The following is a 71,673-nucleotide window of genomic DNA, read 5'->3' on the forward strand; positions in this document are numbered from 1 at the left end:
GTCCAATCAGACTGAAATATTTGTCCCTCTTTTCCTGTAGTGAAGATCTGGCATGTGTTACTTTCATGTATGAGGGGATCCATGGGGCCCTTGTACACAATGGGACCTCTGTAAGGAGCCCCTGTTAGCATGGTGCTGAGAGGAAGTCCCAGCTCACAGGAAGGTCTCTGCTCTCCCTCCTTTTTGGATTCGCTTTGCATCGTCACTTGCTCAGTGATGTGCTAAAAGTGCAGATCTGGGTTCAGTCATGACAGAAGTTTAGCGGTTTGACCTGCTGGAGAAAAATCTGACCTGAGCTTAGAGTCAAAGACACCCAAGGAAACTAGTTCATTTGTAGTTCCGCATAGATTTACGAGTGCTTCTGAAGCAATCTTGCAGCTAGTTTGTGATTAGTGTCCATTAGGCAAAAAAAAGGGGGTTTAGTCCCAACCTGCCCACCTCTCCCACTCACTAATCTCATGGTAACTCTAGACTGTTTGATGAGTGAGAGGCAAAATAAGCAGAGGGAAAGCTCAAAATCCATCTGCACCTGCTATATGAGCTGAGATTTCTGTTCAGAACTTTTCTTCTGTTGACCATTCAAGATGAGGCAAACAACTGAATAAAAGTTCCCCTTTGACTAATGAATAGAAAAAACCAGAGTAAAATGCTACATGTCAACTTTTATTTAGACAAATTTATGCAATAATTGACTGGTAAACTGAACTTTTTTAGACTTACTTTCAAATTAAATATTATTAGTATGGAAGGCTCATAATCACCACTGCAACACTGCTTTCATCAGTGAGTTTTATATGTTTTAAATTGAGGTTGCAATTTGAACTAACTTCGGAAAACCTCAAAGAGCATCACAAATTATCATAAACTAATAAAATAGGTTATAAAACTCCAGTTAACCAACTTATTCCATATATGATAATAACCAGCATGTGTTAACAACAACATAATTTAGCTTTCAAATACTTTAAACTGATCCAACAGTGTTTCAAAGTCTTAAAGATTTTGTTTTTGTTAGACTTATTTCAATTTCTGAAGCACTACTAAGGCATATAAATAACCACAACCTTTAGGATGTAACTAATACCACCCCTGCTGTTGTTAATATGTTTTTTCCTAGCAGGACTGGACTTATTGGATGTAACCCTGCTTCTGTGAGTACAAGAGTATCCCTCACTATAATGAGGTTTGGAAAGGATTTAATTAGCATGCATTAGTGAATATACTCCCATTTTTTAAAAAACCTGCAACTACACGCTAAGTTTAGTATGAGCACCGTATATGTGAGGTTGGAAAAACAGTTGTTTATGTTAGGAATTTTGAAGGGTCAGCTCCTTTTTTGTACAGGAAATTACCACTTAAAATATACAATATTGTATTGTATATAATTTCATAACACACAAGCTAATGTCATGGATACACAGCTGATGAAATAGGAGTTCATCATTACATAGAAATGCTCTGAATTAGATGATAATCAATGTGCTTTACAGTCCAAAGAGTGAAAGATGGAAACCTACACCTAATTACTAAAGAATGTAAATTACAGTTAAATAATAACATAGGCGTAGAAATTACTTTTTGAATAAAGCACTATGAAAACAAAAGACAATATAAAGGTACATTTTTATTCAGAGAAGTTTTATTCACATTACATTTTACATTATTTTAAATGAAATTCCAGTTTATTCAGAAAAAAACTATTTCCAGAATTTAAAACTGTGTTGGCAAGTGTTAATACATCTTTTGTATACAAAACTTTAAGGAATGTTGGCCATAGTCATCAGATTTTATGTATTTTTTCTCTTATATTAAATAAAAATAAATTACCGACAGGATATGTATATGCATATTTGTTTTTGGAAAGTAAAATTAGAACAACAACAGCAACAACAACAACAACAACAACAACAAAAAAAAAAAAACTAGCACACAAGACCATTGTTTTGGCTTCAAGTCTACAAAAAATTCTATCAAAAAAATAATGCCTATGCATTCAGAAGCATTGGGTCCTGCACAGAAAGGTAAACTTCAATTCAGTCTCACCAATTTTCATTAAAACATATTGTCCCTTTATTTATTTAATAGCATGCTAAGCTGTAATGCATTTTGGTTCAGAAATCCACATGTACAGAAGATGTTTATGCTAACATAAGGCACGACTAGTGGTCAATAAATGATCAGAGGTTTTTTACCCATCAATATATATGTTTGGATTTCGATCAAATTCCACTTAAAAGAGAATCTTTTCACAATTAAACAATGAGATATGTTGATGTCAATTAGAATCTTTGACAAACATGCAAATATGTGTGGTTTTACAAATCTCAGCATCCAATTCTGCATTCAAGCTGGGTCAATAACGGTAGGAAAATTGAATTAGCTTGTAAATATCATTGATTTTCTATTTAGATAACAATAGATCTAAGCAGGCGGAAGCACATGACGACATCCCTGGGAATTGGTGGATTGATCTCATTGCCATCCAGTCGGAGGAATTGCAGTCGAGGCACGCTTTCGTTCTGTGCGCTGTCCAGAGAGTCGACGGAGACAGGACACATGTTGGAGCCATTCACACCTGTAAATGAACAAAGGATGGTTGTGATATGACTTACACAGTTACATCTCTGATTAGATGCATAAAAGAGATTTCCTTTTATGGCTCTACAACACTAGCAATACTAAATCTTACTTGTGATCTTGTTGTGGTCTAGGTGAAGGTGTTCAAGGCCTGATGGAATGATGGGAATCTCAGTCATCTGATTGTGAGACAACTGCAAGTCTAGAATGCTGGAGATATTGAAAACATCTTTGGGAACCCCACTGCTGCCAAGCTTGTTGTGATTGAGCCTCAGAAATGCCACTTTGGGCAAACCTTTGAAGTAGTCAGCTGGGATCTTCTCAATGTTATTGCCATCAAGATAAAGCTGAGTGGTGGTGGGTGGTAGACCAAGTGGCATGCGACTCAGCTGGTTCTTGGCTAGATTGATCTGCACCAAGTTGTTGAGACCCTTTAGGCTCACTTCAGTCACAGCATCATCCATCAGCTTATTCCCTTGGAGGTCCAAGAGGTTGAGCTTTTCGAGACCAACAAATACACCAGCGGGGATCTTGGAGATGCGGTTGCGAGAGAGACGCAGATGTTCAAGACTGTCTGGTAGGGGAGATGGCACAGAAGACAGAAGGTTGTCATCCATGTACAGGTGTGCGAGGTGTGTCATTGCACTCAGGAAATCTTCTTCTATTCCTTTGTCTGTGATTTTGTTACGGTTTAGGTTCACCCAGCGCAGCTGCGTTGCATTCTGCACTGCATCTAGTGGCAGGGTCTCAATCATATTGTTCTGCATGTAGAGGTACCATGTGTAAGGAGGGATTCTGGGGATGCTCTTCAGGCCTCTATTGTCACAGTAGACAGCACGAGGAAAGTTTTGGGGACAGCTGCACTCTGAAGGGCAGGCTTGGATCTGGGCAAGGAACTCCTCATAAGGCATGTCTTGACTGAAGACTAGCCCTACCAGGCACAAAACAAAGAGAAACTTCTGGGGGAGGGCCATTTTACTGCTCAACCTGAGGTAGAAAAGAGAGAAAAAGTATACTGTAGTGAAATACAGTAATATGGAACAGCATAAAAGGAAAGAAATCCATTGTGAAGCAATGCAAAATGATGAATAAAAGGTGCTGAAGTATTAAAACCATTGGGAACACTAAGGAATTAGATGCACTATAATTTTGATCTTTATGATTATACCTGGTCATGAGTTTGTGGTGTGATTTCCGATTTCTGGTAGTCATGGTAAGGCTTTTGATGTATAACTTTAAACATGCAACCACTTACAGTGTCCAAATAACATCACCAGAATCAGTTGGAACAGAAGCAAGTGTCAAAGCACACTCCAATGGTAATTTCATCATCAGTTATATAAGGTCAGACAGATTAAGGTAAAGAGACAGGATGAAGAGCCGGGTCAACTTTAATTGCATTAGAGAAGTCAAATCAGTTTTTAAAGTGCACACTGTTTAGAAGGCTGCATAACTGCAACACAAATGACAATCCTGTCACATATCCTTTTCCACTTTGGTTGGTTTGTACATGAATTTATGCAAAAAAACCAACAAAACCTCATATGCAATTTGTTGAGAATGCAGTTCAAAGATAATGAATGCAAAATGATCAATACGATGGAAATGATTTACCAAAAATGCATGAAAACAAAATTCATAAAAGAAAAGAATCCATAGTAAACACTACCATCTTCTTTCAGTTAATTTTTCTAGCTTCTACTTGGTTTGTCTGAACTACCATCTGGGGTTTGTTTAAATTCTTGATGCTCTCCATGTTTGTCTGGAACTCATTTTAAGCAGGCCAAGCTTTTCCATGGATGAGCACACTTCAAAGGCAAAACTGAATCACCTCTTTTACAGAGATATGTTGCCTGTCTGTCACTGAGGCTAAAGCTTTGCATTCCCTCTTTGGTATACACAACATAGTGACATGCTTTACATATAATACCATCAAGCCATATGTGCATCACTGGAGCTCTTAGGCAAACATCATCTACCAGTGAAATAATTCAGATGCATCAGGAAATAGGTTTTCATCAATAAAATATAATGCACATTTTAAATGGAAAGACATGATGAAAAAACAATTGCAATAAAACGCTGTCAATGAAAACATGTCTTTTCCTTTCAGCAGGTTCTCTTACCTTTAGCTCTTTAAGTTTTCTTTTGAAGGGTCCTTTCTCAGTAAGCTATCAAGCGTGGTTACAAATGACAAGGATGTGTGTCTCACTCCCTGGTATTTGTACCATCGGCTGTTTCATTCAACATGTGCCAGCTTAGGATGACACCAAAGCCTCTCTTAGCCAATCAGATGGCCCAAAACTGGGGTCATAAACTTAAGAGTGCTATGTATTTCCAGTCCTTGAGACATGGCCCACTTTACGCAGGTGTATCTGTTCTTAGATTGCTAAATGCCACATGCACAATCCTTCTCCTGCTCCAAAGTGGCCCAATTGATGTCAACAAACAAATCCCCATGGCCTTTGCTAACCTTTGTGCTAATTCTGTGCTTCATTTATCAGCGGTGCGATTAGACTCAATTACTCTGCAAATCAAGCAGTTGATCTGCTTACAGTCAACAGAGAACACAAAGCATCCAAGTACAAACCATATGATTCTGATATCCAGACAGTTGTATTTAAACACAAATACACTCACTGTAAACTGAATTTATCCACCAAGAGGTTATGGCTGCCATGACTGTGAACACATTGATCACATAATTCATGCAGGAGGGGGATGCTTGAGCTCATTATTCCAGTTCAGCTAATATTGAATATAAGTTGAAGATATGCACTTCTCTGAGTACATTAAGAGTTTATTTCAATAGTGTATCTGTAACTGCAAATAATCTGCAAGACAACATCAAAAGGGTTTTTAACAATTCCTTACCTCATAAAGATAGAAATCAAAGTACTGCAAATGCACTATCTAAGTTATTTTTGATGAATATTTGAGCTCAAAGTGTGTGATTTGATGGCACATTGGTTAGAGCTGGTGCTAAAGGCACAGAGCTGACACAGCCAACGTGCAAAACATTTCAGACATAAGAGGTCACGCTTTTACAGGACTGAGGTCTAACTTAACCTGAGGAGATTACACTGCAGGATTGCAAGGCAAATTCTTTTGTGACCTTGCAACATGCAAGCATGAGACTACGCCAATTTCTAGTGATGACGGCAAAGACTTGAATGCAACGGGATAATCCCCGCTTACTTGTGAGGACAGGAGTAACGTTTATCCAACATCAGCGTGGCAAGCCCATGAGAGCTCTTCCAGTGTTTTAAAAGGTTCATTCATGTACAGCTATTTATTGTATTTTAAGCATGAGAGAATATATATATAACAAATTTCAAACATTAGACCAACAAACATTAGATTTATATAAGGAAAAACTAGTAAGATCAGTCAAGATTTATACTTAAACAGTAAAAGTTCAACACTTATAGAACACTTAAGATAACTTTAAACTTTCAGAAATAAAAATTATCTCAATATCTTTGAGCCATTTATGCCCCCCCCCTTTTTTTTTTTTTTTTTACAAACACTCTAATAAACAAACTGGGGGTTCAGGGTTTTTCCAACTGCAGGGCTGAGGCATTTAACCAACACTTTCATATAAAACACAACCACAGGATGTTGTATCTTGGATCAGGGAATGACATCACACCCAATTTAACGGCGTTCCAGCTGCAAGTTGGAAAAAACAATGGGGTTTATCTTTAGATATCTCTACATATATTTTGCTGCATTTCTGAATTCATAAACTGTACTATCGTGTAAATAGAGGTTGCATAGTATTATGTGTGTGAGTAATTCAACATGCAAACTGACAGAATTGTAATCAAAAAGTTTATTACAACAGCTATCATTACTTTTTTATGTGCAAGGCAGCCATATTAGATTTTGAGGTTGTGGCTAGTGGGAAACCTCTAACTTTCCAAGTCAGAATTCCAACTTTGAGGAAACTTCCAGTGTACCTTTTTCCAAATTGTAACTCGTAAATTCTGATTTTTGAGTACAAGAAGGAATGTAGCATAAAAACACTGGCTGCTCCTGTTAACTTGAAGGGACTCTTCTATCCTGCCTACTCTGTAATGTTATATACAGTTTGCTGCTGTTGAATTTGTTGTAAAGCTTGGAGCCCTAGTCAATAAAATGAAAAATTTTGTCTCTTAGTGTGATATCATTTTCTGTCTGACTGCAGAGACCTTACAGCTGTTTTGCATTCAACCCTCCAGCAGCACATGACCAAGTTCTGAGAATGTTTTCAATAAGTAATCAGCTGCATCAAACAAAAGGTAGGAATGAATTCAATAATCAGTTAAATGGTTCATCTGATGAAGTTTTGCATATGGTAGTAAAAAACATCTTTAACTATTTTTTTTTTTCCTTTTTTATGAACATCGAGTAAATAAGGATAATTAATGACTTGCAGGATTGTTTCCAGTCAAAGGCTTGTATTAAATCCAAAAAATTGTAAAGATTTGAGAAGTTCTAAAACAAACGTCACATTCCTTTACTTTAAATGTTACATACACAACAGAAAAAGATTCCCTGTATTCAAAAATTGTGTGTGAAATTTAATGCTGAAACTGTTGATTCAGGGCTCCACAAATGTCTGTAAAATTGAATGCATATTTACTGAAAACAAATATTGAGAACAATCTGCCTGACAGCCTAAGGAGAAACACATGCAGAGGAATATACAGAGCTAATTTCCTGCCTGGGTCTTTTATACTGAGCCAGCTATTATAATTGCACAAAGACTTTTATTTGCACTGTAAGAGTTTGCAGGATTGTTTCCAGTCAAAGGCTTTACTGAAATCCACCTCATGACTTTGAAATGTTGGTGAATCAGCGTTACTGTAGTTACTGCATCCAAAACTGGAAGAATATACTTTTGTTTATGAAAAAATCATATGTGAGAAAACAAAAGGTTTGGCATTAAATATGAATTACCAAGATGTTTGTTGCTTAGACACCCTAACAAAAGAATCTTTTTCCACCTAAAATGTAAAGAACCCTAAAAAAACTGACAATAAATGGTATTTATTATGAATTTTTTAATTTAAAATTTGAGAACATCTTTGTGCAAGACTGTTAGCCATGAAACAGACGCTGGCACAAAGAAACTATGTCAAAGATTAAGATCAAATCAGATCAAACTAAATAAGAAAATTAACTGCGTCTTTGTCCAAGCCATTCACCCTTCCTCTCTTTAGCAGATTCATGAAAAACAGACAAAAATATTTTTTTTACCTGCTTTTTCACTGATGAGTGTGATCTGCCAGGTGAAGTCTGCTCTTCTTCAGCGATTCGCTCGGATGATTGTATGCTCTGTGTCCCTGAAACAATTGGTACCACAACCAACCCTGATTGGACCCGGGTTGTTCGATTCTCTCAAAGCTGCACCTTGCACACTGGTGGAACCATGAGGATGGAGAATGTATTGTTGGTGGGAGTATGACTGTGAGACTTGGGGATGTCCAGCAGTTTTTCTCCCCCCACCTCTTTCACTTTATTTGCTTCATTTTATTGTAAAAGCTGAAGTCCTCCTTGTGCTGCAGGGAAATGACATGTCACAGCTCCACCCAACTTAACCATTTGGTCTTTTGTGGGGGTTATACCCTTCACCTATGAGTCTGGGTAATGGGTGAAAGGTCAGCTTTCATGGCTCATTTCAGCACAGGGCTATAGGTGTGTTATTAGTCTTACAGGTGAGGTTAGAGGAACGCTTGAGGGGATTGTACTCAAACATTCAAACCCAGGTTTTTTAGTGAAACATTCCCTCTTTTTTACAACCATCACACCTGTCAGAATTGTTACTGCTGAGTATGACTACATGGGGGTCACTGCCCGAAGCCTCAAAATGTAAATCTGTCTTTGTAGGACTTTCAGATCATAGTAAAGGTTTAATAGTAAGGTCTATAATAGCAAACAGCAATTTGAAAAAATCTAGTTTACTGCAATTCATCCTCCAAATACAATTTACTTTGATATCAAGTAATACAGTACACTATGATATAATACAATTTATTATCCCCCTTCAGCAGGTATAATTCTACGTTTTTGAGCCACACTGGAATCCAACTTCATACTGTAAATTGGTTTGATCATATACTTTGGTTCAGACTGTTGACCTAACACATTGGATGTATTCTGTGAGATTTTGACATAGATATTTCTATGAAACCTGAAGCAGCCTTTTGGATGAGAGGTGAAAGGTTCTCAAGAAACAAAAGAAAATGGTCCAGTTGCCTTATGTTGAACCACTTAGGATTGTCCTGTCTTGTTTTTCTTCTAGGTCCTTGGAGTCAAAAGAGTTTGTCACATTTTAGAAAATAGAGAAAGTTATTAGTTCAGTGAAATTCTTATTCTGGTGTTTCAGTGTAGTGTTTAAATGATAACACACCTTTGTCTATGCTTTAGACAATAAAAGACACTCGTATAAATGCACTTACTTACTACATATTTATGATTTTACATACTAAGTGTAATATGAGGGAAAATCTTAGAAAAAAGTTAGAAGACAGATCAGGTTGATGATAGATGGACACATAATATGAATAGAAACAGAGAAAACAGCTGGAGATGGTCTGGACTGAAGGGTGATCTTTGAAGTTGGGCCTCCAGGCTGCAAAAGCTGATTGTACTTTCACCTACCGTCTCAAGTGGGAAGATTTGTGGCTTACGGCTTTATGAAGGGCTTTATTGTCTAGACACGAGCAGCAGGCGCTCTACTCTGGATTTAAATAAGGGCAACACCAGAGGAAGAGGAGGAAATGGTCCTAGATTAGAAATGAGTGCAAAACGATGTTATAAAAACAAGTGAAATGTGATAAAAAAAGCTATTAAGCAAACATGTTGTACGGGTGGTGGAATCAGAGGACTATTTCTTTAAGTTCTTGTATTAGGTTTACAGCACGAACAGTAACTGAACTTACCATGTTTGAATAATGTGTGATTTAAAGATACTCTTGACATGAAATACAAACTAATGGTTTCAGCACTTACAGTACATTTTAGGATTACTGAAATTCCTGTTATTAAACAGATTTGAAAAGACAATATTGATACAGCTAAAGGAAGTGAGACAAGTAAAAATCGTTTTAAAGACAACGTCTGTTAAAGTCCAGTCATCACAGACTCCCACACAAAAGTGATAGGGTTCAGCTGAATAGGGTCTTATTCTAAGGAAAGCTTATAACTAAAGTGTTTAAGTCAGAGCAGTAATAATAATAATAGGTGCTTAAAATCTCAAAATGACAAAAAAAAAAAAGGAGCCTAAAAGCTTTTGTTGTAATTTTTACCCCATAAAATTTAAAGTGGTAGTACATCCACTTGTGGATTTTCCAAATCCACTTTTCTTTGTTTAGAGTCTTGAAAAGATACACCTCCCTCACTGGTGAAGCATTCAACATGGCCCATGACTAGCTGTGGGACTGGGAGTATAAAAATAGAATTTCCTCATAAATTAAAGGCTGATGGTCTCAGCAGGAATCTCTACAACCTGTCAAGGAATTTGTCCACTGCAAATATTAAAATCTTACCCGAAATCAGGTTTCCTGCTGTTTCTGTGCTGGAAAATTCCACAAAACAAAGCCTGGATGCTTTTAAAGGCTTGCTTAGAGAGCTTAAGTGGGCATTTCTGTTTTAGTTGTATTGTTTCTTACTATTTTTTTTTACATTTGTGTTTTGTGCACATATTAAATTATTTGGTCTGTGGTTCCTTTTTCTTGTTTGCGTCACTAATTTAGTATCATTAAGTTTTTTTTTGGCATTGTAGTTCCTGCGTATGTGGAATTGGTATTCTGTTCATATCAAATTATGAAGAAACATTGTTTCAAATAGGTAGATAGTCCGAGTACGTCTCTGATTATCTCAACACCTGTTCATTGTTTCTCACCTGCAGTCACTCACTTAATTACTCCTCTCACCACATAAAAGCCTTGATTACTCTTAGTCAGAACCTTTCAATTACCCATGTTGTTTTTGGCGTAATCATATTATAAACTGCCACTAAATCAGTTTAGTCAATGATGCTTGCTGTCTTTTCTACAAGTAACTCCGATAGAAATGATATAATCCACGCTGAGGGCACACTAAAATTGTAAGGACATACCTTATATTTTGTAGAAAATTTCAAGTTTATTTATAAAAATGCACGAGATAATGATATCCTGTTGTTTCATATGTTTATAATGTATGTATATTAAGTAGTAATAATATTTTTAAGCTCTTGATTAATTGGAAATGGCTTTTTCAGTTAGAAAAAATCTAAATAACTGCAGGGATATTTTTTCTGTTGTTCAACTGCCTAAAATATTAGGTTTGAGCAATATCATTTATACTTCTGGGAATTATTTTACCACTTGATTCTCTGTTTTCTGATGAACACCCAGTAAAGCATAAAATTCACAAAAAATCCACCAATTACAAATCAAACTTTTTATAAAGCATGTTTTACAAATAGTAATTGTAAACAAAGAAGTCAAGAAAGAAATAAAACATTCAAGGTTATTGTAGACTAAAGCATTTTACCTATAATATTAAGTTTCTATGAGCATCAGAAACTATTATAGAGAGCTTAAAAAGTGATATACAAATCTGTTAGAAACAAAGCTCATTCAGCCATGTTTGGTTTTCTCACAGACAATTCAAGTCAAAGGCCGCAGATGTAAAGAAATAGAACTAAAAACTAAATGCACTAATCTAATATGAGTAAAATCAATTAACATGACAATGGAGCCACGTTGATGCAGTGCTGGCATAAAGAATTTATCAGTCATGGCAAACAGCATTACAATGAAAGCACTATGACTGCAAAAGCGTTAAGTTTAACAAAGCCATTGGATGCTAGTATGACAGCTGGAAATCACATAAAAAAAAAAAATTCCGTCAAATTCTTGACCTAGTTTTTTAAGGTATACATAGGATTCAATTTGCACAACAGCAATGTATTTGATTTCAGGATTGTTGTGTTTTTAAACAGCGGGTATTTCTAAGTCTGTGATTGGTTTTTGTTTTTTTAAAAAAAAAAAAAAGTAATTCGGCATCAAGCAGTTAATGCTAAAATAGATTAAATACAAAGCAGGCAGACATAAATTCAGAACACAGGTAACACAGATTGTTTTTTTTAACCAGTTTGATACATTCAAGATGTTGAAAATATGACTGCTATCTGCTCTGCCTTTTTACATTTGCTCACATTACTAAAGTCTGAGTATGCAGTCCTCCTCTGTTGGCTCTTTGCACAGCAATCATTTAATAATTGAGCCAACACACATGCAACATACTGAAACATGCAAAAAAAAATGACACTGACTGACAAACAACATCAAAGTCATTATGTATCCGTTGTGTCTATATTTAAAAAAATTAAATCAAGTTTGGAATGTTTGAAGTGTGTTAGCATGCACTTTTTTTATATAACCAATGATATGCCTCCTTCAGTTTTTATGAAATCTATTGCAGTATTTTCTTTGTTTCCATAAAAAGTACAATATTCAGTCATGCTTCCAAATATTACAAATATTGTACACATTTCTGGGTAACTTACACACAGATTTTGAAAACAGCTGACAGGATATCATCCCTTCTATTGCATCTTAAGACAAATCACAACGATCAACATGAACAATTTTACAATTTTGAATAATACTTGCGTCACAAGTGCATGGTCATGTGAGCTCTAAGCTTTGTCGTGGCAGCAGAAAGTGGACTCGTCGATCTGATGGTGGTCCTTTTATTCAAACATGATATCTGAAGCCTGACGCAGGCAGTTGGCGGAGTCAGGGGGCATGTTGCCGTGTGTGACGTTATTGGCATCCAGACGCAGATGCTTGAGACGCGAATAGTTGAGAGGTCCAGTGAACTTGCAGAAACTTGCCAAGTCAAACTCTATAGATGATAAAAACAACAACAACAAAAAAATTGAAATGGTTATAAGAGGTGGTAGACGTCAGAATTTAAACTAAATACAGATCAATATATTCACATTTTACATGCCTGAGTCATTCCATGTAAAACGTATCTAGTGTGGCTTAAGGTCTGCTTTACACTGGATGACAACCCCGCTATCATGTAAAAATCAGCTGGATCATGTATGGTCTTTGAAGGGTCTTAGCAAGGTCTTCAGAACATGGTGGGCACCCAACTACATGTGATAAGTCACAGACAGGTGCTGAACATACACAAAACTTCTATGGCAAGGTTGTGGTGGTATGTTATCATGGTGGCAGCTTATTTGGGTATTGGGTGGAGCATGTGGTTCAACATATCTATGTGGTGTGACCTGTCTACATCAGTGAGGTTGTCGAAGATTTTAAGCAGGACTGGACATGCTGGCCTTGGTGTGATCTTCTAGCACATAGCAGATAGAATTATGTGATTGTGGTCATATGTGGTGGTATTATTGTAAGAATGTGCTACTACAATGTAGGAAAGCATCTCGGGGTTGCAGAAAATAGCCAAGAAAAAATATTTTCAGAGTACTAAGCGCATAACAGAAAGTCTTGCTTTTGTCCTGCTGTACCTATTGCTGTGGAAATTTTTACAATTTTACTTGAGTACTCCACTAAAGTAGCTGTATACAGTCTTAAATAGAGAGCAAAGCATTTTGCGGTGGGAGGAGGTGTTACTTTAAGTCAGGGATGACCTTTCAGTGCTATCTCATTTTATGGTGTCCTTTAACATCTGATAACGTAAATGTGAATCAGGGACAAAAAATACCAGAAATCACCTACTGTTAACATAGGGAATCTGTTTAACAGGCTCCCTTTATTATATTCAGCTAATTTGCTAACTTTAATCATCACATTTGGATCTTGGAACTTTGTTTTGTTTACATCAGTCACATGATTTAGCTGTTTTAGTGGCTGGATCGCTTGAAATGGAGCAGAAACCACGCCTACTTCTATCAAAACAAACTTTCTTCTGAATGGTTGGACTTTATGGAAGTTTGTGATCACCAATTAATATTGTTGCATTCATTAGGTTTCATATAGCAAACAGTCAAGCAAGTTTTTAAATCTATCCCCACTTATTTAAGCCTCACCACTTTGTCACCTGAGCTGCAAACAATGTGCAGCTAATAACCCTCCCATACAAATATTGGCGCCAAAAACAAAACAAACCACAAGCCAAGGATATAAGAATATGTATAATTGTTTTGATGAAACGACTGTGAAAGGAAATTACTGTTATTTACATTTTTTTTATTTTAAATTAATGACTCAGGGACCAAAAAGACACAAAAATGGATCAAATACCTGGTGGTAAATTACATGTATTTTCTTTCAAATAGCCAGTTGAGCCAATTATCACCTTGTGTAAGGCTGAAATGTGAAACTGCAGACTAATGTGTTAAATCCTGTGGTGCAGCTTACCCTAAAATAGTGTGAAAATAACTCAACAGATCTGCCAACTGGGAAAGTATGTCAACTTCACTCCCCTTCTTATATAAAACCAAAATTTCTTTTGAATGGTTGGATTTTGTAGAAGCTTGTGATCATTTATTAATATTGTTGCATTTCTTAGGGTTTATATAGCAAACAGTCAAGCAACTTTTTAAATATATCCCCACTTATTTAAGCCTAAATCTTTTAAGAATAGGAGTACCATCAACATCTACAAGAACAAAAATGCCAATAGGCCATCAGTTTAGTAAATTAGCTACATATTGTGGAAAATTAATTTAAAATTTTTAATTTTTAATCACAGGCTGTATATGTAAAATATTTTCTAAATATGCTTAAGAGAATGATGTTAGCTGAAGGGCAAAGTCTGTAGTCTAGCAGTAAGACGTTTTGACTCAGGGATTGATTTTACTCACATTTAATTCACTTTTTGAAACTCTGGCTATCTTCAGTGCAAACAGCCAAAATTATACCATAAAAAAGACAAAAACAGATAATCTTTGAGAAAGGTTTAAAGCGTTGTTTTGAAAGCATTTAGGACTATTTGCTAATCCCAGCTTCTTGAACAAAAGGAAATTGGACTTTTATTTCTTGGTTTTCAAAAACATTTCATCTCTTTACACCAACATTTTTCAAAATGCTGAGTAAAAATCATCACTTACTGTTGATCTCATTGGCCTGCAGGTAAAGTTGCTCTAGCTGCTCATTGACTTCAGGGATAGACTGCAGTTTGTTGAAGGAGAGGTCCAGCTCCAGAAGTGAAGTCACATTGAATGCTCCAGAGGGGATCCCAGAGTCCTGCAGCTTGTTGTGGGAGATCCTCAGGTACCGGAGTGAGGGCAGCTTTTTTAAGTATCCTGCTCCAACTTTATCAATGTCATTGTAATCAGCATAGAGGATTTCCAGTGAACTAGGAAGTCCAACTGGCAGCTTCTTCAGCTTGTTATGGCTCACATCCAGGGACAGCAGCTTCTTCAGACCTTTGAATGCATCTCCAATGCCTTCAGAAGTTAGCTCGTTTTCCTGAAGGCTGACGGAGGTCAGGTTTTCCTTGTCAGACAAGAGTCCAGAAGGAAACTTGGACAACTTGTTGTGCATCATCTTTAGCTCTTCCAGGGCCTTTGAGGGAGGGATGACTGGCTCTGTTATGTTATTGTTGCTAAAGAATAGCTTCTCCAGCGCTGTGAGTTTGTCAATTGTGCCTTTTTCTATCTTGGCATTGGTTATTTGGTTGTTGTCAAGTATCAGCCAGCGCAGAGTATCAGTAACATTATCAAACACTCCTGCCTTGATTTCTTCAATCATGTTATGCTGGAGATACAGATATTTGATCCCAGTTGGAACTATAGGGACAAACTTCAGCTTGCGGTTGTCACAATACATGGCACTTGGAAAATTGATGGGACAATCACATTCTTGATTACAGTTGGGGCCTGATGGCCCATGCATGGAAAATGGCTGGTAGTCGTAGTCATACTGGCATAGGGCTAGATTGACCAAAACAGCCACGATGGGTATGTGGAGAGAAAACATGGTTTCTGTAGAGAAGAAGAGGAAAAGAGAGTGTGGGAAGAAATAAGATAAAAAGTTTAGAGGCCTAGAACAATATGATGCTAAGTCATACCCTTTTACAGAAAGGACAAATTCATTGAAAACCTTGTTATTATATAATAAAATAATTGTCTATTTCATAGTTTTAAATTTAACAAATAATGTTTTAATGACGTCATTTATAAGGATTTATAATTGGTGAAAATATGCCTATGCAAAAAAGTTGTCAAACCTGCCCCTCAACATGCACAATGGCCACACCCACCTTATAATGTATTTTATAAGTGTGTAAACTTCCATGTCAAAGAAATTGAAATTCATAATTCCATGACAATTATCAGTGTTGAGATGTATAAATACAGATGCATTATGAATCAACCTGCGAGACAGATCTATAAGCAACAATGCAATACAGTTTTTGATATACTATATTCCTTCAATGCTATGGTTTGTTATTTTGGTTTTAAAATGTTTTTGATGTTTATATTTTGTAAGTTAATGAGCTTGTAGGGTAAATCTGCAAAAAAGAGGACACTATATTTGAAAGAATTTTTAGTTCAAGATAATGGTTGTGTAAAACCAACCCTGCAGAGGATGTATTCAGTTTGATTACTTCCAGACCCCTGAAAAATGCAGAAAGACCAGGATCCAAGAGTGTTCAAAGCCATTAAAGACATCTGTATAAACCTGTACGTTCTAGGCTGAGACACCAAAATTCATATGATTCAGCTAACATATTTTTATTTCATGCACAAATACTTTTGACTTGTGCAGCGCCAGCCCATGTCCCGAAGCTCAGTGCTTCCATCCGGAAAACAGGAATCAGGCAGAATATTCAAACAGGAAATTTCAAATCCATGCAAAGCTTACCTGTGCTGCTTTCTTGAACTGAAGGCCAGGAGGTAAGAACAGTGTGGTGTTCAAAAACTGAAAGTCTCTGGAGAAAATTTTGAGACAAAGAAGGAAAGAGGGGGAGGAGTGACAGGGGTTGATGGAGAGACCAAAAAAGAAAGGGGAGGGAAGGGAGAAGATGGGAGTCAGGGCGTGATCAGTATGAATCCAAAACATGCCGTCACCTACTCAAGAGCAGGTGCAACAAAGAATGCATAGTTTATCCTATGTCCACTTACAAATGTTTCCAAAAAATGTTTCTTTTGCATCCCTGTGAGTGCCCCCAACCTCCCTCATGCAATTATTTGTGGGTGTCTGTAAGCGAAAGCACTGCATGAAGCTTGGAAAGCTGGTCCTGGAAAAATTTAAATGAGGAGGAGAAGTTTTGTGGAAAAAAACATAAAAGTGATTTCTGTCTGCCAGTTCAAATGATGAATCCATAAAACAGACAGGAAAATATGACAAAATAGGTAAAAAACAAACTAAGGCAGACTTGCATAATACTTGAGGGAAATAGTTATTTTCCACCATTTTTGACTAGAAAAAATAGACAATGATAAGTTGAAGCAGATCCAATTGATCCCATATGTGTGCATGCGGCATAAATCATACTTTTTATTTTGTGTCCCACATTTTTTTCTCTTACAGAGTTAAAATTCCTGCTCTGTATGATACAGAATTACTTTGCAATCAATGTTGAAGTTATGAAGCTAATTGGCCCAAGGTAGTTCTTCCTGATATCTTGAGTAAAAGTGGAGAAAATAGATAGGTCTTTGTTTGATTTGTTGGACTTCCATCACAACACTAGGGCATACTGAGAGCTGACACCTGGGTTTAATTGTTCACAGTGCGGTCTGCTGCTCTGCACACATACCGTTCTCAGGCACCATTTTAGACACACATTCCATGTGTGGAAAACTTTAATACCTCATTTTTTTACCCAGTATATCGATTTTCGTTCATTTTGCAGATTTTTCTAAAACTGGCCAAAACCATCAGTATGACAAAGAAAGCAGGCCTGAATTTTGTATCACAATGAAAAAAGTCACTTTTAACTCAGGCTTTTTACTGGTTTTATGGATTACATTAACTTCTGTGTGCTTTTTCCTTCTATAACTCCTATCTCTTTATTTTGAAGCAAACACTCATTGACTTTATCCATAGTCCTGTTCAGGGTTGTGGGTAGGGGCTGGAGCCTATCCCAAAAGTCAACTGGCGAAAGGTGGGGTAAATCAGGGACAGGTCATAACTCTAAAGTAAATGGTCATATGCAGACATTAACTACTCACTACCTGTTTAACCCCCCTGAAGCCCTTAAAAGAGAAAGAGACAAAGAGAGGTAGAGTAGCCCTTGTAACTTCAGGTCAATTTGCTCCAAAGGCCAGGGGAGGCTTAAGAATTGATCATAGTTCAGGTTAGTAGTCTATTGCCACTTGTTTTATTGATGGATCAGTCTAGCTGTCTGTTACAGTGCAACAACAGTCAACAGCACATTAGGTTTATACTGTGGAGACAGAGTTGCATTATTTGACTGGGGAATCACAGCAAATGACTTGAATGACTTCTAAGTAATTAATTTGTGTTAAAGTACCCTTAAAGGTCATGTGCAAATCCCAGACTTGTGTAGACTTTTATCTGCTGCTACCAAAGGCAAAGGGGTGAAAATGTTTTTGCCCATATCTTCGTATGTTTCTTTGTCTGTAGCATTAGCAAAACAACTCATGAACCGCTGGATAGATTTTTATGAAACTCTCAGAAAGTAATCGTTGGAAGTGCATCTACAACTGATTGACTTTTGGAGTCATCCCCATTCAAGATGGCCTCCATAACAAAGTAACCTTAGCAAACACACTATGGCTACAATTTTACAGATATTCAGCTACAATTTGGTGTTGTAGTAGGGGAAAGTGATTCCCAAAACATGCTACAAGCACGAACTGATCCCATGAGCTCTGTTCCTCAAACTTTCCCATTGACCATTGGAGTTCACTTTTGTCTGTCTGATAGCAAAGTATCTTATAAACCATGAGACAGAGTTTGGTGAAACTCTCAGACAGTAATCACTGACTGTGCAGTAAATCTACAACACATTAACATTTTGGGTCAACCCTATTTGAAATGGCCACTACAACTAATTTACCCTGTAAAACACAAAAATGGCTCATTTGGGCCTTGGTTACCGGGCCTTGGGTGGAAGTACTTCTGAGACACATACTTTCACAACACTGCATCAGACTACGCATAACATCATTCACAAGGTTGGAGCAAAACTGCTATAACTCCGTTCCCTCTCAACATAAGGCAATTTTAGTTTAAAACTGTGACACAAAAAGCAGTGGGTGATTCCTTCAAGGAATCTGTGTTTCTTTAGCTGCTAAGTTCATGTTCAGGAGCTGTACAACTGTTTCAGCAGGTAAGTTGTTTTGGTTTAAAGACATTTTATTATAGCTAAAAACAGCTGATAGAATGCTTTATGTAGAGCTAAAGCATTAGAGTTGCGGGCCAAAAACAAGACAGTCAGACTTTTACAAGCTGAATTTCTTCCCAGAGTTGAAGAAAACTGCTTTAAGAGGCTGTCATTATGTTAGATTTTTATCATTTTATATGATTACTTTAATATCTTACTTTTAAGTTTATTGATTCCATGCTCTTGATACCCTGGAGCCCTTGTATATAAGGTTTGTAACTGAGCTTTTCATAGTTTTTATGTGGTTCAGACAAAGTTGACTTTTATGCCTCTTCATCAAGAAACAGCCCCAAATATTTATTTCTTTGAGGCTGCAGTGTTTTAATCTCTGTGTTTAGTGTGAACGCAGACTTAAACTGTTCCAGACACTTCTTTTAGTGAAGGCTGTAAATCAGACATTTTGTCATTTTTGCAACATCACTTTTTGCTTCTTTTTGAGAAGTCAGCTTGATGTTTGTGTTATGCCCTCATGTCCTTTCCATCAGACCAGACACTGGCACTCAGAAATGGTTTCCTAATACTTGGATGGCCCTGAAATGTTACGTGTATAATTCCAAAGTTATAATTCCAGGTAAAGACTGTTGGGTCTGGCTTTCAGTTCTATTTTTTGTTTCCAAAATGCAGGATACCAGTGCACTGAATGAAAGTTTTTTTTTTCTTGACATTTTACTTTGAAATGTGCAGTAAAGTCACAATTCTTGCACAATTTGTAAGGCTAAAAATATTAGTTATACATGAGCTTTACATTCTCAAGTAACATGGTAAAGATGCAAAACTATCAAAAGCCATGCACAATAACTTACAAAGGCTATCAGTGCAATATGCTACTGATTTTTTTTCCTTCCAGTATGGTATACTCTATGGATTTTGACCAGCCAAAACAGCTAGCAGCTGTCAGCCTGGAGAAGCAGAGAAGAACAAAAACATTCACAGAGATACCAAATTAACCAATGTTCAGAATAGGGCCACCAGAAAGACACTTATTTGCTATCTAAAACAAACAAATGTGAAAAACTGTTATCGTGGCTCCAGTTTTCGTGCAATGTTCAATGCCCTGCACATGTGAACAAAGGTGTTTTGAAAAACATGGCATTGTTATATGCCACCAGTCTGTCAAGGACAACAGCTAAACTGATTGACTAAATCTGGCATTACCCGACCGACCAGAAGAGTTCATGGTTGTTAACCTTGTAAGCTCCTGGCTATTTTTTGAAACTGGAAAAAACATGAGCATATGTTGATGCTAATCTTGAAAAGGACAAAAAAACCCAACAACAAAACACTAAAAGGATTCTGAAGTACCATTAAGGTGTTTTTATCCTTATCACTGGCCTTGTTACAAGCTGAAAAATTCATTCATCCATCTTCTAAGCAAACACTATGCACAAACATTTACAGCATTTGACAAAAGCGCAAAAAAGCTTTACAACTGGAGCACAGATGCACGTGCTTTGTCAAAGGGTGCACACATGGAGACCCATGCAGGCATATTAGCAAACAGGATATTCTTAGACCTTTTGGCGCAGACACACAGAAGCTTCCAATAAAATCTCAGACAGCACCCAGACACCACCTTCTGTTCCTCGTGTGTTAAGTACTGCACTTTAAACCGAGGCTCATCCATGTGCCGGCCAAGTGATTCTCTCACCTCATGTCTCATGGGCTCCCATGTGCCGCCGGAGTGACCCAGGTGTGATAAAATCCGATGAGAAGACATTCTTAATGCAGAGGACATCTGCTTCTCTTTGCTAAAAATCACCAAACATCCCAGAAACAACCTAAATTTCCTGAAAATTATAGGGTACGGAATAATCTAAACTAGTTGAACTGTATTGTTTTTATAAAAATATGTCTGACTCAGCAGGATTTAACACATGCACCATTGTTAGGAGGATTGGGGACTTCTGTATCACATTGCAGACAAGTATAAGCACAGGTGTTAAAGTTTGGGCTCTACTGGATGTGCACACTGGAAAAAAAATATCATCTCATAAATATGATACATCTGCTTTTTCGTACTCACTGCTCGTCTGTTTTGAGAAGGTTAAAGAGCTCAAGTTACTTGAGTTACATAAGCACCATAGTGCAAAGCAGACACACACACACACACAAGCAAAAACACACTCAATAACAAGTGTGTGCAAATGTGATTTCATGAAACTGACACTCACAACCCAACCAATTTCTCCCAAGCTTAGTACACATAAGCTGAAGCTACCAAAGACACATAAACGCACAGAAATGCTGGCAAACCTAAAGTGTTTTATAGAGTTTGGAAGACAGATATATGTTCAGAACGTCAAGTTGGACCGTTTGTGTGCGTGTTTGTGTGATTCATGGAAAGAGGTAGACAGTAAATAGAAAGTGCTTGTCTGATGATCACCACATGGGGGCAACAGATTGAAGTACATTCATGTTGCCGAGCTGAACTCTGAGGTGCTGGGATGAAGTCCAGGACTAACAACACTGATGTTTTGTCCTGGTGTGAAGAAAGCAGAAGTCTCAGGTTTCATCAGACTGAGAGATCTCTGAACCATAACCCAAAAAATATTTATATTCAAGACATTTTTTGGGGGGGCAAAGATGTTTGCAATTATTTCCAGTTTAATTTCTCCATTAGTCCTTCCAAGTTTAGTAAAGTGTTTCTATGAAAAGAAATCAAAAGTAGAAATTTTTTTATTTTTTTGTCTTCTTTTGAATGTTATTTAATCTACTCTTACTTACATTATATGGTATGAAGAATTGTAGATGTAAAAAAATGTTAGATGTTCACTGCAGAGCCAGTCCTCTGGTTTGTGGCTTCTAGGCTGCTGTAGAAATGTGGAGGCACAACATGGCAGTAGGAGTAAAAAAATGATCTGTTGCAGCTTTTGTTAAATAGTAAATGGGTTCAGGGTGAAAAAATAATGCCATTACGCTATTAAAAAATCAACACCAAAAAGTCAACATATTGCCTTAAATGTTTAGGACTTAAATGAGTGAGTAACTACAACTAACCAAGCTTCCTTGTTGAAGCCTAATCATAACCAAACATTCCATAAAAATATTTTTAAATTAATCTAAAATTTTTTTTTACAATTATTCCACTTGGTATTCACTTATAGTGCCCTTATTTATTTCTTATGTGAAAGCACTTTTTAAGATTTAAATTTTTTATCATCAAAACGCCTTGGTTAGGTTTAGTCATTCAGGGCTCCAATAAAATAAAGTACAGTTTAAGATGCCCTCTGATTCAGTATTTATTTAGCTTAAATCAAATGTTTTTATAACCTATCATACAGCTGAAGAAGAGCGTGAGCCACCAGATGAGTGTGAATCCTTAGATGCCACACAAGATGCTTTATAGACTTGAATTTCAATCATTACATGTCACATTGGTTTACTTAAATCTTCTCATTAAAATGGGCTAAATGATTTAGGATATTTAAGTCTGTAGCATACACAGATCATAAAGGATGCTTGTGCAAACATAGATAACCACAAAACCCACCAACATGAGCAGGAGGGTGAACATAGAAGCTAGTAAATCTAAAATAACTTACTCTTTTTCTACACTATTTTTTTCTGTTTTCACTCACCTTGTCACTCTGAAATTGTTAATAGTTTGGTTTTTGTTTAGTTTATCTCCAACTTTGTTGCTTTAAAGCTATAAAATCTATAACTGAATGTGCTGCCCTGCATGTTCACTGTGTATCTGTATGATATCCTGTGGCAGCACTGGTTTCCTCCCACAAACCAAAAACACGGTGGATGGAGGACTGTATACAACTGTGCTCTCTATTTGTATATATAGAATCACATAATACACACTATAAATGTATGCAGTGCATCTTGTCCATTGGCCCCTGCGTGCTGGAAATAACTCCTGAAAACAACACTTGAGACAAATAGGTCATTAACTACCAATGGATTTTACTATCATTTAGCAAAGTTTGTGAAATGTGGACATGAAGGATTTCTTGATGACAGGTCAAAAAGTTGAGCTTCAACGTTTCTTGCAGATACAAGCCTCATCATCCTGGGTGATGGAATTTGATGAATTGACTCCACTGACCCATATTTACTCTGGCAGGAGTGCCATTTCTGTGGCATGAAAGCACATCTGTAATGTGACTTATTGTTACCGTATGGCAAGAAATTAATGCTTTTGTTCAAAGGAAGGATGTGATAGAAAGGAGGATAAAAAGGATAGCTTTGAAGTACCCATCAGGGTAAAATATGCGAAAATCCACACTTTTTTTCCCAGTTTACTTTTATTTGTAGTTATCATCTGGTCAGACCCAGTGTCTAAAATAAAACCTTTGTTATTTGGATGCCTTTTTTTTAAAGCTCTTTTAACTGAACCACAAAGTCAGAACATTTATGGAACTTGTACTGCCTATTTTCACTATTATTGCAAATATATTTAATTTTTGCAGCAATTTAGAAGAAGTATTTTAGAAGAAACCTGCTGCCCTTTCTGCCTTTGTGTTTATGGTGCAACCATACCATCCAGTCTCCTGAAGCTCCATTGATAATAATGCAAATTTAAGTTATTTCAGACATGAAAAAACTGCTGCTTTTTTCATTAGTATTTTTATTTTGTTCAGGACACCTTAGCTGGAGCCCCTGCTCCGGAGGAAAAAAGAGAAACACCTTTGTTGCTGATATATTAAGTCTGAGCAATGGTAAGTGCTTGTGCCTTTAAGCAATGAGATTTCTTTTTTTTTATACAGCATTTATATACAGCGTCTATACATAAAACATTCACACCAACATGGGTACTGTGGATGCACCCTCCAATTTTTCTTGACTGTTAAGGAAAAGAAATAAAGAGCAAGTAAATAAAAATGGAGAAACACATGAACAAAATAACAAAAGAGTCCAGAAAGCACTCAGTTCAAATTGAAAGGCAAAAAAGTCAAGAGCATGCATATATTCTTTGGGAATGGCTTTTGATTTTAGAAGTATATGGTTTATTCTGCAGTTTTTGAAGCTATTTTGCTTTGGAAAAAAAACAGACTAGGAGAGGAACAGGGGATGATTGAGATGGAGAAAAGTGTGAAAAAAATCTTTAACAACTAAAACAGCACAGAAGCACAAAAAATCCCAACATGGCAGAAGTCATCGTTGCTTTGATCTCTATTTGAATTGAGCACAATACAAATAGAAACATGAGTTCTTTCACAATATTGATGTTCCACTCTGAATGGTCTTCCTCTTGCACAGGCAAAATCTAATACATTCTAAAAAAAACCAAAAAAACAGGTTGATAACGATGATTTAAACACAGGTTATCCTTGCTGCCTGCTCAACAGGCCCGCTTCAGTTGAAAAATGCAATCTAACCCGGATCTGTACCATTTCTTTTTAACTGAGCGAAGTTTAAAATTGTTTTGGTTCATTTCTGCATTTAAGAACAAGAACATTGAAATGTATATGCTCGCTTAACTGGTTCTGTGACTGATACGTTGTTTTCAGAGCGTCACCATAGTGAGCTAGTGTTTCCTATAGGTTCTGAGTATAACTGAATCCTTGAAGCTTAATATTGTAAATGATATGTTGGGTTTTAGGTCTATGTGTAGTAGAGTGTTGAACTGTGAGTGTATATTAATATTGTTAATTTTCAGGAGGTGGCAGTGTTGGAAATGAGGGGAATCAGTGTTGTGGGGATATGGCCTAACACACAAATCTTTCATGCGCTCATCTACAAACACACTCTTCCTCGTAGAGGCACTCGGCTCTACTTCTTCCTGTAGTTTCCGAGTTGGATAGCAGAGCGGTCAAAAACGCAGCGGAAGGTGATTGGTTGAACTTCCCAGTAAGGGACGGGGTTGCTGAACAGGCTGATGCCAGAATACATGGCCTTCTTGGTGTTGAAGCCAGGAGGACAGAAGTCCTCTGTTCCCACAGCAGCAATCTTGTTGGCATGGAGGTAGACCACCTGGAGAGGGGATTTAAGTAATGATAGCATTTGGTTACTGAATGAGACGTCTTTAGCAATAATTAGGGTTTATTGAACCAAAGCAAATAAAACTGATAATGATATGTGTCAAGAAGAAAAATAATAGCTCAAGTAAAATACTTTTTTGTCAACTTTTCTACAGTTGATTCAAGATTAAGTAGTGTGAACAAATCTCAGCAGATATTCCCAGATCTACAGTATTTCCCTGAATTTGGGAAACCAAAGCATTACCAAATTCATTGTGGGATATAATCTCTCTTGGTTTTACCCCATGGCCTCCTGTTGGCGGGATATGTCAGAAATGCATTATCACCTAATGCCCAAACTACCCCAACAGGCCTCTTTAAATGTGGAAGATAAGCAGCTCTATTTCTTGGTCCTCCTGAATGGCAACACTTCCTACCCTGATCTGACTACGATGTAGCCTTTGGAAGAAACTATTTTTTTCTGGTTGTATTTTTGGTCACTACCCATAGGTTTAGAACAGTAATTTTCAAAGTCTGGGTCAAGACCACTCCATAGTGGGCACCAAGTTGGGGATCTTGAGATGATCTCCAGAAATAAAATGTATTTGAAAAAATACAGCCAATGGCATAGTTTTACCATTACTGTGTTATCAGAACTGAAAAAAAAAAAATCAGATGGTGCTTTTGGCTGTGTTGTTATTATATCTGTATTTAATTGGGCTTTAATTGGCCTGTCGGCAGTGTTTGCATACTTCAGCTGCCACCATCTTTGCTGCAAGTCTCTTGTGAGTCAAAAGCTAAAAGGTTTGGGAATCATTGCTTTAGATGGCTTAAAAGTGTTTGACTGGTAAATCAAAGCTCTTTCTTTACCACAACTGTTCAGTGTTTACAAAAATACTGCATCGCTCTAATTTATGTGTCAAGGTCTCGCTTCATTTTATCCCACATTTAAATGAGACCCCAAACAGGAGCACAAGGACACTTAAACTCCTCTGTTCAAAGCAGCAGCTCACTCCCAACCTGGAGTTGGGTTAGGACACAACTCTGGATGTTGCCAAAATCATTCCAATATGGGATAAAAATCAACTGTCTATTTAAAGTAAATGTGGCTTTTGTTATTGAAAATTTGTTTAACTTAATCAGGCAGTCGAAACTAAAACATGTATTTCAGTAATTATTTTGTTTAGTTTAGACAGGAGAGAATGTGCTTTGTGTCGACACGAGGACAACTTTCTTGTGAACAATATTTGAAATAATAACACTGTGACATTCAAACAGTAATCTAAATATATTGTTATGAAACCAGAGTGTATACCTGGATGTACTTATGATCAGGGAGGCCAGAGGGAACGCTGGTCAGAGCGTTGTTGTCGAGGTGCAGCTCTCGCAGATGTGGCATGTTAGCCAGAGAGCCATTTTCCACAGAGCTGATCTCATTGTAGCTCAGTCCAAGCCTGCAAGGAAAATCGCCACATAGATGAGTCATGCATGGAATAACAAGAAACAAACGAACACAAACTGCATGATTTACACAACTGAGAAAGTGATACTGTTTATTTCCCACAGCCAAATGTATTGTGAGTCAGTACCAAAAGATACAGGCAAGAAATGAGCATTCATGAAAAATCTACTCTATTTGTTTTCTAACTTAATTACCTAAATATGAGCACGTGGAAAATTAAACCTATTTTTAGTAAAAAAGGTGTCAAACAAACAACAAGAAATGTATACTTCTGTTTTTCCATAAAAATTTTAAAACAATAAAACTGCTTGCGTATGCTAGAAGCTCAAATCTTGTCACAGATGATAAGTGGAACAGTTTTAATTTGTTTTCAGTGAGAATTTGTTTTCAAAGCTCCTGAAAAAAGTCATCAATGCAAAAAAAAAAAAAACCTGCTACAGTCAGTGAGCTTACGTTGTGAACAAGTTATTGTTACACAGCAAAGACTGGTGCATTTGGTTAAAATAGAGAACTTAGTTGTTATTACTTGGCCAGGTTCTTCAGGCCTTTTAGGCTGTCCACTGTCACCTTGGCAATCTTGTTTCCATCCAAGTGAAGCTCAGAGAGAGAGCTGGGCAGACCTGCCAAACCACAAAAGAATGATTAACATCTAAAGGTGTTGACTTAAATGGCAACTAGCCTCAACCTAATGTGACATTATGAAACCACTTTGGGAAAGAGTTTTGTCCTTTGTCTATGAAATCGAAAGGAAGGTTTCTCTGGAGCTCTGTTTAAAAGTGATGTATTCGGGTTGATTGTATACAATAGTAATGTCCACCTTTGTGAGCACACTGACTCTTGACTTAAGTGGCTGGGGACACTTAACAATGTGAACACAAAGTAAGCCCTATGTTACTTTGAAGGACTATCTGTTTTTCCTGATTTCATTCCAGACAAGTAGTGCTATTTCCTCAAGGCTGTTTTGTCACTCTCCTGGTTTTCATAAGAACATCAAAAACAGACGTTATTAGAGCTTTGGATGTCAAACCTCATGCATCAATTGGATAGTTTTAACCAACTGTCTTCACAGTGTGTTTTGTCTCATTAACCCTAAATCTGTTGTTTCAATGTGGATAAAAATCAGATTGTTCCTTTTATCTGACAGAAGATGGCCATTGTTGGTTAAACGTTACTGCATTGCATGTCTTCTATTTTACAGTTACCTGAAGAAGTAGTCATGAGATCTTTACCTTTGGGAATTTCTGTGATGTTGGTGTCTGCAATTCGAATGTAAGAGACCTTTTTCAGGTCAGCAAAAGCATTGGCCTCGACTCCTGCGCTCTTCAGAGGGTTGGACCCAAGTTCTGGAAATACATGAGTAAAAAAGAAGAATTGAAGTTACCTAAATAAGAAAATAATTAAACAGAAGTAAAGAAAACATTCAGGTTTCCCAACTTTAAAACTGTGGAATCACAAATGTCTTACTATTGTATTTAAAGTAACAAAGGGTGAATTAAGAGACTTCTCTAGTCTTTGAGTCAAGTCTTCCTGGAAAAATAGAACAGGTCACCCCAATAAGAAATGTGCTTCTTCTTAGGTAACTAACCAAAATGGTTTAGCCAGTTGCTGTTCCATATCCAACAGGTCAGGAGGAATAACACGGCACCGACGCAGTGTAAATGAACCACCACAATTGGCCCACATACTCTGGCCCAAGTCCTTGTACTGTAACTGAACCGAGTCTTCCTGTTACCCACACGAGCCATTGTTCCATAGAGTGGGACCAAATGTGCCGATTATAATCAAAACCTATCCAAATCCAAACACCCGAAACCAAATCATAGCTTACACACTTCTGGTGAGCTGCTGCCACCAAGTTTGGCCTTGTGCTACCCTAAATAGTGGCCAGAGTTTGAATATTGGACTAATATCGCACGTCCGTTTTGAAACAATAAAATTTTTTGTCTCATACCCATGACGATCATGTGAGCCATGCCCTGGAAGGAGGCCTTTTTGATCTTGGTGATCTCATTCTCGTGGATGCGAAGCTCCTGCAGGCTCTTGGGCATGTTGGCCGGCACGTCCTTCAGCATGTTCTTTGACAGGTAGAGGCGCTGCAGCTTCGTCAGAGGGCTGAGAGCTTTGGCATGGATGATGGTGATCTTGTTGTTCACCAGGATCAGAGCCTAGAAGGAGGAATAACAGAAAAAGGGATTAAATTTGTGTAATTTTGCCTCTTAGATTGGTAGAACGGTAAACATGATTACTTAAAAAAAAAATTGTTGCAGTAAAGAAATTGGTCCAAAATACAAGTTTGGCTCAAAAACATTTAACACATCAGTATAAGAAAGAACTGTAAGTTTTGGTTTCAAATAAACTTGGATTACAATTATTTTTTCTCATTTTTATGGAGTTTGAAGTATATTTGTAACTTTTCCCTTCAATGTTTTTTTCACCTATTTCTCTTATACCTAAACGCACCATATGTTTTTAATAAAAGGCATTCAATTCTGATTACATTTTTCAACACAGCAGCTGTTGGATTCTCTGACTTATTACTTAAATCCAAGTTCAAGCCCACCGTGACTTATTCTTAAAACATTTTTTTGCTGGAAATGAGACGACATGCAGTATAAGGTATGTGGACTGTTCCCCTTAATAGGTCAGTTCCATTATATTGGAAACAGCCCTGGCTGTCAGAGAGAGGTATTTATTGCAAGGAGAAAGCTCCAGGGGTCAGGAGGTGTAAGGCTACAAGACCTTTTGGATGAATACTTTCTCTGCAGCTGGGAACTGGAGGGGTGTTGCTAGTATTCAGTGTGTCATGGGTATTATGGTTAGCTGAGAAGGAGGAGATGTTTTTATTGAAGGTGATGCAGCCAAAATGAAGTGAATTCAACTCGGATTTGTTAACTGTTTGACACTTTTTTGGCAGCTTAATTATCAAGTCAACATTCTTCTTTAATTATTTTTACCAGCTATATATATATATTTAGACAAAGGCATCTAAAGCTTAGTTTAGTTATGAAAACAAAGCCTTTTTTTGTTTGGTTTAGGGATCTTATTTCCTTGGGTATAGCTTTAAATTAAATCTTCTCACCACAATGACAGAATATTTGAAGGCACCATTTTATAGTCCACCAAGAAGAATATTCTAGCCCAGTTTTTAAAACACAAAATATGCTGCAGGGGAAAAAAGTACAAATAGGCCCACTGCTTTTATGCTTGTTTGGAAGTATTAGATAAAAGATGAAAATCTTGTTTTGCAATTCAAAAGAAGCAATGATCCAACATATACTCTATGTATATAGGGATTACGCAGTGCACAAATGAACATGAAAATATGTGTTTAAAAAAATAATTCTTATAGGTTGCATTTTGTAAATGGACCAATGTGGTTGTTTAAGCCCAACACAAACTGTGGACATGAAGCTGAATAGATGGATCTGAAATATTTCTTACGTGTAGTCCTTTCAGGTTCTTGAAGTCATTCTCCTTGATCTCAGTGATCTTGTTGTTCTGCAGGTCCAGCAGGGTGGCATCATTAGGAATATCTCCAGGAACTGTCTTCAGACCTGATGGGACATTTTAAATAAGAAACACGTGAAATGAATGTGCTGTTTGGAGGTCAGCAAGCATTAAAACCATCAAAGGAAGACATAAGGCGAGGAGGCAACAATTTTTGACTGAAACAGAAAAACAAAAAGGTATTTTATCTATAAGGGTTTTTCCATTTTTCCAGAACATCTGCAACTGAGGTAAACTGAAGACCTTTTAATATCAGGTGGTTACATCAAAGTGGCCTAAACTCTTAGGAGATGTTTTTCCTGAACTTTGGCTGTTACTTTGTCTCTCATAAATATTTAAAATAACGGAGGAAAAAGAAAAAGTACTTTAAATAGGTTTGGAGTTTTTCCGCTTTAAAAAAAACTGTGGCATTTTAGTGAGATTACATGACTATTTGATGTGCTCCGTGGCACATATGGTGGAAATTGAGCTTAAAACAAACTTCCTTAGGCAAAAAATAAGCAAGTGCATACCTGGACAGGAAAGTCACACCAAAAATGTTTTATTTGGCACACATAGAACACTGACAAAAAAATCCCAACTCTTTTTAAAGACTTTAAATGGACAGTTAAAAAAAAAAGCTGAGGAAAGCCCAAAGATAAATCTTTGTCATCACTATGTGACACAGAGTTTGAGAGAAAACGTCATATAATAAACTGTTTAACAAAGAAGAGCTCGCTTTGTGTCTCAGGTCCACCTAAGTAAGTATTTCTGAACAGATATTGGCTCAAACACTTGTGATGACTTCTCTTCAGCTCACCCAAACATTACCTCTCACTTGGTTTGTTTTCCTGTCAGCTTTTCCAGCTCGGCAGTGAATGACCCATAAGCCCACACAGCTGTTTGTGGTCAGCACCGCCACTACAGCACAGTCTACACCTCTGTACTCGCACAGTCAGTCGTTTTTCATTGTTCTTTTCAGAAAGTCAGACAATGACAGACTTCGCTGCAGACTTTGCGATTTTATAAAAACTTAAGATTAATAAATGACAACACAAGTAAGAAACATTTGTTTATATAGCAATTTACAGTAAACTACAGTATTTCAAAACAAATTTGAAGTCCTCATCTTTCACAGCATACAATCCCTGATGAAATATTTACTTGATCACATGACACAGAATTATGTGCCTTAAACACAATGTAATTACAGAAAAAAGTGGCAAGTATAAATTATTTCACTTAGCTTTTTACTTTTTAGGTACAGTATTTCAAAAGCACGAATGCATTAGACTAGACTGAGTTCATTTTTTGTGGTTTTAAGGCACAACTTCATTTCTTTTTTTTACTGTTTTTTATTGCGAATGGGCAGGACAAGTTCATTTGTTCCAAACTGTTAAAAATCCTGAAGGACCTGAGCAAGTTTGCGTCTTTATTTAGTAGCTGTACTTTGCACAGATACTCATTAATATCAGTCATATAGCTTCATTTGCCCTAATGATCATATCAGTTCATATCAGTTTTAACCTATCAGTCTAGACATTCAGTTCGAACAAACACCATCAAAAAAGAACATATTAAACCCTGTGATATAACTAATGGTGCATGTGAACATTTAATTTCTCTACAAAGAACAAAGAGCTGTGCAGCCTATTAAACAGCAAAGGTTTTTACCATTTAACTGAATTAGCTTGATAATCACAGTGTTTGCACATCTCGGTTTTCCTTTTTGAATAGTTTTTGCTGTCATCATGCCAGCTGCAAACTTACTACAAAAACAAATCCACACTTTCCTAAATGTGTGCCTTTTGAATGGAGAGCAGAGTCTTTCGTCTTGCCCGGGCCTGTGTGTGTTTAAACACAGATGTTTATTCCGGCGCGTCTCTGAGCCTCTGAGTGTGTGTTTGCGTGTATGCCAGCTGGTCTGGGAAGCAGATGGTCCCGCTGTGCTTGCGCAGCACTGGAGAATCGAGGTGTTGGGGCGTCGTCTTTGGCGAAACACTATCTGACCCGAGCGGATGAATGATGTAATGAAGCTGATCTTTCATTCACCATCATTTCTGTTTCTCTGACCGCCTGGCTGTGAGTTGATGATTGGATCCACCTGCTCATCTGATTGTATAAATAGTCTGCTCAAAGTTCATGCTCTAATTGCTCCTCTGAATCCCAAACATCTCTCGTTTGCTTATGTCTGTCTACTCCTCTTTATTTTATCATCGCAGAATCTCCTTTAGGTGTTCCTCCCCTGTTAATCTTCCCCGTAGAACACGCCTCTCCCTTTCCAAACAAATCTTAAGCCAAAAAACTATCAACTGCACTTTTATTTATCAAGAGGAAGAATAACTAAAGTGAAGGATTTTTCTGTAATGGTGTTTGTTGAGATGAGTCAAACTGCGGCTTATGCTGTACATCAGATTACACAAACATAGCAGGAAAGCTCCAAACTGCTAAGATGACAGCTGAATAAATTGTTTTGACTCTGCTGAATTACAAAAGTAGTCCTTAGTTATCCGTAAAATCAGTAAGCTCAACATCGAGAAACCAGCCTTGGATGTTTTTTTTGAGGCTCTGGGGTTTGTTCAGGACTTTCCAAAGTCAAGGCTAACCTCTAATCTTCACCAGTGTTCAAGAAAACAAATGAAAGAGCCGATAAAGCAGTTGTTACAGGAAGTGAAGTAAGACACAGCATCTGTGAGTGATCAACATATCAACACTGGCTTCACGCCCTCTGGAGGACTTTGAGTCATGTGGAACACAATACACCCTTTAAATGACCCAGAAGGTTTGGGTGCAGGAGGGGAGGAAGTTAACAATTCATTCTGCTCCTATAAACAGTAATGTAACTTAGCTCAGAAAAAGTTCAGTAAAACTACTGAAAGGGCCGAATCCCAGTATCTGATCCTATAAACAGTCCTAAAATCAAATGCAACATAAAAAAAATAGCAGATTTTTTTTTTAATTTGTTTTTTTTGCTCTGTTTGCTGGGTTGTTTTTACCCATCCTGATTCCATTTCCTCAAACCACAAATGTGTGCAAATTCAACTTTTTGGAAAATGTTGTAACAAAAGTTTCCCTTTAGTGATTCAGAAACCAAATCCTCCAACATGCTTTCTGAAGAAGGGACAAAGAGGCCCGAGGAGGAGGTGGTGGAAGCTGACTTCACAGAAACATGTAAACTAAGTCCAACTGTTGGAGCAAAGTGGGGATGAAACATAAGGTGTGAAAATAACATGTTTGCAGATTCTGACAGAAACTGCCAAATTAAAGTCCAATAGGAGACACACATTTTCAGATGACTTGGAAACTTGTTAAGACTTGTAAAATTCTCCTTTTGGATGCGAGCGAAGATGCCAGCAGAGTGTCACAAATTTAAATTTTGGATATGGATTCCTGAGCAGAACTGTCATTTTCTGGCTTTATTTGTTAACAGTTTAAAACTCCTGTTGTCATTTTCGGTTCTTGTTTGGCTAGGTGTAGGCCCCAAAAGTGCTTGATTTGGAGAAAACAAATGCATGATGGTAGAATTCTGGTATGGTCTTCTCTAATCTCAGAGCATGGTTGATTTGCTCACCATTACTTGCTGCAGGACTTTTAAGAAGTTTGCCTCAGTTCATTGAAACCACATAAAATTATACCACATTATGTACCTCCACCTCACACTATTGTGTTAAGATGTTGCTCTAATTTTACATATTCATACTTAGTGAAAATGTATATTTCTTAATTTATCTTGCTGAATAGAAAAGTTATCTTGTTTTCTATTCTGTTTTAAATTGATTCTTATTTTTTAACAGGTCACCAGGCATGAGTAGTTTAAAGACATTAAATTTGGGCTTTTTGTTGAGATAGATATGTTAACAAAAAGCCAAAGCAGTACTCATTTGTAAACCAGTGCCTTGATTAAAGGAATACATTCAAATAAAAAAAGAAAGGTTTTTCAAATTTATGTCACCTGGAAATGTATCTTACCAAGATCAGAGCACTGGATCACTCGCAGGTGGCACTGGCATCTGAATGGGCACTTTTGTTCTTCAGTGACCTCAGGGGGTCCAGGTTCTATAGTCTGTGTGATCACACCTGACCCTGGTTCATCTTCCATCATGAAGTCTAGGAAGCCAGTTTGATGGAAGGGCAGAGCCCAGCAGGCCGTGACCAGGACCAACGTGAGACAGGCAGTCCTCATGGTGCCACTAGCAGAAAGCCTGCAATAAACAGGTATTTATATAACTTTTATCATTTTATTGCTTCATTACATCAAAGACAGACAGAAATATGTAGTTTGAACAAAAAAAACCCAAGAGAAATCCAGAAGCTAAAAACAAAGGTGAGAAGAGCAAGCCAAGGGAATGCACAGTTAAACACTTTGGTGAAACATTTTATTGAGGTTGGTCAAATACTCTGGTCTGTTTGTGGGAGAAGGTGAAAAGTCATAGAGCATGGACCACTGCGCTGCCAGATAAAAACATTTTGCAATTCTGCTTTTCCCAGAAAGGACAGCTTGGGAGGGGGGAGTTTGGACTGCTAAAGAAAAGATAAAAAAAAAAAAAAACATGCCTGTTCAAAACCTGGCAATACGTCACTTACAAAAATGTGCTTTCTGCTCTGTTACATGGAACAGTTTTTAGTGATCCTTTTTAGCAGCAGCCATGTTCCACATATTCCACAAATGTAACAAATACATTTTATACAGTACAGCTAAAATGATTTTATTTTTAGTTTATCTGCATTGGTACTAAGACTCGTGATTAAATAGAACAGTTTTGAAGTACTCGTGTGTTCCTCGAGTCTTTGGCTTCATGCTATTTAAGTTCTGTTTCAGTGAAGATTGTCATGGTGGTAAAGTTTTTATCTTCTCAGTCTGCTTTTGGTTTTTTTGGCATTATGTAATTTAAAGGTGCTTTTCTTGCTCTTTTCTTGTTCTCCTCAGTTGTATTTTCTTCCACCTCCACACACCTGTTCCTGTTAGTTGCCTCTTATCAGCACCTCTGTTCTCACTCACTAATCACCCATCCCATAATATATAAGCTTGTCTTTGTTAGATCCCTGGGCTATGTTCTATATTTGCAGCATTAGAGGTTATTTTGACCCTGATGCAGCTTCTTGCTTGTTGTTTGGATCTAATAATGTCAAAAAGTAACAACAGAAATGTGCCTGACCCTGACACAGATAAACAGGACTCTTACTTATAATGGAGCATTCCTACATTTCTTTTTTTTGTACTTTTATTTATAAATAGAAACCAGTTACCCATTCCACCTTTAACTATAGTTTAGCTATATACACTTTAGTCTTGATGAGACAGATTCTTAACATTTTAAAGATTTGTGCAATGTGTTGAGCTGACTTACACAACTTTATATGCTTGATTTTTAGTAGTTTTCTATATTTATTGCCTGTTGCCACCTACAGCAAGCAAAAATGTAACTTAGTGTGTGTGCATGTGTTTAACACATTTTCTCATGAACCACTGGATAGATTTTAATGACACCCTTAGAAAAAAAACATTGGATGTATCTCTACAACATGTTTAACCTTTGGGGTCAACCCAGTTCAAGATGGTTGCCACAACTAATCAACCTTAGAAAACACGGTTATAACAAAATGGCTATGACTCAATTTTACAGATATTGAGCTACAACTTTGTGTGGTAGTAGCTGAGAATCATCCCTGTCACATACTCTGAACTTTAACAAAGCAAGTGAGAATTAAAAAAAAATCTTCAGCATGAAAGGCTGTGAGTGATATGCATTTCTTTAAGGAGTGGTAGACTATTTAGCTTTGTAGTACTTTCATTGGTTTCTGTTTTTATCCATTTTAGCTTTTTGTTGGTGCAAATCTTTCATGTGTTTTGGTAATCCAACTAGTTTTCAAAATCAGTAACGGTGATTTTCATAACATGGAGCAAAGAAACCTTTTAATATTTCAGTGTGTTGTCACAGGTCACAAACTAAGCTCATTTTAACACTTTTCATTGGATAATCATCCATAAAACCACAGACAAAATGTGAAGGTGACCAGCAGAGTTGATTTATGAAACAAAAAAAAGGAAAATGGTAAAATAGGGGGAAAAAAGGGTTTTTGCTGAACAGTGACTGTAGGGTTTATTAATTTGAATTTTAAATACGAGTAGTTTTATGAAGGTTAGGGTGTCATTTTTACACTCATATAATGTCAGTCAACTGCCACATAATATAAAGAATTTAAACTATTTTTCCTTTTATTTTAATACATGACCAGAAAACTTATTTACTTGAGAATTATTACAATGCACAGACCTATATTTATTTTTTTTCCCTTTTCCCTAGTTTAATGTGTGGTTTTGAAATTTGCCTTTATCCCTCCCATGGCCTTTGTGTCAGATTGACCCAAAGTTACAAGGGCTTCTCTAACTTTGTTTGTCTCTCTCTTTTAAGGGCTTCAGGAAGTTAAAACCAAGAACGAAATGACCGTTTGCTGCATCTATGTTAGTTTTTATAGGAATACAGAGGAAATGTGTTTCAGACAATTTTATGGTTGCAACCAAACATGATAATTTAAAGCATTTTGATATTAATGTGAGTCAAAACACAAGAAAGAAACACCTACTGGTAATGTGCACTTAGCATCTACACTCTACATACACACAGTCTCTTAAACTCAAGCACACTGCACACATCTACACAAACTTCCTGACCTTTTAGCAACACACACTCCTTTACAGTACTTTTTTTCTCACACACACACAAGCCAGCAATATGTTGGTTGTTCCTTCCAAAGCGGTGCCACAATAATTGAAGGGATGGTTTGATCCGCAGCTGCAGTGGACCTTGACCCAAACATCATGAGCAGGATGAGGAAAATGTCCCAAAACCATCAGCTGGCCGGCCCTGAAAGCAAACTCTCTACAGATTTATATGGTGTGTAAAGATGATGCTTATATGCTGTCTTTGAATTTTTTTGTCATTTGAATGTGCGCTGCTCTGTTCTAAAGTGTTAATTAAAAAGGTCATACTTTTATGTGCATGTATGCAGTAGAGTCGCTCTACCGCATTATATCTATAGCCATCTCATATGAAGAAATAGTTCAGTAAATACAGGAGAAGTGTGGGTTAAACTCTTTACATAGTTCACAGAGTGTGTGAGAAAGAAAGTGGGGAGAAAATGATGTGCTGACATGGTGTAAATCCAGTTTAGGGTTACCTCAGGTCAAGAATAGAGATCACAGCTCAATGACTCTCGGCGCAGGCAGTAATTACAGTCTGTGTCCACAAAACAGACAGAGCTTCATCACGCTGTACGGTTTTGTTTCAGTTGCTACGGCGCTTTCATACTGTACGTCTGAGCACTTCCATTCTTAAAGGAGCTGTGTTGGAATCAGGTTTTGTTTCAGTGTTTAATGTCAAGATGCACTTTTCCCAAGTGCTTAAAAACCTGACAAATGCACTGCATGAAAAAAACAAAACAGTTTCAGTCTGGAAGTACACCAGATCCAGAGGACTGTCTGTTCCAGTGTTCGACAGCTTGACTCAGCTTGGCTATGTTTGGTTCTCTTATCTAAGCCAAGCTGATAGTTCAAGCCAACCAAAATCTTGTTTGCAGTTTTTGTTATAGATGTAAGGCATCCACAGGTCAAATAGTGCTTGTTTTTGCTTTTGAGTGACTTGTCTTTTTAAAAACAGCTATTTTGTTCATCTTGGGTACCGGATTGGAACCAAAACACTTAACAGCAACACTGTAGCACCAAAATATGAAAACATTTTTCTCTATCAGTGAATGCCAGATTGGTTGAGCTGGCCGTGATGTTGTAAATTCCTCACATCTGACTTATGAAGCGTCCAACCTTCTCTTTCGCCCACACAGCCAGGGTGACAGAAACAGAAAATAAAACAGACTGCTGATTACTGAACCTTATCTTTCTGCTGTAACCTCTGGCCATGAATACATAAATAAATATCCACTGGTGAAGCTCTTCAGATATTTTTTGCATGAGTTCTGGAATCAATCTGTCAGATTTATTTATTATTTTTTTTTAAATCAACTTTTTTTTGTAGTTTTTCATGGAAGTTAGACAGGCAAGCTGCATTTTCTTGCCAAAATAAAAGTTAGAATGTTTTGTTACTCAAAAAAAAAATAAAAATAAAATCAGGAATAGGAAATTTACTTGGAAATTGAATGGCATTTTGTGAGTGGAGCTTCAAAATAAGGATTAAGTGGTGCTCATGGTTAGATTTAAAGGGTGTTTTGATATAAAGTTGGAAAAACTGAAAATTTATACAAGTTATAGTACATGTGTAATAAAATAAAGGTGGTCACTGATGGTGTTCCTGCCTCTTTAGATTCCCAGCACATATTGAAAATCGTTTAAATCCATGCCTTTAGGGGCTTTCTCAGCTGGGATGAAGGTTTGAAGACAACCTGCTGTGTTCCCGGCATCAGGTCCTTCATTACCAGTCAGCTCAGATTCTTCCGCTAAACTAGCAAAATGGCCAATCCCCCCCCACCACACACACACACACCTCCCCTTTCACCTCCTCCATCAACACTTCCAAACCCGGTACATTCAACACTCACTCATCAAACATGCTTGTGTGCTCGGCTCAGAGAACTGTCAAAACAACATGCTGGAACATGACTGGACCAAGCAAACCTTAGGTTTCATTAGTATAAGCATTTAAGGGGATGCAATGCTTTATAAAAAAATACAACTTTTTTTTTAACTATGTATGAAATGGACAAGAAAGGTTTTTGTAAAACTGCTTACATTGTACTCTCATCATCTATAAATATTTTTCTTTTAACATGTTTCTGTTATTGTTATCAGTACTACACATGATTTAATTTCCTATGTAGTTTTTTTTAAGTGGAACAGGCTTTATTTATAAGAACTGGACTGACAAAAACCAGTAAGACAGTATTTATTCTCTCCTTTGCAATGCATTTAGTGGATCAATCAATTTTGTTTTAAAATATTGGATTTTATAGAAAAGTGGATTTGGTGGCCCACTTTAATGCAGTGAAAATGTAAAACAATTGTTAAAAGGGTGAACAGTGGGAAGTTGTGTCAACGTTACAAAAACATTAATATTTTTTCATTATTTCATTGCCAACATTTTCCAATAAGAAAATTTAAAAACATAAGAAAATCACTTGCTGGGATTTATAATTCAGTCTATGGCTGACCAAGAGAAAAGAGGTGGAGGATGACATTTCCTGTTGCAGTGACATCCCTTTCAGTTCCCGTCTCCCCCTTTTTGTTTCCTATCCCTCATTCGTCCCCGCACACTCCCCCAAATCTGTCCCGGGCCTTACTAATGATTCCCAGACAGGAAGCAGAGCTTGCATAAGGGAGGAGTGTAATTTTCCTTTCTTTGCTCATCACATTTTTCCTTCCTTGCTGCCTTTCATTGAAATGTCCAAGCTCAGAAACTCAATAAAATACCTGCATAAAGACCAACCAAACTACTGAAGTGTGAATAACAGACTTAATTTGAACAATTCAAACCACGAAGGAGAAATCAGAAAGCACACATTGACTACAAGACTCCACCTTTGTCAGCTACCTTCCCCCTTTCCTGTAACTCCCTTCAGGCCTGCGTCTGCCTCTGCAGAGCGTCTGCCGACAATTAATCACTGAAAGGTATTTACAAGGCCACAGGACATTTAAAACACGTGTGGCCTTTTCAACCCATCAGCAAAGGAACGGAAGCTTCTTTCCTATCTGCTTGCCTAAAAACTTAATTAATAACAAATGACAAAAAAAGCCTATCCAAGATGTCAGAGGTCATCAGTTTCAAAAATGTTATAATATGCAAAGACACAGCCAGCTAACCCTTTCATTACCAAATAATTCTTGGTCTTCAGAGTCTGGCTTGGTTGTTTTTTTACTCTAAAAACAGGAATTTGACTAACACAGTTCATGTAAATTCTTTCTACAGCCAACAAATGAGAAACATATTCACACCAGAATTAAAAGATCATTTAGGGGCTTTATAACCTCCCTTATAGCATCATACAATGAGAGCGTCAGTGAGTGGTTAAACCACTATTTAGCTGTTCCACAAGAGGAGCTGTCGGTCAGCCTCAGTCCCATTATCAGTCAGATGTGGACCCAATTCCCAACTCCCCTGCTCCATCTCCTCCTTCCATTCTGTGCTCCATGCTGCTCTAAAGCTTATGGTATTTCCTTTTTCCTTTTGAGCTTTAACACTTTGGCTAAAAAGGCTATTGAACTTTCTGATTGCACGGAGCAATACAGTATGAGAAAAAACTTCATGGCCGATGTCCAATTTGATCCCTTTGGTCTTTTGCTCCTTTTTGACTCTGAGAGTTGAAGCCCAGATAAAGAAAAATACAAACCCTGAGTCTCCTCACGCCTTCAGTGTGCTCATGTCTGGATCAAGCATTCAGAAGTGTAAACACTTTTATTGCTCTGAGTTTATTTTGAGCACAATGTATGTGCCTTTCTTAGCCTCTGTTCTATTCAAAGAGCTTTTAAACTCTGTTTGGTTGCCCTCAGTTTTTCCCTCGTTCAGTTTTACTTCAGCCACTGTAGCTGAGCCACGTTAAGATTTTTCCCTGTTTGCAAAAAGGATGTAATGAGTTACCTCAGAGTTGTGTAGTGGGTTGCTGGGAAGCCTTCAGACCTCTCTTTGATAGAGGAAGCTGCACCATTACGGGATAAATGGCTGTGTGTGTTGCCAGGTAAAACCCTCATTCATCTCCTGTTCAAAGACACTTAAAACTTGCCCTTAGCAATTTGGGTCTGCTTCTGTGAAAACTCAGCAGCAAAATGCCCCCCATTGGACAAAAGAAGTTCATAATGATTTATAAGGTCATAATAATAAAATAAAAAAGTGCTGAAATTGACAGTGTAAGAAGTACCACAAACAACTTTTCCATTTATAGTCCTAACCATCTGTAATGAGGAATTAACACAATGATACGCTTAAAAATTCTGCTCAGAGAATGGAAAAACTACTAAAGAACATTTAGTCAAACCCTTTGAACATTTGTTAAACTGAGTTGGAAGAATGCACATACTGATTCCATCTAAACAAATGACTTCAACCATTTCCACAAAATCAAACAAATAAGTTCAAGCTGAAGCTGCAAACCAAAAACTGCTGAAAGCATCATCTGGACCTCCTCTGTGGATAGTTTGGAAACTTTTGAAAGGCCAAAAGAATAAACTTCCTGGCAAAGAAGAGGAGTACCAGCCTGAGCAGCACTACCACACCCCCTTTCTGAGCCACTGTTCTGTTACTGTGCTGCATGCAGATTGGACTGATTAAAGTCTCTCATCACAAAATCAAGAGTGCGGTGAGAACAAGACTTGGCAATGTATCTGGAACATTACAACACAAGCAGTATAATTCATAAAAAAGGAGAAAGAAGCATGTTTTAAATCAGCTCGAACACAGAACTGTGCACACGTGGAACTAAATGTTTCTTTTTCATCTTCAAACACTTGTGGAAGAAAAAAAATCACTCTATAAAAGTCTTTTATCTCAAATATATCTTTAAAGAGATGTTTAAAGCCAATTCAAATTTTCATCAAATAAACGAGTGACATACCTGTTCTCAGTAGGAGCCAGACAGAGAGAATAGAAGCTGGTGAGATGAGCTTGACTTCCAAAATCCAGTCAAGTTGGGGGATGAGATTGTAAAGTGTCTGACAGGGCCTATGGGGTTGTTGAAATCGGAGCGCAAGCAGCCAAAACCAAGCAGGTGTGCTCTCTCACAACAAGGGGAGGAGAGAAAAATGCACGAAGAAGGGGAGCAACAGGACACAGAGGGGAGAGACAGAAGGGGGGTGGGGTCCAACCACCAAGCTCCTCTCTCTGGACTGAGACAATTGGTGGAGAACTTCCCTCGTTCTGGCTGCCTGCGCCAAAAACAGCTGGAAGTGGAGGAAAGAGAAGAGGGGGAAAAAAGGGGGGAGTGTGAGAGGGAAAAGGAGACGGGGAGAGTGAGAATAGAGAAAATGGGAGAAAAAAAGGAGGAGAAGATGAAAAAGGGGCAGAGAGCTGGAGTTTAAGGCAATAGGCAGTGTTTTGGCCAGCAGCCACGCTTACTGTGACATCTGGTAATAATAGGTCTTGTGAAGCTTTGCACACAGAACTGCAAAGAAAACCTCCTTTCTTCCCCTTTCTGGCAGTGTCATCCATTCACATTCAGCCTTGATTCTGACTGATTGCAAAAAAAACAAAAAACAAAGACACATCCACAAAATTCATACAACCCTAATCCAAAAAAAGTTAGAATGTTGTGTAAATTGTAAATAAAAACAGAATGCAATGATTTGCAAATCTCATAAACCTATATTTCTTTCTTTATTGAACACAGTAAACATATCAAATGTTTAAACTAAGAAATTGTGCCATTTTTGATAAAGAAAAAGGGGTAAAAAATGAGATAATTTAAATTTTGGACAGTGTCCCACTGTGAAACATCCCCTGTTCTTTTAACAACAGTCTGTAAACATTGTAAATGTTGTTCCAACACTGTAAATGGTGGAATGTTGTCCCATTCTTGTCTCTTGCAGGATTCTAGCTGTTCAACAGTCCTAGGTCGGCTTTGCTGGATTTTCTGTTTCATGATAAGTGAAATGTTTTCAGCTGGTGAGAAGTCTAGTCTGCAGGCAGGTCAGTTCAGCATCTGGACTCTTCCACTAAGAAGTCATGCTGTTGTGATGGCTGCAGTATGTGGTTTAGTGTTATCTTGCTAAACTATGCAAGGCCTTCCATGAAAAAAAAAAAAGTCATCTCGATGGGAGTATATGTTGTTCTAAAACCTGTATATACTTTCCTGCATTGTTGGTGCCTTTCCAGATGTATAAGCTACCCTTTGCCATTGGCACTAATGTACCTTCATACCATCAGAGAGGCAGGCATTTGAACTGTGCGCTGACAAGCTGGATGGTCCCTCTTCCTTTTAGTACGGAGAACGTGGCGCACATAGTTTCCACAAAGAATTTCAAATTTTGATTCATCTGACCACAGAACAGTTTTGCTCTTTGCCTCAGTCCATTTTAAATAAGCTTTGGCCCAAAGAAGATGACAACGTTTCTGGGTGGTGTTTACATATGGCTTCTTCTTTGCATGATAGAGCACTAACCAGCAGTTGTGGATGCCGCAGTGAACTATATTCACAGAAACGGATTTGTGGACGTGTTCCTGAGTCCAAAAAGAGTTCTCCAGATTCTTGAAATATTTTGATGATTTCATAAACTATGGGTTGTGGGATACTCAAAATCTTCCCAATTTTCCATTGAGAAACATTATTTTGAAATTGTTCCTCTATTTTAGATGCAATTTGTTGTAGACTGATGATCCTATGCCTATCTTTACTTTTAAGTGATTCAGCTGCTCTAAAATGCTCTTTTCATACCCAGTCCTCTTACTAGCCTGTTGCCAATTAACCTAATTAGTTGAAAAATGATCCTCCTGCTGTTTCCTATTTATACCACTTGTTTTTACAAACTTTTGTTGCAAACTTTTTTTTCATTAAAAATTATACAATTTCTTAGTTTTGTTTACTATAATATTTGTAAACACAATTTATTTGATATGTTTACTATGGTTCATTGTGATTAAAATATGGGTTTATGATATTTGAAACAATATTGCATTCTATTTCTATTCACAATTTACATAATGTCCAAACTTTTTTGGAATTAAGGTCGTATTTAGATTTTTGGATCAATAATGCACATGCATGCATTTTTAATTAATATTTCTGCTTCTTTTCTGATACCAGACACAACATTTAATCTCTGGTGAACCCAACTATACTAACCATTTTAACTGGAAATCATGAGTGCAGCAAAGTTTAAAAACAAAATAAAAACAAACAAACAAACAAAAAAATGGAGCCTTGCTATATACAGTTCTTTTGGCAAATGTCTCAGCCTGTGACTGTTTCTTTTTTAGGTATTAAAGATGGAAATAATGTAACATGAATATAGTCTCAAAACTGTAATTCCTATTCTTGCATGAATCCAGACTTAAATATGCTTTGATGCCTCCAATAACACCTCCTAAATGGCACCATATTTGAGCATTTTCAAACAAAGAACAAGTTTTGGCTGCTGAAGTTTTTGCATCATTTCACTTTGATCAAAATAATGCCTCAACACTTCTACTCAAGGGACACTTAGTGGGAAACAATTTTCAAGCTTGTAATGTTTTGTACATTTTGTAATGCTTTGGGTTTTGTTGGATGTTTGGTTTTATGTGAACTTGTTCTGCTTTTCATGATTTTATATTATAGATTTTTATGCCCTTGTTTATTGGTATCAGTGCTCATTTCAGTCAGATGGTTTTTCTTTTCCGCTTCCCTCACACCTGGTCTCACTAATTATTTACCACACCTGTTTCTTGTTAAGCCTCAGCTCCCTCTGTGTATATAGGAGCAGGGATTTAATGAACTCATCTTTTGTTAGTTGTGCTTCTCTTGTATTCATGTTTTTTTTTGGGGGGGTTAGGGTTTTTGGCTGCTTGTCTTTAATTTATAAGTTGAATTAGTCCCATGATCAGAAGATAATTGTTGAATAAATTTTAGCCCAAAGACTCACAACAGCTACTTTCTCCCTCTGTTTATATCCTTTTTGTCTGATTGAGACCATGATTAGCATGAGAGTAGATTTCATTTTGTATGAGTTTCTCTCTCATCTTGACTGCCTTTCTTCATAGAAGGCAAAGTGCAGACCACCCATATGGTGGCTTCAACTGCCCATTTTTATTTTTAAAACTATTATCCCTTTTCAATGTTTTGTACAAACTAATGATTGTAGCTAAAATGTATTTTGCCACTTGGAAGTCAAGATAAAATCCATGCGCTTGATGGTTGGAGACCAGGAGGAATTATGACACAATGTAGAGTACTGGATATAAAAAGGCTGTCCAAGGCAAACACTGACATAATACCTGGCACATTTGTCAGTAATGGGATTCGGGGAGGAGACAAACCCTGTCTGCGTCTTTTGAAAGATGACAGAATGCAAATCCTTATAATTAAAAGCTGGCAGCTTTGCTATGACATGTGACTGATATGAACCTGTGTAGACACTCTGTTGAACTCTAAGCTACAATGACTTAACATTAAAAGAGTCTATTTGAAATCCTAAACCTGCTAACCTCCTTCAGGGAGAAACAAAGGCGAGTTTCAGTAAAAAGCTGGACATCTTGGCTCCTCTCATCAGCCATGTTTCCACCTCAAATAGTTGTTTCTTTCTATCACACCACTGTAGGTCATACTGTCTTCACCCACATGAACATTAAAGTCCACCAGCAGGACAAATGACCTCCTGGGTGGTGCACATTCCAGCTCTCCACCCAGAGACAATAACTGTGTTTTTGTTCTGACTGTTGAAAGTAAAATGAAAACTCAGAGATAAAGTGCTTTCAGCTCAATATACTGCTGCTGCAGGACAGAGGAGAAAGAGTATTCAAGAAAAACTGGGCGGGTTTGTGGTTCTGATATAGCTACTTTTCACCAGAGGAATACTAAAACAAGCATGGATTTACAGAGGAAAGAGATTATTTCATGCAACATCAACCTTTTGTTTTAGTTGTCTCCTTTTACTTGTTGATTTGTAGAATTAAAAAGCCAAAGGCCTGCAGTTTCTTGTGTTGGTTTCAGGAAACTTTGCAGCTGATAGAAAGGGTCACCATGTTTTAAACTGAAGCACAACCTGTAGAAATGCCACATCTGGGAAGAAATATTTCCTTTTATGTTCTCACATACCAGAATTGACCTAGCATGTCGTTTGCGGTCAGCTAGACAGTGAACTCTACCTCCCTGTAATGAGCTGAAATTATGTTTCATTTTGAGAGTCAGTGCACAAGAAACCTTGATGTGGGCTGATTTTAAAAGTAAAATTCCAGCTGAGTTGAAGTGTTCCTACTGTACCTGTTCCCAGATTACATATATCATAAATAACCTTCCAATTAAAAACAAAAGTGTACAAAAAGTTTTGCTTTGACGGTTTGTTTGCTTTGTTGATGCTACACCAATGGAAACCCTGAAAGCCTTCATTGCAGGATAAAGACAAAAGCCCCTTCCTGGATTCTCTAAGTGATTCGCCAGCAGTGACATGGAGGAGATCTGTCATTCCCATCTCTGAATGGAGTAGCTCAGCTATGGACAAAACAGACCCGACTCTCTCTCTCTCTCTCTCTCACACACACTCACATAAACTCAGAGAGAGGCACCATGTCAGTGACAGGCTGAGAATTGGTCACTGAGCCGGTAGTACTGTGGGAAATGACCTTTTTTAGACCAATCAAAGCACCCGGCAGTGTGGTGACACATATTCATATGATAATTTCTGTGGAACAATCCCATCCGTTCGGTCCAGTGTTTACATCCCTTTCATTAAACACAAACATGTAAAGATTAGCCAATCATTTTCCAGATTGAATGGGTACTTTTTCCTGTTTGAGTTGAAACAGGTACCACACTGCCAGTCTGGTAGAACTGCTACCAGTGGAGGTTGCTTACAAAGTAAATGTATGCTGATGAAATGAGTTTCATAAATATGAAATTTACCCCAAAGTAATCCAACTGAATTCAAGGAAACTGTTCCGCCATTCACTGTTCTACTTCGATCCCACAGCTCTTTGGTGGAAAAAATAAGCCTCAGGCACACAAATGATGGAAACACGCTCAAGGGGTGTTTGGGTGAAAACATGGCCATTCATGGCTGGCAGGACTTTTTGTGTCCATGGCAACAGACTCCTTTGGAGCAGAAAGTGAAGAAAAAACAAACAAACAAAAAAAACACTTCACACCCAGCCAAGTATACTCTGCATCCGGTAATAAATAAGTAGGTGAAATGGTCGAGAACATAAAAACACTGATTCATTATAGTGGCATGGTATTAGGAGGGGAAGCTTTACAAATCAAGTGTATGAAATATGGGAGAAGGTAGCTGGAGCTGGTATGAGTTATTGAGCTGTCTTAACTAATACTTGCCCAGTGACTTATAAAGTCTTTCAAACAACCACATTATAAACACCTAGTCAAACACTCCAGCTAAATACTGTGATATTAAAACACTGGTTTGTTGCGATTGGATTGTGAACTACTCACTGGATTGTTTCACATATAATCTGTCTGCTTTTGTGCTATTTTAACTCTTGAAGGATTAACAGTTTGAGTCATGGGGCTAAATCAAGAGTTAAATCTGACTCTCAATATGCTGCAAGGCCACAAATTCAAATTTATTAAAACAACCAGAGTGAAATGCATCCCTGATACGTCACAAAAGGATTTTGATTTAAAATGTAATTATAAATTTCTGATAGCTCCGTTACTTATCATTTGCTGCTTTAAAAGGCAGAACTCTAAAACGGCAGAATTTTAAATTTTCTAATAAGAAATAAAACTATTAGAAATGTAAACCATTCTTTTTTAGCTAAAACTACCTGTGAAACTACATTTTTAGTGTCGCCTGACCTCTGCAGACCTTCACTCTATTAGAAGAAAATACTCCCATCAATTGGCAGGTGTTTATATCAAGCAGTACCACAAATTAACATAATAAAGCACACATTTTATTGTTTGAGACAGCTGTTTAACCAATGACGAAGAGATTTTATTGGATTTTTTCACCACAAGAATTTGAAAGACACAAAATAAAAAAAGCAGTAAGTGATTGTGAAGGTGATGCAGGGTAAGTGTGGTTTTAGTGAATAACCGCCAAATGGTTAACTAAAACTGATCTTCTTTTGCGTATATTTTTTGTCTTCTTTTTCACAACAATTACCAATGTTTAGTGAAACATAATTTATCTCCTAAAATGGGTCTGAACATGTTTGGTGGGCACTTTTCTCTCCTTTTTTTCTCTCTCTGTTTCAATCTGTTTTTGATTTACTGGACTTAGGTGAGCAGCCAAGCAGCTTTCCTGTCTGCCAGAAAAGTGAATGTGACCCTTCCAGAGCAGTCTGTGTTTTATACAGACGTGTCCACTGCCAAGCTTTTCGTAGAAAGGACCTTTGAGATCTGCATTTTTTCCTCGTGTCTTCAATTTAGATGTCATGGAAACAAAATAAAATGTGCATTTAGAGTTGCTGATGAGCCACAAAGCTGCTACTAATGCTCCGCCAAGTCAAAATTTGTTCAAATCTCAAAACATATCGCTTTTTTTGTGCAGTCTTTGCTTTATAAATTGAAACTTTAACCAAAATGTAGATTATTGTCACCTGTAGCTGAAACTTAAAGCTGGACAACATTTTTTGTGCCCATGTTTGTATGTCTGTCTGTTAGCAAAATATATCATGAACTACTGGAAGGATTTTATTGAAACGTGTAGGAAGTAAATATTGGATATATGTATATATATCTGAATAGCTTATGGAGTCCATTTAAGATGGCTGCTGCAGCGAACTGACTTTATTTTACAAATCACAAAAAAAATGAATATAACTCAGCCAACTTCACAGACATTCAGTTTTAATTTGGCATTGCAGTAGCGGAGACTGACAACCAACAAGCATTTTGAGCACCAACAGATTGTGCAAGAACTTTGTTCAAAATGTTGCTATTAACCATTTAGACTCAGTGTTGTCTTAGCAAAAAGTCTCATGAGCTACTGGATTAATTTTAATGAAACTTTCAGCAAATACTCATTTGATTTACATCTAAACCTGATTAACTTTTGGAACCAACCACATTCAAGATGGGCGCCACAGCCAACTCATCTTAAACTAGAAGCACTCAGAGCATAAACCTCCACCAAGGCCACATCGTGATGGAAAAATAGTGCGATCCAGATCATAATCTGGATCAGCACCAGAATTTAATCCATTGTTTTTTGTGACAACCCCAACATAAAAACAAAACACAACTTCCTTGGCAGAGTTAACAAAAGGCAGAGAGAAGTTTTTAACAGATGGGTTACCTGTGACCTTCACCTTTGGTGTCTGACTGTGCTGTTTAATTCTTTTGCATTACACTGTTGCAGAGTTAGAGCACTATGTCAACTGTGATGCTGACCTTTGACCCCATGACCTTGAAATCAATGGCGATCACCCTGGACCTAAGAGGTGTCCAAATGTGGAGTTGGACATTTCTGTTATACAGCTGCAGAGTTGGAGCTGATCTGTGGCCTGTACCATGTTTGATGGTTCATGAAAATTTCCTGAAAATTTGTTCATAACTTTTTGAATAACCTTGTACACAGACAGAAAACATAATCTCCTTAACCTCACAAAATGTCTATAATTCAGTCACCTTTACATATATTGTACTACAACTTGGTGTGGTAGGAGTTGAGTCATTCACAACACACTGACATCTTGCAATATGACATGATATCACACATAATGCTATTTTCAGAATTTGACCAAAACAGCTACAACTCTATCATTTCTAAAAAGATGATTTTTGTTTAAAACTGTGTCATAAAAGGCAGCAAGCGATAAGCATTTCTTCAAGCAGTGCTAGGCCTTCCTTTAATATTTGTATGCATTTGTCTTTTAAAAATTTGAAAATCAAACCTATACTTTGTCTATTATGAGTCAAACCCTTTTGTTTTAAATCCTACTTTGTTTGGCATTTCAGAGAAGTACTGTTAACATTTGCTGCTGCATTTTCACCAGATTTAGTTTCCCGATGACGGCGTAAAAATGAGGGGAAGTTCTGTTTCTGTCTTTTAAAAAGTTGCAGATTTCTCGTTAAGCAGAAAGAATGTGTTTATTGTCCTCTACATGCATGTTCTGACATTTGTGGCTCTGTATTATCTTGAAAAGTCTGCATTTAATGGCGAAGCTTCACTGGGACGTTAATATGATTCATCCTGACAGTACACATGGTATGAGGCAGCAAGCAGTCAGCATTTTGTGATTACTCATCAACCACCCAAACGGGATGAATATAGTTTGAAAATGATTGAATTTTAGATTTAAAAAATATGAAAATGATTGGCGATAACCAATGTTGCATAAAAATAACTAATTAAATTTCAAAATCTAATGTTTACTTTTTATTCATAGAGTATGATTCTACCTTTTTTTGTTCCTGATTTGCTGTGTAAAGTATTTAACAGCTAGACAAAGATCTTACATGACAGCTCAGTCTAATCTAAAGGGTGTGCCAATCTTTCTGCACCATTTACTCAAATCATCCTCTTAGGTTTTAAGCTCTGCTGAATCTATTTTTACATTTCAGGTCGTATTTTACAGCTTTCATGCAACAAGTTGAGGAAATATGGAAATGGCGATGCAGTAAAAAGCCTGTGGCATTTCTAATGCAAGGCTTGGATTGCAGCGAGGTTACATCAAAAGAAAGTAAGTCTGTGATGCATCAGGCTGTTCAGATTATTTTCCACAGGTGGATTTTGTAAAATGAATTATGCTCCGTGGCACAGCAGTTGGCTTTACTGTTTCATATCAACTCCATGTGTACTCGCGCAGCTTTTTCCACAAGCCTTTGGGTTGCCGTTTTAATTCAGATTCACGCCGTTTTCCTTTTAGTCTGTATTTGTGCACTTTAGTAAAACGAGAGACATTGCAGGCCTCCTGGGTGCCATTTGGCAAATCTGAAGCAGAAACCCAGAAAATAAAATCCTTATTAAGTTTAAGGGAAACATGATTAGCTCTTTTTACATACATACTGATAAAGTTGTGACGACATTCGGAAAAAAAGAGATTTCTGAATAGTAACAGCATATAAATATTCTAGAAAAAAATGATCCAAAGTCTATTTTGACTCTAAAATGCACATTTCCCAGCAGCCAAATTCTGTTGACATTCGCTCACACTAATGGATACTCTTATTGAGCAATATCTAATGCTCCAGTCCAACTGAGATGCTTTCTGTTGATATAAGAGGCCAGTCGTTTGATTGTTTAAATGTCAAGAAATTTCAGCCTTTGCTGCCTAGTGCAAAAACAGCATTACGTAAACTAGAATAACTCCAAAAGTGCATGGCAAGGGAGACGATTATAAATAAAATGTCAAAAAGACGAGACCTGCATGTTCCTAAATGGAAACAACAGCGCAGTTAAGATGAATCATTTTCGAATGGATTCAATGAGAAAAAAGAACATGGGTTAATTTCTTTTAAAAGCAGTCTTTGACTAAAGGGGAAAATAATAGCAATATTCAAGTCAAGATTTGGCATCTCATTGGTGAAACTATAAAACAAATTGCAACAGTTAGAAAAAGTTACTACTTGTTTTTGAGAAATACTTAAAAAGGCTGGAATTTAAAAGAGGATAATTTACTGAGATTCTGGTAAAAGGACTGACCCATAACATTTTGGGTATGATTTTCTTTCCAGAATGTAAAATATTACCTTGTATACACAACCTGATCTCACAGCAGTGTTATACTGATGCTGATAAACAGATCAAGATGTTTCCTTAAAATAAAGTTAAAAAATTATGCAGTAATTGTGCTTGACTTGCTCTTTTTCATGACATTGGTGACATAAAATGCCATAAGTGGTAATAAACAATGCTGAGGTTGCCCCTGTTTTTATAATTTTGCTTTTAATTTTTGTTCAATTACAAGTTTCAAGCTCCAGACATTTAGTTATGGGTTAGGAAAATTCCTTATTTGGTTGGAAATACATCCTTCACACTGAGCACGCTAAAAAGTTTTGGATCACTTTTTTGCATTTCTATCTTAACATGTTTTAAAAATTAAAGCATCAGTGCATACATCATTTGGTCTTGTATTCTACTTTCTTTACCTTGTTCTCTACATGTATCATCTTATGTCTCACAAAGTCCATATTTGCCAAAGATTTCCAGATATTTTTAAAGTCAGAGCTGAAACAAAGAGTTTTTTTTTATTTATTCAGCCTCATCTGAGATGTTTGAATGGGAACAATGAGATTTATTTTGTGTGTGTTTGCCGTGACAAAGTGTTCCTGTTTGGTTATTCGAAGCAGACCACTCTAACTCACTACTGATCTTGACATTCCCCTTGGCTAAGATTTCAGCAGATCGGATGAAAGATTCTAGCTAAACATCCTGACTTGTTCCACCACTACATGAGAACTGTCTTAATTGATTCACGTGTCAGTCACTGAATAAAAACGAGTGGACAGTGCAAACATGTTCGTGAGAAATCTTAGCTGTGGCACATCTGGACAATGTAGTTGTGCCATCAGAGTCCACACCCTGCTTTGGCATGGTTTTGCCTAATAAAAAGTGGTTCTTCAAGGCCAGATGAGTCAAAAAAGTTGAGACAAAACACTTCCTTTGTATATGTTTAAAGGCTGTTTTCAGTCAGAATGGTCACACTTTGATCATGTTTATCATTTTATGTGCCAGAGAAATACAGATTCAATCTCCATTTTTAGCTTTTGTTTTAATTGCCTCAAGATGTGTTACAGGAACCTACTGGTTTTTATACAAGTTGACAGCAAACGTCTAAAAGGGGGGGATTAAAAACAAAAAGACACACTGGAGACTTATCTGCTGCTCCTGTAAATGTAATTGAACTTTTTTCTTCATTGTTTTATTACAACTGATGTATTGTGTTTGTATTTTTATTTGGTTCAGTAGTAAAAAACTCCTCATATCCAGTGTCCTTACTTTTACTCCATACTCTTAATGATATAATGAAAACTCAGTTCATTCTCTCTTGTTTTCTCCTTTCAGTGTATAGACATTTAAAAATGACATGAAATACTTAAGAGTTGAGTTGGTGGTCCATTAGGTTAAATTGGTGTCAGAAATATTTGTAAATTTGTCATTCTTTAAACAGTTTTTAAAGCCAACTTTATTAAAATGATAAATATAGATTATTTGGTATAGTTCATAAAGGAAAGTTGCTTTCAGAGGTTGCAGAACAAGAGGAAAGGAAAACTGGCAAGTGCTGAGACTGTTGGTGGAGCCAATTAGGTGTTGGCCACATCTGGTCTCTTCCAGACGCTTGATAATTTATTTGTGGCTAATGGCAGACCTGCTTTGAATGGAATGGATGAGATGCGGTCAAACTTTTCTACAGTGTTCCCATGAAGCTTTCCAAAGCGCTGTGAATTCTCCAAAACTTGAAAAAGGCCATGTGTATTTCTGTGTTAAGATGAAATCAAATATTCTTAGAGAAGTCATTTCAAACCCACTCATTCAGCACCGCGTTATGGCAGAGGAACAGAAGAATCCGAAGCCAAGAACCAGGTTTACTTTCATTGGGTCCAGAATTTTATTGTTTTCTTTTTTATCCAGAACTTTCGCCTGACTGGTTGAATCTGGATATTTTAGCCCTATAAAGACCAGCAGGCCAGACAATCTTTCAGTTGAACTTGGATCAGTCTGAGTTTACTTTAACGTCTGCCCCCATTCTTTCCACATACCTCACATTTTCTTGAGCGGGGATTGGTGTGGCTCTGCAGAGTCTGAAGTCTGCAGCCGAGGTGGGGAGAAATGACCAGAGTAGAACAGGAGGTGCACACACAACCACTTTTCCATCTTCAGATTACCCTAGTAGTACGGACATAATGACCAAAAGGACATTATGGCTTGTTATTTTCACCACAGACCTTAAAAGGTTTTGGATGGCAGTGGAACCAAACTGGAGAACAACATCCATCCATCCATTTTCTTTACCCACTTTTTCCTTCCCAGTGTAAGCTGCTGCCTATCTTCAGCTGACATTGTGCAAGAACTGGAGAACATCATGTTTTTGATTTAAATTTGGAAACATACAAGAGGTAGTTGGACCAAAAAAAACCCCACTCAGACACTGAGAACATTGAGAGAATTAGACATTTACAAATTCCCGTTAGGGCCCCATGAGCCTTGTGGTGTGCATCTCTAATCTGAGGGTTGCTCAGCAGATTCTTCTGTAATTTAAATTTGTTTTGAATATTTGAAAGCAATGCATCAATATGTTTGTCTTTAAAGGTATAATTTAGCCAAATTAAAATAGTTGTTTATTGTCCATCTGTAAAATCTAAAAGAATGGCATTTGTTTTCATTTTGGAAAGATATAGCCCTGTACTGTTAGGGGTTTGTCTAATCCAGGAATTAAATATCTGGTAACTGTCACTTTACTTACAATACAAAACAAAATACAATGACCTGAAAATACTTGATCCACAAATAAAGCTGTCTATACATCATTTTCTAAATTAACATTGTCGTCTGACTAAAAAAATAAGAGTTTAGTCTTTCAAGTGCAGAGTTTATTTATAACATATTATATGTACAATAAAAGTCGGGCTCTGAATATTTAATGTTCATCTGATTTGAAGCATTAGACATCCAGGTCAGTGGGTGGTTTCTTACTCTCCTTCAATGACGTTGCTCCTTTTAAAACAACTTTGATACTGAAAATGCAGAACAGGATGTTTTTATGTTTTTTTGTTTTGCAAACATGTATTTTTTATTTTTTTTTTGCAAAGTATTGGATTCATATTGTTGCACAGCAGAAATTATTTGTTTCGCAACACTTGGCACCAGCATGGCTGCTCCATAAATCTTTTTTTAAACAAAACACATGAAAAATACTTACTGGATTCTTACAAGCTTTCAATTAGTTTCTACACCCTCAATATTTTTCTTGATTTATAAAGACTGTAATGATATTTACCACAATTTGAGGAACTGAGAGTATTTGTTTCTCATTTATTTTGTAAAAAAGAAAGAAAAAAAAAATCTTTTTTTTAGGCTTTATTCATTTTTTTTACATGTTAAAGACATTAAAGTGTTAGAATGAAGACTTTTTTTGCATTTATAAAACATTTCTAAACTTAATTTCCTTTGTTACAATATCATTTTTTTATCGCTGCAGTGCCACCAGAAGCGAAAAAACACTGATTAATGTCATATACTCTTGAAGGTTTAAGCTTTATTTAAACTAATTTCCATACTTCCTAAAATGTCATCAAATGAGAACTACACGGGCTTATTGTGCCAAAATTAGGATTACAGGTCAGTGTGATTTCAGGAGGTGTAAATGTAATATTGCTTTAATGTTCACAAGAACCAAATGCTGAAAAACAAAATGTGAAATAAATAAAAACTAGAATAAAAGCTTTAAGTTTGTCAGCTTTATTGCATGAATTTAAAGTGCACAAAATGGTGTTTTTCACCTATAATTTGGTATAGCTACTTTAGGCACAAACATAGCACAAATATTTCAAGTTTTCCATCTGTGCTGAACTTATTAGCTACTGATGTAGCTTTAAAAAATAAACTTCCAGGATAAATTCGTTTTTAGACAGTGCTAAAGAGGCAGAGACACTGCTTTAAAGTCATCAGCATATCTTTCTGAATGGGGCTTGATCACATGCTCTACGCAGGTTCTCTGATTGGCTAAGGCATTGCCATTGTAAATCCATTCTGATGTAACTGACTCCTGCATCAATCTGAGTTTAAACTGTGCGGGCCCGATGATAGAAACTTGTGGGTCAGTTGCGGCCCAGGGGCCACCAGTTGATGATTACAGCCTTAGGATTTTGATCAAATGTTAATACAATAATTGAATGAGTGGTCATGAAATCTGACACGGACGTTCCACTTCTGATGATTTTATATAATCACCTTCATAGGGTCAAAGTTTTCATTTGCTCAAATATTTTTATTACAAGATCCTTACAGAACCAAAGAATATCTCTCACGAGGTATTGAACTAATTACTGAATACAAGCCAGATAATTTTGCTCTTTTGCTAATTTTTTTTTCTAACTGAATGACTTTTATTGTGCTTATACAAAGTTATTAGCCTCATTCAGGTGTGATAATTGAAAAAAATAGATCTGACAGGAACTTTTCGGACAAACTCCAGGGTTTTGCTCAACTTTAGAGGTTCAGATTTCTTCTTTGAAGACTTCTCACCCCCACCTTTTTCAACAAAGCATCCGATTGCAAACAGCCTTGTTTTGCCCACCCTCCTTAGCATCTTTCACAATTCCTGCTGCACCTACTTAAAGTTTTTGATTTTGCAACCATAAATTAGAAATTAGGAACTAAATCAAACTGCCTAGGTGTTTCAGTGCTAAAAATATTTGTGCCATCAGGTGACAACTGAATAAAGCTCCGGTAAAATGTTTGGATTGTAAAAGTTCTTACAAGTAGATCTGCAGACTTCTTTTTTTCCTGCTGTTTTTTTATGGCTCAGCTTTGTCTGCCTTACTTTCTGCTTAATAACTTTCAAAAACACTTCAGTAAAACTGGAGTGGGAGAAAGATGGCTTAGGTAATGTCTCGCATGGAAAACAGTGCTGAGCTCAGGAAACCTGCACAAGAAAAAAGCTCTTCTGTATTTCTCTAAAGTGCTTGCTGTTGTGGCCTGTCTGTGATTAGTCTGCTAGCTCCTTTAAATAATATTTTGTTATTAGTGACCTCATTTGTTTCATGGTAGCTTGTCTAGCCTTTGATTAAGAGTTATTATAAAATAAAAATAAGCACAGCAAAAGAAGAAACACAGAAGGGGCTTCTTGAAATTGACCTGGTTTACAGATTTTTTTTTTTTAAATTTGACACTGGGGGCAGATTTTAAAAAGTCAAACACTTAAATACACTCTAAATTCCACTAACTTGCAGAATGAAATACGATCCACAAATGATATTTTCCTAAAATTTTTGAAATGATTCTGCTAAGCAGGGATAGCTAAATGTGAGTTTATTGTCGTATTCTTTGAAAAATATCTCAAGCACCAAGTGGAATGCCATTTATTCCTGTTTTGACTTGTTTTCATCCTCTTTTGGTGGAAACCTGGAGGCTTGAGGGGATTCACTGGCCTGCCTGCATAAATCCTGGAATTTCATGAAAGTTGATAAGAAGAAATAACCTTTGACTCAAAGACAAAATGATTAGAAGGACATGCAATCATTTAAACTCTCTACAATTCATGACAAAAATGTTTTTAGGTTTTTCTCTTCCTTTTGAGATGCTAAGCAGGATACACACTGATGCATTTATAATGCATACAACCCTAAAAACAGGACCAGATCAGTGGGGTCTTTGCAGTTACACTGACAATAAACAGTATTAAAATGCAGACAAAGATGATGAACAGTTACTGCACCTACAGAGAGGTCATTTGAGCTTACTAAAAGTAGGCTCGTAGCATCAAACGGATCTGTGGTAATTTTCTGATGCATTCACAAATGTGAATGCATCAGAAAATTACTGGGCTGAGATAAGTATAGGTCCCAATTCCAAAGGAGCAAAAGATTAAATATAAAAAATCAGACAAGGCTCTTGTAGATGAATAAATATTCATTAGAATCACTGAATGCTGAGTTGTGATATCTGATAGTCTTACATTTTAAGTGCAGTCAAAAGAATGTAAACTGTTTCCATGCTTTGACTGTTGCGTTCTGCAAGTGTTGTCTGAAAGTGAACCTCACATCTCACCACATGTGAATGAAAGAGGTGTGAGATGCTTCAGATGATATTTATTTCTGATATTTAGGCCCTCAGCAGGAGCTTCATTCAATAAAACTCTTAAAATGAGTTGATTTAAATAACTTTGGATTCAGGGTCAGTGAATACAGTCGCTTGCTGCATCCTCAAATACAGATACAAGGTTGATCATGCAAGGATAAAAATCTATACATGCACAACGTTGTTTTTTTTTTGCCAATATCTAATATTTTTTCAACTAAGTTTGAATTATAGCCATTGCTAATACAGAGATATGATCATTAAAAAACTTTTCAGTAATAAAACATTATGAAGGCCCAAAGTTAGACACTTTGGATAAAATGCAATTAAAACATACATTCATGTTCATTTTTAGCATAGCTGTTGACCTCATCCTAATTTAACAATCTTAATTGATCTTCTCCCAGTAGCAACACTAAAATTGGCCCATCAGGCCAAATTTGACCTCATCTGTGTTTCTTCTTCAATGCAGCATTTCATTATAATGCTCCAAAAATCTTGATAGTATAGTGTACTACCAAAAAAGACAGACACATACAAAAATAAACTCCAGAATCATTGAGTTTCTATAGGGTCAAGTTTAATTAGAATGGACAAAGTATTCCGTGCTTGACAAATCAATATTTAACACCTCCTTTCTTTATTTTGAAGGTATACATTTTAGTAGGTAACATAAGAACTTTAAAAACTGGGCTCCACAGGATGTAAAACATATAGTGTTTTTTATTAATTACAGGTGCAGGCAGAAAAAAGGATCACAGTGGTCCTCACTCTGAACAGATAGCAGACACCCATGCCATAATTGCTGTTTGTGAGTCCGGGCACACAGAGTCTCTAACAAATGGCCGGCAGCAGGAAACGCTGCAAGCTAAACACGTATTGAGTTAACGGTAAACAGCCATCAGATTTAATAAAAGGCTTAGAGTCGGCAGATTCATTTAATGTTAATTCAACAGCCTGCCAGCGTTTCTGATCTGATATGAGATGGAACGCCTGAACGAGTCCAATAGTCCTGAGGCCGGACTGTTGTGCATTTATTCTTTGAACAGAAATGATCTGGATAAAAAAATGGAAGTCTTAAATTTTTAATACTTTCCAAATCCTTGAAAGTGGAGAAGATTCTCTGAAACTTTTGTCACGGTCTGAGATCTGTCTTGAATTAAGGACACTTTTTCTAAAGAGTTCAGTCACACCAAATGTTATAATGAATGAAATTCTTTAAAAAGATGAAAGATGGTTGAATTTTTATTTGCAAAAAACAAGCAGGCCCCCTTGTGGAATAATGTGCAACATCTGTGTCCAGCTGCCTAATGTAGAACTGTATAAATGTTGTGTTCCACAGCTGTGCAGTCTGTATAAGTGCCTGTGTATGTTCTAATGTAAAGTTTGTAAACTACGTTCCCCTCTATTTGAGTGTGTCCACTGTTGTTGCAGCTACAGGCCAGTTTTAGTGTCTGGAGGTCCCTCTGGCTCCCATGGTTTCTCTCTCAATCCCCTCCTCCCAAACATTCTCCCCTCCCTCTTTCCCTCCAGCTCCTCTCTTTCTTGCCCTCTTCTCTTGGCTAACACAAGCGCCACCTCTCTTTCACCCTCAATACTACATTTTTCTTTAGCATCAACAGATAGTGAAACGCAGGAGTATAGAGTTACATGTTATCTTCAGAGTTTGAGGTTTGCTTTGATACCGGGATTGGAGAGTTAGTGGGGTTGATGTTATGGGATGAGGTTTTTATGGTGCTGTTTTGCAAACGACAGTTTGTGCAGAAAAGAAAAAAAAAATCTTACACAACAGAGCTGTCCGTGTTAGTGTTTTGTCAGATTCAAAACAGCTTCACTATTTTTACTTCTAAAGTTCAGCTTTTTCTTTGCTATTCACCAATACATGTCTGCAAAATGAAGTAAAAACTACTTCTTTGATCCATTTAAAGGAAGGAATCTTCAGAAATAAGAGAACGTGAATAACATCTGAATCAAACTGTTCAGTCTGTTGAGATCCCTCTCTGGTTTGATCACACATAGGTTGTGGTTTAATATCCTGTTCCCTGCCTTTTTTCTTTTTTTGCATTCTTTCTTTTTGCGGTCCGATTCTTGAAGGAGTTCAATGAATGTGGCCAGAAGAATCTCAAAAAGGCTCAGTTTTTTTGTGTTTTCAGCTGCAGAATTTGTATTTTTTTTGAAAGACATAATCAGCCAGATGACACAGCCACTGATGCCAGGAAACACAACCAAATTCACAATGATTAGCGGTGTCATCTGCCTCCAAGGAGACGTCTAATAGTTGATAGATTGTGCTGCGGTTTTGAGTCAAGGATTATAAGATCACACTGCCTTATGACTCATGTTAGAACCAGAAAAAAGAATTGGAACTGGCTGAAAAAAAATTTTTAAAGAGAAAATGGTAGCAAGCAAAGATTCTTATGTCAACTAATTCTGCACAACTTCTGGGATCCAACAGCCATCTGCCAAACTGATTAAACCAGCACATGGTCTGTCAAGGGAGCAGTTCGCATGATGATTAAGTCTCCCACGCAAGAAACAGTCATGAAAACGTGCATGCTTTTTGCAAGGTACAGTTTCCCCAAAAGTATGCACATATGCATAAATTCATCTGACCATAAAACGATGGAAGGGGAAAAAAAGTGTGCTAGAGGAAGCGGAGAGAGAAAGAGAGGGAGAGAGGGATGACAAAAAGACAGGAGGAGCTGGGTTTTCCAGGTAAATGAGGTGTTGGGTCGGGGTCCTACTGGACCGTATGGAGGTGCTGGTGAGCTCCCTGTCCCAGCCTAAGCGCTTCCCTTCTGGACACTCAAGTTATGAGCCAGTGAAGTCTGGATCCATCCTTCAGGCCCTCCCTCCTCTCTCCTCTCCCTCTCTGCCCCCTTCTGGCACTCCCTTTTGCCCCCCTCCCCCTTCTCCTCTCCTTCTTTTCCCAGATCCTGTGGGTGCAGTGCCACGTCGAAGAGTGAACTTATTAGAGTTAGGGAGAGGGGAAGAGCTCAGCACCTCCACGTGGGCTGATGCTGTTTCTAATTTTTTACCATAGTTTCTGCTGTCCACTTGTACTTACCATAGATATATTTCAGACTTGTGGTCACATTAAACCCTCTGACATTACTGCAGCAAAGACATAACCAACGTTACAATAAAACAAACTCAAACCTGTTACTGTTGTGCATCTCTGAGTCTTCAGTCTGATGGGATCCATTATTTCACCATGTCTGCCCACAAGATTTTTATTATATACACATTTGTTTAAACTGATACACTTTTTAATTATGAATGTGGAAACTAACCAAATGGAAACCAGGTTCTTTTTTAGTTTAGATAGACAGATTATTTCATACACATTTGTGCCATCTAGTGGTTATCTTGCAAAGAACATCTTTGCTTTTTACAAAGGGTCCTCTTTGTTGGCCTGTTGACAGACTTATGCTAGCAAGCTTTCGAAGAAAACCTGAGTTAACACAACTACACATATCTCATCTAATATTAATAAAATTATGTGAAAGATGCCACTTTTATTTGCTGCTTTATAAACTATATCAAGTGTTTCTTTATGCTGCTGCAAAGGTTGCAAAAACGTTCACATTTTCCTCTTGCAGACTGAATACAATGTACAAAGAAGCGCCTTTTTAAACAAACATTTCAACCACATTTTATATGTATATAATTATGCATCTATCTGTGGGATGTTTGTTCCCCACCGGCATTAATCATTGCCATCATTTGACATATCACAGACTCTAAACTGTTAGTAACATTCTTGTCCTCGTGTGAATTCCCCAGATAACTCAGCACTGCATAAACACGGCATTCAAAACAGCCACTTTGTCTAATTTGTTTATGGAAAACTGGTTGAAATGCTTCACTAACACCGGGGACACTGTCCATTTATTAACCACCAGAAACTCAATCTGAAGCTATTTTGAGGCATCTCATCACTGATTAACAATTTCAAATTTTGTTTGGTGGCACAAACAAAAGAGAAACTGTTGGAAAGCCTCAAGACAAAGAAAATAACCTGCTGTGACAAATGTTATGAATACTTAGAAATCAGTTTCAGGAGTAGACATCTCTTCATCCATTTCCTTTCCTTTTTTCCTCAGAAGCACAGACTGAAAACGGTGTCTGTTTTAATTACTGAAGACATTTATTAGTGCAAACAAGTTTGGACTAAAACCCCAATTCTAACAAGTTGAGCTGTTGTGTAAAGTACATTCATTTAAGACCGTAATGCAACATCTTGCAAATCTCATAAATCCATATTTCATTCCACATATCAAACTTCTAAACTAAGAAATTGTACCATTTTAGGAAAAAAAATAAGGTCACTTTAAATTTGATGGCAGTGAAACATAAGCACAAATGTACCCCCATACCAACAGAGAGGAGCGTTTTTGAACTGCGCTGCAATAACAGGCCAGATGATCTCTCTCTTCTTTAGTATGCAGGATGAGGCATGTGTGGTTTCCAGAAATATTCAAATTTTGATTTGTATCACCTCAAAATAGTTTTCCACTTTGCTTCAGTTTATTTTGAACAAGCTTTGGTTCTTGATGGTGTTTACGTCTGGCTTTTTCTTTGCGTGATAGAGCTTTAACCTGCATTTCCATAAAAATAATAACATAACAGTGTCTCATTGTTTAAGATATTTCAATTAATTCGTGCATTTAAAAAAATATATATTTATACGTAAACACTTTTATTACTATTATCCCACCCAGAAACAACTAATCAAGTCTGTATATGTGTAGATAAGTTCAAATAAACTTTATTAAAATGACATCATGTTTGGAAAAACAGTTTTGTCAACATCATGTTCAGATTCAATTTATTATGGCATGAAAAGGATTTTTCATATTTACCCCATTCAAACTCCAGGCCTCGAGGGCCGCTGTCCTGGGAGTTTCAGGTTTTTCTGTTCCAGCACACCTGATTCAAATGGTTTAATTACCTCCTCAACAAATCATCAAGTTCTCCAGGAGCATGGCAACAAGTCATCCATTTGGACCACGTATTTTAAAGCAAGAACACATCCAAAACATGCAGGAGAGCGGCCCCTAAGGAATGGAGTTTGACACCACTGGTTTAGACTGTTCCTGTTGCATGCAAACCACAAAAACAACCTGTGTCATAAAACCAGTCAGAGCGTGAGACTTTGGTGTTAAACTTAACACATAATAAATATTTTTGTTCATATTCAGCATCTGTCTCTGCCAGCACAGCATTCACCACAGGTCTGGGTGGAGTTTAAATGATTATATAAAAGGTTATAAATATATTGTGGGTGCAAGCAGTTTTTTTCTTTCTACCTCTTACTTTAGTAGAAGCTTACCACCTGGAATCCTCTTAAGCACCTAAAAGCCTGTGAATCTAACTTCCCCATGTTGATTAGATTGTGCTCCAGCTGCACTCGCACAAGCCCGCTGAGACTTTTATTACCCCAGCAGAAAGCATCGCGAGGCACTGCCTTAATCTTGTTGTGGGTGAGTGCGACTGAATGCAGACCTTGAGGCAGCTGTCTGGGCACCTGCTGCAAGGTGTTGTGGCACAGGTCTAACTGGTGCAAAATGGGCAACATCTTAAACGCACCTGGGGCTACTTTGAAGATCTTATTTCTTGCCAATCCCAGGTGCTCCAGGTTTTTTAAGGTGCTAAAAGTTGCTTTCTTTATGGAGAATATGAGATTTCCCTCCAGGTTTAAGGTTTTAAGTGAGGTGGGAAGGTGTTGCGGCACTTGCCTCAGTTTGTTCCCTTCTAGGTTGAGGCTCTCCAAGTGTTTTGCATTGAGGAGGGAATCCTCAAAGAGGCCTCTGTTAGTCAGCCTGTTTGAACTCAGATCAAGAACCACCAGCTCTGACAGCCCATTGAAAACCCCTCTGCAGAACTGCCTAATATGGTTCCCTCTAAGATATAACTCCTTGATGGACGGCGGTAACCCCAGAGGAACTGAGGCTAACAGGTTGTAGTCCAGGTTTAGAGTGCGCAGCTTGCACAGAGGAGAGAGCGCGCCGTCGGGAAGAGATTCAGATCTGTTCCCAAGACTGTTGTTGCTGAGGCTCAAAACCAAGAGGCCAGGACACCGAGTCCAGGCTGCTTCTGACATCAACCTCAGACGGTTGTTGTCCAGGCGAAGCTCCTCGAGAGAATGTGGAAGGTCAACTGGCACACTTTGAAGGAGATTTCTATCCAAGTAGAGTCGCTTCAGAGCTGGGACTCCCTCAAAAGCTCCCTCTATGGCCCCATCTGTGAGCCAGTTGTTGCTGAGCGTGAGGAACTCCATAGACTCATACTCACTGAGCAAATCCAGCTGGATGCTGGTAATGTGGTTATTCATCAGGAGGATGTAACGAGCATTATAGGGGATCCCATAAGGAACATGACTGACAGCTTTATCAGAACACTGAACAACTCTGGAAAACAAAACATTAAGTTAATTCTGACCTCATGACAGCAAAATGACATCAGCATTTCTGTTCAATCCATTTAGCACCTTCTGTTACATTAAATTTACATGTTTTATCATCAAATAATAAAAATAACCTACTGATGCAAATATCCAGACTTGTTTTGTGTGCTGTATTTGTTCCTGGAATATAGCTGTGTAAAAGGTCATAGTCAGAGGCATAAATGTTTCACTTTTCTTTTTACTCTATGTAGTATAACACCTCCACAGTCCTCCCAGCAATTACATTAGTAGCTATGCATTAAATTAGTTTTTTTTTCATTAGTATTTGCAATTGCAGTTAAAATTTAGCCTCAGTTTTATGTTTGAATAGTTTCAGTAACAGAAAAAAAAAACACAAAAATGTTTCTAATACCTGTTTGTGCATTCAGAGGGTAAAATTTGTATTATGTTACGTTTTAAATGTGTTCATTCACCAGCTGGTATTGTTAATATCTTACCTTCCATAGCAGGCACATTCAGATGGACAGTAATCATCCTTAAAGTAAGGAAAGTACGTTGGTGGGCTGGTTTTCTTCTTCCCTTTTCGTCTTTTCTTGTTCTTCCTTCTGTTGTTGGTTTTCGTTGGCTTCGTTGGCTTCGTTGAAGGTGTTGTGGCAGATGTGAGTCTCGGTTTGCCTGAAGTTTTGGTAACTTGTCGTTGCTGAGATGTTTTGGTGAGAATCTTGGTATAAATAGTGCCATTTTCCATCTGTTTAATAGTTCCCGGTTCACCTTGGGTTTCTGTTGAGTTTGGCTCCTGTGTGAGATGGACTATTTTAGCCCTGACCTGATTTTTGTTAGATTTTTGTGCAGAATTTGTCTCTTTTGTTGTTAAATCTCTGAATATAAGCCTTTCTCTGGGTGGTTTTGCCTTTGCTGCCTGCAAAGTGGAACTAAATTCATCTTTTATTGCCTCATCCGTCATGTATGTTTTCCTGGTGGGCTCTGCTGTGTGTGTTTGTATCTGTGCTCCTGCTGGTTTCACCAAAACACTTCTGACTGCTCCATCCTCTGCAATAAGGCCAGGCTTCACCTTCACATCGCTCAGCTTGACTTTTGAGTGTGCAGAGACTTTTACTGATGCATCAGGAGATGATGGGAGAACACTTTGATAAAGAAAGGGAAGAGGAGTCACAGCCTGGATTGTAGCAGGGATCTCTGGTTGATCAAATGATGTGTGCTTGATGTCCTTTTTTGTAATTTCTTCTTTTGCTACCAACTTTTCATCCTTTTTAGTGTTTTCTCTTGCTTCGTGAAGATGATTGCCTGAAATGAGCTTGTCTTTTTGCTCTTCTTCCACTATTTCCTGCCTCAGTCTTTCAATTGGATTCATTTTCTTTGATTTCACAACTTTTTTATCCACTGTGTCAAATGGGGAGGATTTCTCATTTGGTGTGTTTTGTAAGACAGTCCTTGTAGAAAATGCCTCGTCTGTTTTTTCTGCATATTCATGATTTCTGTTTAGATTTCCTTCTTTATTTCTGTTTGTACTGATTTCATGCTCAGCGAGCTGCTCTTCTGGGTTTATCTGTGAAGATTGCTCCTCTTCTCCTTTTGTTAAAGTTGGTCCTGTTGACACTGCACGTAAAAAGATCCCAAAGAAAAACAAACTTAAGCGCAAATGATTGTGTTTTAAGATTACTGCAATTTGACAATTTTATTTGCATGATCAACTTGTATACAGAAAGAAAATGTATTTTGTCACATACTGAATGTGGATGTATTTTTTCTAACTGTTTAGTTTTTGCCTCTAAGCTGACATTATGTCTTTGTGTTACATGGTAAAGAACATTTGTGACAAAATGTAACTCCTTTTTTGTGTTGACTGTAATATTTATTTATTTTTTTAGAATATAGCCTGCACAAATTCTAGTTTTTTGATCTGTGATTCATGAGTTTAGCCATAGATTCTCCCCATAGACTGTCTTGATGTCTGAAATATTTGTAGGTGTAATCTGATACTTACTGGGATGCAAGACATCTGAAAGTCCTGACACAATGAAGAACATCAGCATGAGTTTATTCACTGTGAGCATTTTGTCTGTGGAAAGACAAGAAGTGTTGAACATATTTAATAGCTTTGGTCTATTCCATTTTTCTGGATTAACTGCTTACATTGATAAACTTTAATAATGCCTTAAAGGTCATTTAGGATAGTGTGGTCTTTTGTTATTATCTAAAGCTACAGTATCAGTAGTGGATTTTTTCACTGGCAGTAAATCAAATTAGTTTTGTTGGCTTGAATTGACTTTATTTTATACCAGGTCCACCAATTTTAACTTTGTGTGTTCTCATTGAGCTCTAATATGACCACATGGGTTTATTTCTTTGTAAATTTCAGTCACTTTAGGTCAACACTAAGAATCACCACCTTAGTTATTTGCTCATGTCCATTCCACATGCGTATCAAGTTAATATGAACAAAAAAGTGAAGACAAAGGTTTAATTGACTTGATTTAAAAGATGTGCTTACCTGGCCTCCTTTTATGTCACAGTTTGTCCCCCAACACCTGACTGTGTGTAATTGAAATGGTTAAAAAAAGTAAAATCTCCTGGTAAAATAGGACAGTCTTCAACCCTCACCCCACCAAGCATATAGGACTTTAATGAGCCGTTTCAGGGAATCTTTCTGTTGGGAAAAGTTTCACACACCCACTCTAAATGAGCCGTAGGTAATGACTCCTAAAAATCTGTTATCTGGAAGGGAATTCTAACACTCAGCCTCGAAACCAGAGGAACCTGAGGGATCAATGGCAAAAAGAGATAACTTTAAGAAACAAGGTCAGAGGTCACAGCTGTTTATTTTTTATTTATTTATTTTTACAGTGGGTACTGTTTGCTTCCCAGTCGTAATTTGAGGATGACAATTAGCTCCTGGAAACTGCTTGACTTTTGACCCTCATGTTCATGATCTCCTATGCTTTGTGTAGTTTCAGAACTGCTAGTCTTCATATATAGAAATAAAGATTTTGGTGCAAACCTGTAAATGTTTTTCCTCTATTATTTCAGATATTTTGGAATGAACTCAGGGCTCAGCAAATGCTAAAGCACAAGCATACGAGACAAGATTTCGTCTGAATTGCTTAACATGATCCAGTGTTTAAATATTAATTGGAGAATACTGAGTTCTGTCTTCAACTTGGTCCTAATGTTAAGCAAAAATAGGAGTAATAAATTACTTGCATGATCTGTAAACTGTGATAAAAGTTGTAACTTTGATTCATTTTTATTATTTTATATTCATTTTCCAAGCTGCCAAATTATATTTGAACACTTTGAACTGTAGTCTATCAAAAATAAGGAAATACTGAAGGATTTATCAAAACTTCCAAGGAACAGATCTTACAGATGTTATTTGTGTGTGTGTGCATGTCATGAATTTTAGTTTTCTCATTATCAGGTTTTTCTTTGTTGTGTTTTTGATCTTTTGTCATGTACTCTGTCAGTATTATGTTGCTTTGCATCCACCCAATGTCTGCATTAGGTTTGTGCTTCATGTTTTAGAGTCCTGACATCCTCCTTTTTTCACTTTTTAAAAAATCTTTGTTAGAATTAAGTTAGCTTATTGTCTCCTGCTTACAGCCAGAGTTTTTGTTCTTTTGGATTTGTACAAATCACAAGATGGCTTTGTCAATTTGTGCAACCTCTGCAGACGGACACATAATAGAGCCTCGCAGACCAACAGTTTTCCTGTTTTTATAAGCACTCAGATAAACGGTGTGTCAGTCTTTGAAAGTCTAAAACCTGCAAAGAAGTAAAACTTTATTAACATGCAGATTTACCAACTTGAACAAACTCAAATTTTGTACAAGTTTATGTAAACATAATATATTTCCACTTGGCTAATATTTAATATTGCAAAGTGCTAACAAATTATTCCTGATCTGAAAGAAAATTTGACAAAATCAGAGTTTTGAGTTGAGAATTTTAAGAATTTGTTTTATTATAAAATTTTGTCTTTCATTGAACCAAGTTGGCTCATGTGCCTGCAGATGTTTTGAAGAGCTGATGGTGTTACTGTGAATAGGGCTAATTTTTAACTTTTACATCAGCAGAAAGGCTTATGACTATATGTGTTGTCAAAATGCAACAGATCTTGCTTTTTAAAAGGTGTTAGCATAACTCTGATTTCTTTTGAAGTAAATCTCATTTAAAGGCTTTAACTAAAATGTTAGAAATATTTTGTGATTTGTGCAAAGATTTCTCCCAAATTGGTGCCATTTGTCGTTCACAGTAAACTGATGAGCCTGAACTCTTCAAACACATATAGCAGGAAACAATATTACCCAACTGTTAATTTTAACAATTGTTATTTTTAGTCTCCTAAAAACTTTCACAAACATTAAATGCTTTTATCTAGTGTACAAAATATGAATTGTAAAAGTGTTTAAAGAAGTGTAAAACTAGCTTGCAATTCACACAAAGACCACTAAGAGGCAGTATATACCAGTACATAACTGCCTTGATTGCCTTGTAAGTGACCACTATTTCATGGCATTTGAATAAAAAACACAGCAGATGAGCTTTGAGTTGTTTCAGAACCCAATTCTACCCTGGACCATGATAAAAAAAAACCATAAAGATAAAAAACAGGAGAAAGAGGAGACTGAAATAAATGTCTAAGAAGGGATGGAGTCCTTTTATTGCCGTAAGCTGTGGGTTCTCATTTCCTGTCAAAGGTGACGTAATGTATAGGAGAGTAGGTGTGAAACACAGCAATAATGAAAGAAACAGTGATGTGTTGGTGGTTTCCTTTAGACCAACACCTATTCGGGGTAAAAAATACAGCAGTGCGTTTTAGTGTTTATTGTGCAATGTGTGTCCGTAGAGAGAAATAGAGGTTTTTGTCCTCCCCCTTTCCTCATCGACCCAGTTTAATGTCAGTTTATCAGCCTCTGAGGCTTTGATACCTCGTCAACAGCTTCATAAAATCCGCTTCACAGACAAATCTCCCTGTCTGGACTTTTGCCTTCTGGCCAAATCACTTTTACAGTTGAGTTATTGTTCTCTGGTGCACACAGATGCCCCGACAACTGCCCAGCTGACTCACTAATTAAGCTTACGCTTGTCATGTTCTTGGTAGTATCAATAGTTTGCCTTCAAATGGAGGTTTGAAAGGATGTATGTGCATAAAAAATGCAGGACGTTTGAGTGAAGTAATATTTCTGGGATGAATTAATGCAGGTTGTGATTATTGGACAGATAATTGATGGTCACATCAACTGTGTTGCCTCAGGTGTTTCTTTTTTCACTCAAGAATATACAATTTAATTTGCAGGAAAAAGACCAAACATCAATTCTATGTAACTCGAGGGCATAAATCGAGAGAAGAAATTGACAGGGAGGAATTATAGTATGTATTAGAAGGAAAAAACTTGACTGACAAACATGGCTGTGGGGGACATAACAAACCCTCCACCCCCTAAAACCATCCCATCTGCTTGGAGCCAGTATGCTGGCGTTGAAGTGGCGGCGGGGGGGTTAACAAGGCTAAAGTCCAAAGGTCACAGACTGTGATCAATTTGTTTGACTGAGAGCGTCAGGCCTATATTTGTGCCGGTTGCATGACTCACTGCTCTACAGCAGCACACAATGCAAATGAACCCCCCTCCGTCCTTCTGTTATCCTGCCATAACACGTCGGTCACGTTCTGAGTGTCTCAGATGGATGTGTGGCTGGCAAACTGCGAGCAGAACGGCATGTTTGCAGAGATTACACAGCAAACCAATGTGCACCACTAACGGGGTCAGACCACGAATAAATACTGATATATTTTGCACCGCACAGTATGTACAGAGGATCTTTTTATGAAATTACCATATGTTTACGAATATTATCCAGCTTCCTATGACAAATGCTGGGGAAAAAAAGATGGTTGTGTATTTTTCTTGGTGATAATTTAACTTCTCAAATGAATTTAAGACAAAGTGTTCTGCAATAGGCATGCAAGCATTAAGTAAAGATTAACTGGCCAAGATAACAAATTTTGCGAGCATAATGGAGACCTGTTACTGTCAAAGCTGGTTAATGAATATCCAGAATGTTCTTTAACAAATGCCAGGCTGTGCTGCTCTCTTCTGATGTCAACATAAACCAAAAAGAGGAATTTAAGTCAAGTGATTTAGCAGGAAGTGTGAGATTGTGCTGTACCAATATTTTTTTTTTTGAAGAGAACATTCAAATTGTTTTTTTTTTTGCCTCTCTCCAGGGGTAGGACTACATCCTGAGGTCTTCACAACAATCTGTAGCACTGTGTTGACTTAACCTTGCTCGGGATAGCTCCACCAAATTAAACTTGTTTTTGTTTCAGTGCCGAGTTCTCGTGTGTCAGTAAGTTAAACGTGAAAAAACACTTGAGAGAAAGGATTAAAACCAAGGAAGATTTGGAGAAAGAAAATATAATGTGAAGCAGAAAAATTCACTTTTCAAATGAATATTTAGGCTTTATATTAAGCAATATTTAAGCATAAGCTTTTGAGTTTAAAGCCAGAGTGAACAATATTTTAAAGTTGAGCATTCTGCTTCTATTTTTTCATAGAAAATATGTTGAGACAAAAGAGAGCATTTCACCTTTACCTTCCTGGCTGTTTACATGTGAAGACCTGTCTCAAAAACAGACTTTGAAAAAAGCGTATTGATTGCTCTCACACCAAAACACGTCTTTTCAAACATCCCCACAATTGATAGTTCCCATGGAAGAGACAACAATTCTGTCAGCTTTAATTCTAATGTAGTAATGTTTAAAATCAGCAATCTTCAAGCACTTTTGACAATTTGCCTCCCTGTATTGCACCAAAGCACGACACATGCTGTACTTTAAATTATTCCTTTATTCCTTAGTGATGAAAACCTCACCATAAGTAACTTGGTGTATGTGTGAGTGGGGCATGTGAACTGGTCAAATCTTCAATCTTTTTTTTTTTTCGTCTTAATTCTATCCAACAGCACAAATGCATGATTTGCTGCATAAATAAGCAGCAAGTGAGGGATATCTGTGTGGACAAAAGGCACAGGATGTATATAGGAGCTGCATTGTTACAGCAGGACGAGGAGACAGATGGGTAGACAATGTTTTTGCTGGCTGATGTGGGTCATTGGGTCTGGTTAAAATTATTCCATTGATTTTTAGACAATCTGTCACTGTAAACAACAAGGCTATTGGTGAGGCAGAAAAGTTCAGAGATTGATAATTAATAAAAACAATATTTATTTTAAACATTAAAGACAGATATCATGTTGACATAATAAAGATGGTAAAGAACAAATCTATTTAAAGATTACTTTTTCTTTACTTACTGTTTGCTTAGTTTCAGACACCGACACTTCATAATCAGAGTTAAGTTTATGATTTTTTTAATATAAAAAGAACAACAGAATCAAAACATTTTCAAAGAAAATAAGAACCAATAATGCTCCATATTTGTGTCACCATGTTTTAGTGACTGTGACATCTCAAAATGCAAAGTGGCGATATTTCTCTGTCAGAACTGCTCTTCCTTTTTCGCTTTTCCTTTTTGTCCCAACTTTGGTTCAGGCTAATTCTTGATTACAGGCAGTTGTTTTCTTCAGTAAGTTTTCTAGAAATCCACAGTGCAGCACACATCTAACAACAAATTACAAGACAGACTAAGTTCAAATCAACAGAGGAACATTTACCAACCAGATTTGAGCAGAATTTCACAGACAAACCAGATCTTAAAGAATCATCATCACTGGACATGATAATTTCAATATTAAAAGTAAATGCTCACCATATTTGTTATTTACTACATGGATTGTAGCAAATTTACAAAGCAGCCTATCTTGGTTTTGAATTCATAAGGAGTCTGTGGTGACTTTAATGTTTCTCTACCATTTCAGAAGGGGAAAGGGAGGAAAAATTAAAAAAAAAACCTGAATGAATGTGGGGTATTCTTGATACTTATGGATAGGAAACTTGAATACACTGCTCACAATGAAAGATGGAAACGTAAATATGAAGAGAGACATAAAGTTGTGCAGTTAACTTCTTGTTACCAGTTTGTCTTTGTGTGTGTGAGTGTGGTGAGGGGCACTTATTATTAACTCCTGCTGCTTTTCAATGGAACAGCTGTAGGAGCCTCCAGCTGCCTCTGAACAAGGCTCGGCCTGCCTGGTAACTGCCCTCCCATTG

General features: G+C 37.2%; 4 protein-coding genes across 5 annotated transcripts; all 4 read right to left on the reverse strand.

Moving 5' to 3' along the window:
• Positions 1–1,614: 1,614 nt before the first annotated feature.
• On the reverse strand, positions 1,615–8,031 carry kera (keratocan). Of its 2 annotated transcripts, none has more exons than XM_017411482.3 (3): positions 7,822–8,031; positions 2,690–3,564; positions 1,615–2,575 (listed from the first exon to the last, which is right to left on the reverse strand). In XM_017411482.3, the coding sequence occupies exons 2-3, from the start codon at positions 3,549–3,551 to the stop codon at positions 2,406–2,408; spliced, it is 1,032 nt and encodes a 343-aa protein (XP_017266971.1). In that variant the 5' UTR covers positions 3,552–3,564; positions 7,822–8,031; the 3' UTR covers positions 1,615–2,405. The 2 variants fall into 2 exon arrangements, with proteins under 2 accessions (XP_017266971.1, XP_017266970.1); XM_017411481.3 differs by lacking the exon at positions 7,822–8,031 and adding an exon at positions 4,704–4,986.
• Positions 8,032–10,995: 2,964 nt separating this feature from the next.
• On the reverse strand, positions 10,996–16,705 carry lum (lumican). The gene is made up of 4 exons (XM_017411458.1): positions 16,661–16,705; positions 16,401–16,467; positions 14,642–15,517; positions 10,996–12,462 (listed from the first exon to the last, which is right to left on the reverse strand). Exons 1-4 carry the CDS (start codon positions 16,688–16,690, stop codon positions 12,308–12,310), a joined length of 1,128 nt encoding a protein of 375 aa, XP_017266947.1. The 5' UTR covers positions 16,691–16,705; the 3' UTR covers positions 10,996–12,307.
• A 6,739-nt stretch (positions 16,706–23,444) lies between these two features.
• dcn (decorin) lies at positions 23,445–41,619 on the reverse strand. The gene is made up of 8 exons (XM_017411689.3): positions 41,299–41,619; positions 33,715–33,947; positions 29,701–29,813; positions 28,211–28,424; positions 27,489–27,602; positions 26,786–26,879; positions 26,113–26,251; positions 23,445–24,810 (listed from the first exon to the last, which is right to left on the reverse strand). The coding sequence occupies exons 2-8, from the start codon at positions 33,926–33,928 to the stop codon at positions 24,610–24,612; spliced, it is 1,089 nt and encodes a 362-aa protein (XP_017267178.1). The 5' UTR covers positions 33,929–33,947; positions 41,299–41,619; the 3' UTR covers positions 23,445–24,609.
• Positions 41,620–62,127: 20,508 nt separating this feature from the next.
• Positions 62,128–66,118, reverse strand: LOC108233214. The gene is made up of 4 exons (XM_017411509.2): positions 65,995–66,118; positions 65,488–65,562; positions 63,980–65,099; positions 62,128–63,486 (listed from the first exon to the last, which is right to left on the reverse strand). The coding sequence occupies exons 2-4, from the start codon at positions 65,555–65,557 to the stop codon at positions 62,394–62,396; spliced, it is 2,283 nt and encodes a 760-aa protein (XP_017266998.2). The 5' UTR covers positions 65,558–65,562; positions 65,995–66,118; the 3' UTR covers positions 62,128–62,393.
• Between the last annotated feature and the right edge of the window lie 5,555 nt (positions 66,119–71,673).

Source organism: Kryptolebias marmoratus, linkage group LG18 (assembly GCF_001649575.2).
Source record: "Kryptolebias marmoratus isolate JLee-2015 linkage group LG18, ASM164957v2, whole genome shotgun sequence".
Classification (NCBI taxonomy): Eukaryota; Metazoa; Chordata; class Actinopteri; order Cyprinodontiformes; family Rivulidae; genus Kryptolebias; species Kryptolebias marmoratus.

Excerpts from the sequence above, each read along its gene's own strand:
- kera (XM_017411482.3), bottom strand. The coding sequence starts at position 3,551 with ATGGCCCTCCCCCAGAAGTTTCTCTTTGTTTTGTGCCTGGTAGGGCTA. Across the intron at positions 2,576-2,689 it reads AGACCACAACAAGATCACAA|GTGTGAATGGCTCCAACATG; the intron begins GTAAGATTTAGT and ends GTTCATTTACAG.
- lum (XM_017411458.1), bottom strand. The coding sequence starts at position 16,690 with ATGCAAAAGAAACATTTTTTGGAAACATTT. Across the intron at positions 16,468-16,660 it reads AACATTTTTTGGAAACATTT|AGACTTTCAGTTTTTGAACA; the intron begins GTAAGTGGACAT and ends AATTTTCTCCAG. Across the intron at positions 12,463-14,641 it reads GCAGGCCAATGAGATCAACA|AGTTTGACTTGGCAAGTTTC; the intron begins GTAAGTGATGAT and ends TATCATCTATAG.
- dcn (XM_017411689.3), bottom strand. The coding sequence starts at position 33,928 with ATGAGGACTGCCTGTCTCACGTTGGTCCTGGTCACGGCCTGCTGGGCT. Across the intron at positions 26,252-26,785 it reads GGCCTGAAGAACCTGGCCAA|GCTTGGACTGAGCTACAATG; the intron begins GTAATAACAACT and ends TTTTCCTTGCAG. Across the intron at positions 24,811-26,112 it reads CTGATCATAAGTACATCCAG|GTGGTCTACCTCCATGCCAA; the intron begins GTATACACTCTG and ends TCCCCTCTCCAG.
- LOC108233214 (XM_017411509.2), bottom strand. The coding sequence starts at position 65,557 with ATGCTCACAGTGAATAAACTCATGCTGATGTTCTTCATTGTGTCAGGA. Across the intron at positions 65,100-65,487 it reads TTCAGATGTCTTGCATCCCA|TGTCAACAGGACCAACTTTA; the intron begins GTAAGTATCAGA and ends TTTTACGTGCAG. Across the intron at positions 63,487-63,979 it reads GAATGTGCCTGCTATGGAAG|AGTTGTTCAGTGTTCTGATA; the intron begins GTAAGATATTAA and ends TTTGTTTTCCAG.